This window comes from Physcomitrium patens, chromosome 10, assembly GCF_059467195.1.
Source record: "Physcomitrium patens ecotype Gransden chromosome 10, ASM5946719v1, whole genome shotgun sequence".
In the NCBI taxonomy this organism is placed as follows: Eukaryota; Viridiplantae; Streptophyta; class Bryopsida; order Funariales; family Funariaceae; genus Physcomitrium; species Physcomitrium patens.
The window spans coordinates 2,152,199-2,220,226 of NC_143419.1; the positions used below are offsets into that span (position 1 = coordinate 2,152,199).

Sequence of the window (68,028 nt, forward strand, 5' to 3'; positions counted from 1 at the left end):
ATTGTAGTACCTTATAATATTCAAGTATACAAATTCTAATTCTAAAGAACTATTCTCTAGATTATGACTTCCTTTAGATTACACCTTATAAGTCTAGTTTTTACTAATTAGATTATACCTTATTGGTTATTCTAGATTAATTCATTTAATTTTCTTCTATTTTATTTAAAGGAGAAAGTTCAAAGCACCCTCAATATATTTTATATTACATAGACCTTAAATTGTGGTGGAAAAAAAAATCTCTCTAGTTGCTATATTTTTCAACCTTCATCCAATTCATATTTTTTCCTAATTCGTCTTCTTTGCCTTGTCAAAATTTCTTTTTTAGACTTTATAATAAATATTGATGCTAAAGAAAATAAGTGCACATTCCTTCTCTTTAAAACATGTTATACAAGGTATTAAAATTTAGCCTTGGTACTACAATAATAGTATTATTTTAAATTTTTACTTTTAGATAATAATTGGAATCAATTTGAAATGTTAAGTCAAGGACTTTGTGATGACATTAATAACTCCTTGGAATGTTATTAATATTGTAATTGATTAAAGATACTTCATTGATCTTACTTCTTACTTTATCAAAATCCCACATCTCATGTTTTTTTTATTTTGTCATTCTTTAGAAGTACACTTAAATTTCTATGCCTAGTATAATCATTAAAAGATTGAGCAAAAATACTTCTTACTTTATCAAAACTTTATACCACATGTATCTTTTATTTTTACATTCTTTAGGAAGAACACCAAAGTTCTATTTTGTATTTAAATGTCCCATTAACATTGGATTTTATAATATGAAGGCCATCTCAAGGTACTTTTTAGTACTTCTTTTTAATTCATTGAAATTTCATACCTTATATTGTTGTATTATGTAAAAATTATCTTAAGAATGTATTAGACATTTGATTGTAGAAGGAAATTTAATCTTATCTTAAAATTGGATTTACAATCAAAACAAAAAGAATATAAAAGGTGTTTAGATATACTTTACCAACCTTAAAAAATTTAAACAATATTATCATATTAGATTCAATTTCAAGTAGATCTTTAAAAATTCTTTAAAAAATCCTAAATATACCTTAAAGAAATCATAAAAAATCCTAGAGAAATTATGTATAGTCCAAAAGATTTTTTTTAAAAAAATATTAAATAAATTATATGAAATCTTTAAAATCCTAACCAAACCTTAAGTAGACCTTAAAAAATCCTGGTCAAATCCTACATAAATATCACAATAAGTTTTAAATCTTAAAAAGTATAACATTATCTATTGATCTTAATTCAATTTTTTTTAAAATTTTAGTTATTATTTAGAAATAAGCACACAAAATTTGAAGATGATTTGAATCTATAAATTGAAAGAAAATGTTTTTAATCTACTTGGATGGAGATTGTCTTTCTTCTCCAATTTCAATGTATATCTTCTAGCTTCAATATATCTCTTTAGGACCATTTATTTATTTTAGTTTTTTTCTAATTATGAATAATTTAATTGTTCATAAAACATAAAATAATTTGTACAATCCAACTAACACATTGTAAAAAATTAAAAAAAAATCTTACAAACCTTTAAAATCTGAATTTTGAGATCCTAACTTACTTGAATTTTAATTACTTTTGATTTGATTATTTGATCAAGCTCAAATTCACAACCTATATCCAAAAAACTTATAAAATTCACCAAAATATAAACCATATTTTATTCAATATAAAAAAAAATGTCTTAAAACAACTTTGGCTTTGTAAAGTTCTAACAAAGTTAATATGCACTCAAATCTCTCCAAATTATTTTTCATAGAAACCTTTTGAATTTTTCTCCCATATCTTGCTTTCCAATCAAAAAAAAATCTCATTTATTGTAGATGCATGTATTTTAGTCTCAAGGTTTGGTTTTGGCCATGGTTCATAATAGGATTTTTCAAAGTATCAATCTAAGAAAAGAGTAGCTCTTTTCTTTTATCTAAAAATTCCTATAATATTATTTTTGGTAATATATTTTATTTTGACTTGTTTATAGTCCTATATAGGAAGTAGAAGTCCTTTTTTTTAATTAAAAGATAATATTAGTACTAAAATATTTTACCACCTTCTTAACTTTTATCTAAGTTTCTAAAATAATTTGCTATATAGCACAATTTTGGATATGTATCATTGTTGTAGTTTTTGTAAAGATCGCCACTCAAGTCTTATTTATTCATATTAAAGGGTCAAGATAAAAGATTGGAAGTAAGAATTTGAATATCTGCTAATGATGTATGTCTTGTATTTTTTAAGATTTTTATTTCTTCTTTGGATCATATAATTCTAAGACAAAGATTGCAATCATTTCTAATGTCATATTTTTGCTTCTCAAAGGTTATCTATCTTTCTTATTTTTTAAATAATATACTTATATATATTTTTTTAAAAATCTATTTTTGGATTTTTCTTGAATGAATTTCTCCACTCCAAAAGATTCTACTTCTAAAATCAATTCCATGACCATGGCCTTGTTGCAAAACTACTACAACATTTGATAAATTTATCCACATTCCAATGCCATCATATCTTGCTCCAACTTCCATCTTTCAACTTTGACTTTTGAATTGAGTGGATTCAACTTCCAGAGCTTACTTAGACTAATTTTTTTGCTGCTTTCTTTCCTATCTTTTTCATCTTTATCTATTTAATTAAAAAAAAAACTCCTTTTATATTATTATATTATAATGTGGCTATTAAATGAAAGAAAAAAATGATTATCTTATAGAAGAAATTATTTTAAAATATAGTATCAAATTAGTTTAAAAACATAGCAAAAAAATAGGAAGATAGTAAAACTAATTTAATATTAGTATTTCTATTGATATTTTAAAAATAAAATAATTAAATAAAATAAAAATACAATACTTTACTTTTTAGAGCCATAAACAAGATAAAAAGAAGTATAATAGCAAAAATGGCATTGTACTTATATTTAGGTAGAAGCTTTCTATAAAAACTACTTACAAAATTCTTAGATTGATATCTAAAAAAGATTGGTTATAAAGCAAGGTTGAAACCAAGCCTTCAAGTACAAACCATGCACCAACAACAAAATTGGGATTTTTTTATTTATTGGAAGATAGGATATGAGAGCAAACTTGATAGTATTTCTATAAGCATTAGTTTTGAGGGATTTGAATTTATAATGACTTTGTAAGGACTTTACAAAGTGAAGATTAATTTATCGTGGCTCTATTTTTTGTAAAACAAAAATGAATTTATATTTTGGTGAATTTTGTAAAATTTTTAGTAAATTTAGAAGTGGATTTTTGGATTTTTAACATATTTTTACTAAATGTGTAAAGTAAAATTAAGCTTAATTAGATATAAAAATTAAAAATAATTGAGATTCAAATGAGTTAAGATTTCAAAAATTATATTTTAAAGATTGGTGAGGATTTCTACAATTTTAAGGAATTTGCTATTTGGATTAAAACTATTTTTTGTATGCTAATAGTTAACTTAGTTTCCAATATTTTTATTTTAAAAAAAAGAAAAAAAAACTAAATGGTCCAAATAGAAGCTACTATCATTAAAAGGTTAACATTAAGGTAAAAAATATGAGAAAATTAATAGTTAAGCTGATTTGAAGCATTTTCTCTCAATTGGTAAGTTTGATCATTTTTTAATTTTATGTGCATGTATTCAATTAATTAATTGATATATGTAAAAACTTAAATTAGAAACAATGGTTGAAGTAAAAATTATTGAGATTTGAATTTTTCTATAGAATTTACTTAGATATCGACTAGTTTTTATTAGACTTATTTGAAGATTATTTATGATTCCTTCAAAATTTCATCAAATTTTTTAATGATTTTTAAGGTTTAATTAAATTTTACTATAATTTAATAATATTTTTTTAGGTTCTTTAAAATTGATATTAATTTTTTTAAAAATATTTTGTGCATTTTTTTTTTTGGATTATAAATCAAAATTCAAAGTAAGATCAAATCTTTCTACAACCAAATGCTTAGTAAATTTTCAAGCTGATTTTTACATTACACAACAACATTCTATCAACTATGTTTAAGTCTCTCAAAACTTCTATAATAATTTGTCACTATAAATTATATTATTTAAAGAGGGCTTTTGCTTCTTCTTATCTTTGACTTGGGTAGAGCTTATATGTTGTGCTATCCCATTAAATAATGTTCCTAGTAACAGATCATGTGAGAAGATAAGTAGATATAAATTGTATCTTTATTTTTTTGCCGGCTTATCCATACATATCTTTTCTTTCAAAATAATTGCCTACTTTTTATTTAGATTTAATTCTTTGTCACATTACATAAAGGATTCCAATAAATATAGATTTCCTAAAGATATTGTTTCTTTCAGTCTATACTTTGTTGCTAAACTATTGTAGAACTTGATTCAATAACTTGATATTAGATTGGTTGAAATAGCTTTTTAATTTGAGCCAAATTTTTGTTCTAATGTCTTATGACTCTTATTTTTTTAATAAGATTCTTATGTCTTTTTTTGCCTAATTTCTTTTACATGTCTAATTCTTCTATTGTTTCTTCATTTAATTTCTTTTACTAAATTATCCTATGAAATTATGCTTTATTATTAATTATTTATTCCTAACACAAAAATCATATTCTTATACTTCCACATATAGATGAAAAGTCATTCAATATAATCTCTAAATGCAAGCATACGGGGATTAATCATCAAGTCATCTATAATAAATAAATAAATAGAAGATTTCAGAAAATATAACTCTCTTCTACTAATTTCTACTAGCGGTAGGATTTGAATCCAATACCTCTAGAGTGCCACCTCAACACTTTAGCAACTACTCCATCTTTACAAGCTCTAAGTTGCCACTTAATATCTTGAAGTTATAAACAAAAACTTAGACCAATGTAGTTCAAATCCCTCTAATTTAAAGTTTTTTTGCCGACAAACTATGGACCTCCTTGTTTCTAAAATTCATCCACTTATTTCTTAATTTATTAAAAATATATTAAACTTTTTTATAATTCAATACTTTGATTGTTAGTTATATTTTAAGACATAATTTTTTCTAAATTTACTTAATAATTTAAATAGATATCAAGCAACCACAACATATTATAGTCTTAAGTTAATTTTTATGTATTATATTGATTTATAATCCAATAAGATAAAGTTGCATTGAAGTTCTTCTATGTGATGTACAATAGAATTATTAATATGTTCTTCTTTCTATAGATTGTATTACAACTTCCTTCATTGTGATTAATCAACAATGTTGAACTTGTCCTTAAATATTTTTATCCAATAAATAGTAATCTTTGATACAATCAACTTGGTTCTATTTTCTAAACTTGAAGTATTGATTTTTTTAAAGTGATGAAGGCACCACTTTCTCTACAAATTCTAAGTACAACTTCTATCAATGAACCACCTTATGATAATTAGCGTCATATATCCTTGAAAATAAATGTAAAAATTATAATATAATCTTGGCATAGATGTAATTATAAATATAGCAACTTCACTTTCCATCCACCACAACATTGTTTTGTACTTTTCTAATAAGAAGACTTATTGAAGTCTCTACTTGCAAGAAGCATGCCCTACAACCTCTTCATCTTCTTCCACAGTCAGCTTCTCTTCTTCTTCCATTTCTTCATCTATATTTTTCTTCTATGACTAATCAATCTTATTCTTTTGATTATTAGTATCACAATGATTATAGAAAAATACTACTATGACAAACAATATTGAGAAATAATTTTGCATCCTTGAATTTGGACATATTCCTATGAATTTATACTTAATAGAAAACAATGCAAAGCTTGCAATTAGCCTAAATTTGTGTTCTATGTCTATGCCTCAATTCTTGCTTAAGAAGCACTAACTTAAATTTTGCACCATCTCTTAGGAACCCCCAAGCTCGCATTATTAAAGTCTTTCTTTAAATTTTTGTTATAATACAAGAGAATTGTGATATAAATTATATCTATTAAAAGAAGTCAAATTATTGTCTTGTCAAGTGTCATTCTATGCAATTAAGTGAAGTGCATTGCATACACCACAATAGAAGTTATTGCAAAGATAATTGTCTATCACACATTGCATCTAACTAAGCTTGCTATATATGAATTTGTGTGGACCACATTACTTAAAAATCTACATTAATTACTTTAGTTAGTATACTATTCAATAGTTTTACTTTATATTTTTAAATATATATATATATAATTTTAAATATATATATTCTTATTATTATTTTAAAAATAAATATTTATTTTCTAATATAAAGAAGATAGATTCATTTGTTTTATTTTTTTAATACCATATATTTTCTAAATATTTTTCTTTTGGCCTATTTTTATTTTCATTCTCAACCAATACCAAGATAAAATTCACTCACTCACTTTTGTTGTTGAATCTTTTAAATAAAATATCCTAATCTACCTAATACATAATGAGATATATTTTCAAAAAATCTTGTAACTAAAAATATTCAATCAATCAACCAATAACAAAATAAAAACTTAGTTACAAAATCTTGAAACTAAAATTAAATAACTAGAAATACTCATCTATTTAATAATAAAACAAACACTCAACAACAAATTACTTTGACAAAACATATAATTAGAAATACTCAACTACCTAATGACAAGATACTAAAACTCATAATCAAACTCTTATACCTAAAATCTCCGGTTGGTTTGCTCATCCACCCAACCAAAGATCAAATTAAAAACCTATTCACAAACTTTAGTAACTAAAATACTAGAAATTCTCATATGTACCAAGACTCACTCTTGTAACTAGGAAATGGATCCAAACAAGCGAAACACCCCGTTCGTTCATACAGTAGGAGTGCACAAAAGCATAAATCAATCAATCCACTCCTACACACAAACAAACAAACAAACTGCAACATGTGTGTGCATGTCTTTCACGTAGAGGGTCCACGCTTCATGAGTTTCCTTTGGAAAAACAAGCAGTCAGAATCGAATTACTGCGAAGATTGTGAAGATTGATGACGAAGATGAAGAGGGTGGATCAGGAGGAGTGAGGAGATGGGGAGGCGGAGAAATCCGAGAAGACGAGCCAGAGTGGGTGTTGTGAGACCAGGATGCAGGAATTGCATGATTTTCCACGCCATCGCTGATCCCCATGCACAAATTTCTCAGACAATCGGAGAAAAAATGAGTGAGAAATAACTGCAATTGAATCGCTCGCCACCGGTGCAAGTGAGTGCGAAGGCCCAGAAGTGTATAATCAGAAGCTACGCTGTGGGAATTGCGGTAACATGCTCGGAGAATGGAACCATGGTTGTGAGGAGGAACCATGTTCTAGTGCGGAACAGTCTTCGAGATCCGTGGGATGGGATGATGCAAGGAGATTCAACCCTTTCGACTCCTGACAATACCCTTCACGATCTCCACTTGCTTTTCATTCCATCTTGACCGAGTCACGCATGAGTTTCAGTTTTACTTGTCATTTATTTTTTGTATTGTTCTCGGCAGGTGCAGTGATTGACACGAACAGAACGCTGAGAATGGAGGTTTCCCCAGGATTATGTATCTCATGCATCGAGCATCTTGGTCGCATTCTGCACCGATGAGTCTGAAGTCATGTGTGGCATGGAAAATTCTGCAATGCGAGGAGAGTGAGGCTTGAAGCTGTAACGCAAGGCGCGAGAGAATCCTCCACAGTGTTGGGTTCTGTGGAAAAAGAAGTCAAACTCGGGAACTCAAAATCTCGTGAAAATTACGATCCTCAACACAGACCCCTCCTTCGATGAAGATCCAGCGAGCCGGCCTGCCCCAACGGCAGTCGGCATTGCAGGCGAGATATAGATCTACGCTCGTCTCTATTTCTCCCTTTCACGTTATAACTATAACTGGTGGGACGAAGGTTACAATAACAAACCCTAAAACCACTGCATATCGTCATGGTTACTGCCTTCGGCGAAGCATGCTGGATTCCTAGTGGACGGGAGAATTTCTATCAGATTCGCGGTTTTTTTGTGGTTTTGCGTTTCTACCGTGTTGAAAAATTCTCTGTTAATGGTTGGGTTTTTGTTGACATGAGTGGCATGAATGGCATAGGGCAGGCAACGTATTTTCCTTCATCATGTTCTTCTCGCCATTGTAAGTGTTCACTCTTCGTGAATCTGGCTCCAAATGTTGAAACCTCTTTCTATGATTGTGAGATGACTGCAAGATTTTCGTTTCCTTTCGTGGAATTCTAAAAAGCCGCATTGCATTTGACAAATGATCCGCATGCGGTTTACAACAGACCCACGTTCTGGACCATCATCAAACGGAGAGAAACAGGGCAATTCTCGGTGGTGCCGTATGTCGCCACTTTGCTCAACTGCCTCATGTGGTTGTTCTACGGAACTTCATCTGTGGCTGGGCTCATGTTGGTGTTGACCATCAACGCTGCAGGAGTGGTGATTGAATCCATTTACATCATCATCCACGTTTTATTTGGTGATTTTGAAAGTCGGGTAAAACCATCACATAAAAACTAGCTCATGCCAACTATTATGCATGTATCAATTTTATTGTGTGTATATATATATATATATATTCATGTATGTGTGTGTGTGTACACACACATACCAGTGAAGAACACTTGCTACGTTTTATTTCACATTAAATTTTGAAAGCTGTAAGGATCATGAGTTTTGAAAAATATTGGTTTTTGCTATTTAGGTCTCTCATATCTTTTCATGCTTGCTTGATTTTTTTTTTTTTTTTTTTTTTTTTTTTTGCTTTGTTCAATTTTTCTCAGATGCACAATATTGTTATTATTATCATTGTTATTTTGTCCCTCCTTATTCCTGCTCCTTCTAATTATTTTAGAAAAATGATTAAAATGATTTTATGCACCCAGACCGTAGAATGTCAACCACCTTATACTTTCAGTCTCCAAATTACAGAAAAGAACAGGATGTTACTTTTTGGGAATAATGGTGTTATACACCATTGTCCTTTGTTGTGTGACTCAAGCGGTAGAGGTGAATGACCGGGTTACCGTTGTGGGTGCCATTTGTGTGGTTATTGGGAGTATCATGTACTCTGCTCCCATGACAGTCATTGTAAGCTCATCCACCGAAGTATTGCTAATTGTTTTAAACACATGTTGCTTATTCAATTTTATCCAAGTTTCTTTAAAACAAACCTGTGAGCCTACTTTTCTATATTAGACATCCGAGTTCGTTGTGGGTTGTGAACAATGCTTAGGCCCAAGTGATAAGAGATAAAAACGTGGCAAACATGCCGTTATTTTTGTCTGCTTCATCCTTGATCAACAGCGTTGTGTGGACAACTTATGGCATCCTAGTCGAAGACGTTTTTGTAATTGTAAGCAATGCCTTCAACGTCGACACATTAAATGTATTTTTTTAGTAAAATGATCAACTCCATTCACTTTGTATAACTAAAAACGAAGGTAACTGACTATTAGCTCGGTTTTGGAAAAAGTCAGCTTTAGGATGTATTTTGCAAGTTGCAAATGGACCTATTGGATTTGGTAGTGACACCGCGACCTAGAAGAAATTGCTCAAAGATTGATGAATTGGTGTGATTGTTGTCTGGCCAGATTCCCAACGGAATGGGCGTGTGTGTGTGCGCGATACAATGTCTGGTCTACTTTTACATTTCCTTGGTGGCAGCCAAAAGGGGCGCTTCATCGCCTCCTACAGTTTGAGAGGATCCCTGGCCTCCAGTGTTAATTATCACCGATCCTTCGGCTTTTCTAAATGTAGGTGATGTGAGAACATGCGTGAGCTGCGATTAAATGCTGTATTCCAGCTCGAACTTATCTATACAACTGATTGTTTGGGGAGTGAGAGAACAAGATTGTGATGTATAACACCAATGTGTTCACAGAACTGATAATCCTTTTAAAAGCTCATCTTTCAAGTGCTTCAAGAGGGGCGTAGAATGTTGGGAGTTAATTTGTGGTAGAGGATTTGAGAGCCGCTTAGATAGTCCAGTTGCAGCACAGAGCATGAATGTGAATTTTCGAGTTACTCCGACACAATGGATGAGCCATGACTAATCATAGAAAGGAAAAGGGAGAGAGTTTTTCAATGCATGACAGCGTATAGACAAATATCAAGGGCTTTTCGAGGCATTTAATTGCCTACTCAGTGCACGACATAGGGCTTGGCAAGGCCTGCAAGGTCGCAATTAATCCAAAACTGAGTCACTTCTGAATGCTCCAACAAACAAAAAATAAAAAATAAATCGCTTGAATTATTAAATTCACTTGTATTATATCCGCAGATGATTTTGAGAACACTGGTGTAGTTAGAGAGAGAACATTTATATTAAAATAGCAGTGAGGCAAATGATTTTGAGAATATGTCTTGAAATCATTCTCTACAGCGGCAGCAGCCACTAGGTTTGTTCCTATCTGTAGTAATAAGCCTACTTCAACAATACAAAAGCTTCCACGCGGCCTCACAGCAGCTGGGGCGCAGGCCAAGACAGGTTTTCCTTTCTAGAAATTTGCAGAGTACCCCAACACTCTCTAGAAGGTTTCTCGGCAATTCTTCCGATCACACACAAAAATCTCGTTCTAGCCTTCAAGTGAATATGAACTACCAACGGCGAAAAAGAATGTGTCAGTAGTGTGCTGTTCATTGAGCAACGGTAGAATTGAAAATCATGTTGGCATTGCCAGATCCTAATCATACAAATAAATAAAATAAAATAAACTTGAGGGGAGGAGTGTTTAGGCATTACTCCGATGTACTCCAAGATGCTCCATTCTCTTCCATCTTGCAACTGTGTATGTTGTATCGCAGGGTGCGATAAGTGCTTGGAGATTTTGGAACTCAGAATTGACAATGCACAGCTACATTAACACTACGTACAAATCCCTACACTTCTACTCTTACATCTAACCCACATTTTCATGGGGCTAAAATATCTTAACTGCCAATGTCTTCGAGCAATTATCGCACCTTGTGATACAACACCACGTTTGAATAGCTTTCGCTCCACGACATAACAACTGACATGGATTTTCCTTAAGTATTTGAATTTAAATTTCCTCGTATCACAAGAAAATTACATATGAATGCAATCACAGCTCAGACTGCAACATGTGTTCGGCCCACACAGTGCTAGTAACTAGCGAATGTACCAGCAAAGAATGAAGATGTACTAATTCCTAACTTTGTGCATGTGAAAAGCAATTACAAGCATATGCTTCAGGGAGCAGGAAGAAAACAACATAAAACAAAGAGGTACCTGTGTCCATGCAAAGAGCCATTCTTCTGTAAAAGCGAGCTCCTGCGGATTGTCATACAAAATATGACCTTGCGCGAGATGTCGCCAGCTGCGACAAACTGCACTAATATCTGCACGCTGAGCATGTGGTATTCTATCCAATCAAAGACAAGCAAGCTGATGCGGAAGTGCAGGCGTAAGACACCGGCATGATTCCTCTTTTCCTCTTCTTCTTGAACCAGCTTCACATGTCATTGCCGACTGTGACTGCGCAGTTCCAGACATGACGTTTATTCTTTCCTTTCAACCACACCTCGGCTAATGACAATCTGAGGAAAAGTCTACAACACAAGGCCGCTTAGCAAAAAGAATTGTTGTTAGATTTTACACGCTCTTGGATCTAACCCACTAGAATTACTGTACCCTCCTAGCCAAAGCCTGCTCGAGAATTAAAGCGTATGGTCCAAGATTTCGTGAAAATTCTTAGTCGAAGCCGGGAAATGACGTTCTCACCCTCTGTGATCGAAGAATCAACATTACAGTGATCAATACACTGTTGAGAAAGATTTGACGTGCCCGGTCTGAATAGGAAACAATACTCGTACCTGGGCATCCATCCCCTTCTATCTAGATGATATTCATTTCGTGCAGTGTTCCTTGTGAAATGCCCCATCCAGATGTTTCGCTGAGAACTAACCAACGTCCTCTAGCTTTTGGCGCATGATCTGTTCCGATGGAATCAACAATAGCCTGAACCAAAATACACAATCCATGCGCGTAGAGAATCACTAACAATGAGAGCTGACTACCAGACTATGACAAACATGCAAGATCAGCCTAAAATCCCTATCAGGGAATTCGGTTGATTGTAATGAACTTTAAATTGCTCTCAATTAAGTTCGTTGATCGACCCCACACTGTCCCCGCTGATCCGTGGAAGAATAAAGCACTGACCTATATCAGACGCGTAAGTAGAAACCCTACGCTAGTAACACCGCTCCTTCACTGCACATTCTAAAAGTCACACAGCTGGGTGCGTTCATTAAGAATTATGGAACGTAATTAGAGAGCCCTGTGTCGAATGGCTCCTGTTCGAGCGCAAGTGAAACTGTTGTGTGATATCAAAAGAAGAGGAAGACGATGTGGTGAACATAACTGAGTCCACATAGTGCTACCTCCACTCATTCACACGTTCATTTTCTCCAATATTCTGCGCATTAGTCGGTGGCATCCAGACTTTCCGAACCTCGGCGCTCCTGACTGTCCATATAGTCCACACAGTTGCCACCAACTCAAGAAACATTGAAATGCAATATCCCACAAACAAAGTAAGGAAACCATAGATCTCGTCAATTCCCATGAACTTGACAACAACGACGACTGCACGTTTCATGCGGGAAATAACGTTTCATGTTGGGCACAAAAATCTTCTGGACCGCTCGAAACCCTCCTCTCAATCACAAACCACCTCACCCACAAGGGAATCCAAAACTAACAACTAAAGTAGCGACACCCAATATCCCAGGCACACATCAGCAACACACCACACAAAATCCTTCTTCGTGTGTTCATCTCCGAGCGACGCACGCAATGTAGAGCTGTGAGCATGACTCTCGCTTCACCTCGTGCAATGAAAGCACCCCAAACAAAACACCGCGGCGTCTGGTCTCTTCAACGCCTCAGTCACCCAATTCTCGCTGCAAATTTCGCAACAACTCGGTCAGTGATTGTATCTCGAAAGTCTCCTCCTCCAGGAGAGAATGGAGTAGCGACGAAGGAAGGATTGAGTGAGCTAGCACATGAATTGCGAGCAGCGTCTATTTATGGATGCCTTTGGGGGGGGGTAACCATGCCGCCACGGCCGCCGGTCGGCGACCGCGGGTAAGAGATCGGAGGCCTGCCTTAGGGTGCGGTCAGATTTTATTTTATTTTCCCCTCGCTGACCGAATCCAGAATCTGATGTCGCTTTCGTGGGTGTGATGCACGGTGATAGGCCATGACCGTGATCTTTGTGGGAAAGGCGTAGATATCTTCATAAATGGAAGAATTAGATATGTTCATAAATGAAAGATATAGATGTTTGAGTAGCACTTTTCGAAAGCATACAACATTCATGGTTTAAAAGCCACTCTTTTGAAATGATAAAAATGATAATATTCTTTAGATTCGATAAGATGACGAGGTTTGCATTAATTGTACATAGAACAGAATAAGATTCATATTTATTTTTGACTTTTTGACTTTTTTGACAAGGAGTATTAAATTTGTTTTGGACCAAAAGAAATGCTCCCCCCCCCCCCATTCGCCCCATGTTTAAGAAAGTTAGTCATTGCGTTGATGCCAACCATAATCACATTTCACACATAAACCGCCACATTTTTTTATAAAATAAAATAACAGAAAAGACATGCCTCTACATTCAAATAGAAGTGCCTACACATGTGTGCAGATTAAAGTAAACTAATAAATCACAAACACGCTCAGATTTCAATAAACTCATTCAATATCCGAAGTTACACTTGATTCGTTTCACAAGTTAATTTAAGATCAGAAGGCTAAAGATGCACAAGTTACAACTATGCATGTACAAAAGCTAATACTGAATGCACCATTAAATGTATTAGCATCTTTTGTGTCAACTCCAAGTGGTGCTCACAGAAACTAGAGTGACAGCTATGAAATTGTAAGGACAAGATTAAGTCAAACCCACTTAAAATTTGATGGTATGGGGGGATACATTACTATTTTGGGACGATCACTAAATGGTATTAAAGTGAAGAACCAGAATAAAATAAAATAAAAAGGGAATAATTGTTATTGTTCAAAAGGTGGGTGCCAATGGTGCGAAATCAAAGATATCATGATTAATTTCGAAGATTGACACTCGCAAGGCACCGAGTGTGCTTTTTTCTTATTGGGATAACTATCACCACCCATGGGCTAATAGGCGAAGCAAGCCAAAGGGTTTTGGACCTTGCCAAACCCTTGGATTGGAATGTCCGTTGAATATGAACGTCCATCAACATTATATCCTAGTACCGCACAAACTCACTGTTCCAACCTTACCCACTCACAAATCAACCTGTCCATCAGTGCGAAGTGTAGAATCCTTGTGTCAGTTTAAAGGTCTGCAAAACACTTGTCTCTGCAACCAAACCAAAGCAGAGAGTGATGACTTCACTGCTAAGCGCTTCAGGGTCGGAAAATAACCATGTACAGAGTTGTTGATCTTGCCACGACGAGCAGGGACAAGCTTGAAAAAGATAATGTGGTATAGAGAAAAAAATTGGATGCTAGGTTGAGTTCTATATCTACAACAAAAGCAGGAGGAGTAGTTGGGGATAATCATACCCAGGATCACATTCAAAGATTTTCCACCAAATTGGTTACTTATACCAGATTTTAACACAGCATACCTTGAAAGCGTTGGAGACACTATAGAACAAACGCAGAAAAGAACTACAGAGGCCCCTTCCGACTAATTCCTGAAAGGAAAAGTCACAATATCACAGAAAGTAGTTTCAGCACCTATAAACAAAGGTCTTGTTCCACGCTTCTATTATACAAGGATGTCCTACAGAACCAGATCCAGGGAAAGCGTGATGTTTACCAAAATTACATCAAAAACCAAGTAAACGTCAATCGAGGGAGCCTACAGCAGCTTTTTAGATGAAGTCTTCGTTTCCAGAAGGAAATTGCAATGTTCACTTCAAATATTATTTCACATGTCGACATCACATATGTGCTGTAAAATCAGCACCTGAACAAACTCAATCCCTCAAGGAATACTTTCTGCCAGAGAATGCTTGAAACTTGGACGCTTCAGGCTCTTTCTTTTCTTCCTTGACCTCCTCTTTCTTTGTACTGGGTAACTGGATTCGGTAAAAAAGGAAATAACGAAAATCTTAGTCACACAGTAAACCATAAGATGAAATTCGAAACAAACTGAGGGCCAATTACACTTACTTTACTTTACTTCACTTATCTCAACCGTATCCAGATAAGTGCAAACGTCGCAACAATTATAAGAAAAGGAAATGCCACAATCTCTGTCACACTAGCAACATATGATCATGCGTTCCGAAATTCCGAGTATTATAAATGCACGCTTTACTAAGAGGATCATGCTAAGATAACCGTGTCAATAACAAAGGTATAAACAAACAGTTCCATCATACCTTTGCAGCTGCTGGTGCATTACTGCTGCCGCCACCAAACACAAGCTTTCCAGGTCTTTGTGCTCCTGCAGGTGGAGTTCCAGTGGGCTTCTGTACACTACTGGTGGTGGCAGTTGGCGTTGTTGAGGACGTTGATGGTATGGAACCAGTAGAAAGCTTGCCAGGCTTACCATCTAGCCGCCTCCCAGTACCCGTGAAGGCACTGAATTTTGGCTCCTCAGGTTCAGGAGGTGGTGTGGCATCTATTTAACAAAAAAGGGGGAACAATAGAAAATTACTTCAGGGAGGTATAGAAAGCGCAAGAAGACTTTAGGCACTACGGATTCCAAAAGAAATTCAAGTCGGTAATTCAATTACGTCTTGTACAAATTGTGTACATACCTTGTGATGACTGAGCAGGAACAGAAACAGGGGGAGGAGTAACCCTTTCTGGCTCTTTATAATCAAGTGGAGGAGCGAAGTCAACTTCACAATCTGTTTCAATAATTGAGATGGCATTGGCAGGCTTCGATTCAATGATATCAATGTAGTACTTCTTATTGTTGTAAGCAACCATGATATTGTCACCAATTGTAAGACAAGAAAAGTTCCGCAAAGTAGTTTCTAACCTGCACCCAGTAAGTTCACATTAGATGGCTGAAAAGAACGACTGAAATACACATACCAAAATAAATGCACTTCCACACATTCAAAAAGGTTAGAAAAGTCAAGAAAAAGGCCAGACAGTTGAGCAGCAACAGCAGTTGCAAGTATACTGTGCCACGGCAAAAAGATTACATCACAATCTGATTGGAATAATCATGACCAGAACAGTGACAGGTTTATGCACACCTACACAGCCTTTGGATTTGAGATGTCCAGAAAATCTTTTGTATGGGGCTGAAGTTTCACAAATGTTCCTTTGGGCAGCGTAGCACTCTTCACTCTAACAATGTCACCTTCCTGCAACAGCATATTCTGCATCATCTGCATGTGCCACTCACACACGTCATCTACAGCACCACAAGCTGCTCAGAGCACCTAAAGTCAAAAAAGTTCGAAGTCAATGAGACACATCCTTTTCTCAAATTATTTTTTGCAGTAGTAGAAATAAGCGGTTCAGAACAATAATTGAAGAAGTCCAAGGATGATGAATTTTATACCCAGTACGGCATGTAAATCATGCCTTCCTCTGCCACAAACTCCAGCACGCCACAATGACTTGTCCGCAAGGTTGAAGGGTTGTGGACTTCAAACAACATTGGGTAATCAATGCGCAGAGACGCTGCAAAGAAACACAACATTCGAAATTACTTCTTTTACAGCTAATCAATTACGAATCAGAATATCACACCGTATTCCAATATCAATGCAGCATATCTACTTGCAAACACGTTGCATGGAATGCCCACTGTCAAAGGAAACTGCCCCACCAGAAAATAGGGATAGAGTTGGACCTAATTCCTTCTGCAATATCGAGCTACTCTTTAATTCAGTCTTGCAGAATACCCTTGCGTACTACATAAATACAAGGCAGGTTGAACAATACCTAAGCGATCAAGCGCCGAAGGAGGCATAACCACTAGAATTAAAAAGCACCGGCCACAAAAACGCCTGTGTCAGAACCATAAAAACAATAACAAGAAGTAACTTCCAGACATATGTACTCTTTCAAATCTAATTGTAGGAGCAATGTGAATAGTAGAAGCACGTATCAATAGCATGTTGTATCACAACCTTTCACCCTAAATTTCCTGACAGAAATTCTACTTCTACATAACGAGTTCGAACTATTTAGAATCAATTTCTGGAATACATGATGACAATACCTTTATCTCCATTTTCCAAATGCGGCTGCATCCACAAATCCGGACACATGTACCACAGATGAAAGTCAACAAACTTCGCTAAAGGCACATATCGGTATACTGACCTCTGCATGACCTACTGCGATGCTAAAGTAGTTCACAAGAACCCCACATTTCGAAAGTTTCATTGCGTCTGCTACGAAAGAATCCAGAAAAAAACATTTGCACATAAATGATGAAGGCATCGTAGCAGTTGCCGCGACATCAAAAGGCGACGGTACAAATACAAGGTGAAGATATCGTTATATATCATAATCATAAAACAAATATCACAGCTTCAGCTCCCAACACTGACACTTTTCCGCTCAATTCATGGGCTCCCAATAGCGGATGTCGTTCAACATACAGTGAATTCTTCGGAAAAGCTATGAAATTTCGGCAAGAAAGATCAAGGCCGATATCACATCATCCTCTAAAAACATAAATCTTACAAATCAGGCCTCTATCCTCACAGCAACCAAAAACTAAAATTTGAAAGACCTGACTCGATCACTTCGGAATAACTTCATGGCAACGCAAGGCCCGTCCCTCCACGCTACCAAGCGCTAGACAACCCTCACAAACCCTAAAGACCTCAAGGTGATCAGCCACTGTCCCCAATTAGGGCATGAACATCACCTTATCGATGAAGGAAGCTGAGTAACAGCGATAATTCTGCTCGAACGGGGCCGATGAGTAGGGAATCCCGTAGTTTCCGAAATACTGCACCACGAGTCACTCCATCAAAACACGCTCAACTCGTCAACCTCTCAGAACCAAAGGGTAAAAGAGAAACGAACTTTGAACGGATCTTGCAACCTCTACAGGGCACAAAAAACATCGACACTTCAGACGAAATCCGTGGAAATACTCTGAGAATTGACGTACCATGGTTGCCCGATGCAGATGACGAAGATTGGCGATGCAAATTAGCAGCAATGAACCCCAAACGCAGACAGACGCAATGGAACAAGCAGAGCAATAAAAGCATGAGGGTTTTCGAAGCCCTGGCCTTTTCTTCTAGGTCTTCCCCATTTGCGGATGTAAGAGGATGGATGTCATCTAATTTTTACGTCGAAACGTTCCGTTTCTCGTTCATATGTGGATGATCGTCACTTCATCCATCCTTCCAGTTTATTGTCCTGTGCCTTGTTGTCGTCTACCTTGCAATTTTTGCACATGTTTAGATTAGGAAGTTTACCCATATTTAATATAGTAAATAAGAATGTAAAGTAGTGACCTATCTAACATTTTTTTCCTACTACAAGTGAGGAGTTATTAAACAGTGCAACTAAAAATGAATAAAAATAAATGTTGTTTTTCTTGCAAAAATGTCCTAATTGAAGATACAATTTTAAATTTTATTCATTAAATTTAGAAAAATGCTCATAATTTTTTAATTTATTTAAAATTTGATAAGTAGCACAAAATTAAGGTGTAGTAATGATGTTACATTCAATCAATTGTATGTGCAATTTTTTTACACACATGCTTAGGTATCAAGATTAGGTTTTGGACCATTATTGATTTTTTTTTCTTTTTAAAATGACTATTTAAATTTCAGATTTCTCATTCTATTAATTATTTTTCTTGAGATACTTCTAAATATTTTTTAAAAAATAATTTATCAAATCATATACCTCTAATTAGTCACAAAATGGAAAATCATAACTAATATAATATTACTTATAGAACAATGATTTTAATTGACCAAGAAAGTGACCATCTTAAATAATTTTAATTATTACCTAACCATAAGAATACTAAATATCTAATCATAAAAACTTCAATAATATGCATATTTTTATATAGAATTTATTTTTTGAGGATATAAATATATTATATATTTTGTAGAAATATATTTTATGAAACAAGAGCATAGAATTATAACATGCATTATTTTAATACCAAAAAATAGCAAAACATATGACAAGCACAATAATGCAATTAAGTGCGGTCAAAAAATATTTATTAACTTTTTAAATACTTAATTTAAAATATTTTAATTCTTTTTATATATCTATATATGCTTATCAACATTGGAAATCCTTGCTTTGTTTTGAAAAAAATAAGTTAGGTTTTTAGTATACCTCTTCTTTTATTTTGTATTTATTTTATATTGTATAAATTACCTCTTATATGCAATCTTATATTATTATATACATGTATTTTGTTTACAAATAAGACCTTAAATTATATACATTTTTTGTTTTATAATCTATAATTTTGACTAGTCTCATATTTACAAGAAAATGAAATCCCTCAATTTTCATTTTACAACATCAATTTAAATAAATCATGCTTATACAATGTAAAATAAAACTACACTTATATTATTTCTTTTGTGTAAAACATGTACACAATTACAAGTTGTAATATAACAATAGTTATATAGACCTACATGCTCATTGGGTACAATATGTAATAACTATCTTTACCCAACAATGCATTCTAAGTCATTGATAACTTTGTTTTTTTCTTTTCCTAGTATGGTTTATTGTAGCCTTCTTATGAGACCAAACATAGCTCATTGAGACTAAACTATTCAAAATATTAATTCTTTCTTATGTTATATTTCTTTTACTATAACATATAAGAGAGGGCCAAAATGAGACGGTTGTTACAAAATAGTTTTGAATAGTTACTATCTTTAAACTTTTTTTTTTTTTAATAATCAATGTATGGATGGTTGAGCAGATTTATGCCCCTTTGGTTAAATATACACCAATATGAAGATACTATTATTTTAAAAACATAATACTATTGGGTCCTTACTTTGCATTGGAAATAATATGTTAAAGTATTGGATCCCTACATACTTGTGAAGGATGTAGAAATTAATTTCTAATAGGTTTTATTTTTTTCAATAGTATCACAATATCAAAACAAAGATAAAAGAATGTTATATGTTACTTGTAAAGTAACATTATTTATAAACAAATATTTAATTAAGACAAAACTTATCTATCTTTTGGATGAATTCACAAAGAAATAGATGTACAAAGAAATATAATGCCATTTAAATAAATGTGCACATACAAATATTATTATTATTATTATATATCTATAGTATAATAGATGTGTGCCTACTCCATGAACTTACTATATAATTATGCTAAAATTAATAAAATTTAATGAAAAACTAGAGCCAATTGTAGTTGAATTGTTTCATATATCAAAGAGGTAGTTGTGTTGTTGCATCTTGTCAAAGCTTGTTACTTCCAAAATCCAAAAGCTTGTTTAATTGAGTTAGAGAACAACAAGGTGGATTAGTAAGCTTCTTGCTAATTTTCTAAAGTGTGACTTCTTGTTAATTTTGAGAACTATCTTAATAGAGCTCATTTGGCACTACTCTTCAAAGTACGCTTAAGCTTTAAGGCAACATTCTTTTGTCTTGGTAAAGATAATCATACGGGCTTTATTGCCATTACATCTAATCACATCTTACACAAGCTGAGTCTGCACATTGTAATAGATCATAAGAAATAAATATGTCACATTCTTACTAGCCTTCATATTCTCATCACTAATTAGGTCCTTGTTTTCTACATGAGCCTTCAAAAACTTGCATGTGATTTGAATTATAGAATAAATTTGAAATGGCTCAATACTCAAGACCAAGGTGTTGGAAGGAATCTTTAGTGTTGTAAAGTATTGCAAAATAAAATATAAACCTCATGTATGTATAAGTTTTGGTAGTAGCATAGATTTTGAGTAGAAATAAAGTGTGATTAGTCAACTTTTTAGCATGAATTGAGCTTACATCCAACAGAAGTAACATTCAAGCAACAATAAGTTTTTTCTCTTTGTATAAGAAGTAACAAACAATTCAGAGATTTGTGCTATGCCAACATTTTGATTTATCAAAGATTGTAAACAAATAGATAAACTATTTGGGGCAAATAAAGATGAATTGGAGAAAAAAGAAAAAAGAAAACTCAGTTCTATTCCAGTAATAAATTGTAAAATTTGAATTTCTTTGTTCACAATAATCCATTTTATTATGCTATTCATTAGATTTTAAAAGAAATAAGTTTGTCTTTGGAATGATATTAATGCAAGATTGAATGAATTTATTACAATGACTACAAAACATAATAATACATGTTTAATACTTTTTGATTATGTCTTCTGGGTATAATTTTATAACAAAATTTCATTACAGTAATCTATTGAGTTAGATCTTACAATATTAATATGAAAAAAAATTATGAAATTTTTAAAAATTAGGGATTATAGTTTAATTTCAAAGCTTTTGTATTTTTTGAAAGAAGTAGAACGGTTGAGTTATTGCTCAACAACTTACCATCCTAAGGAAGTTTAAGGTAATTTTAAACAAGTTTTTATTCTAAGATATTAATAATTTTTTATATTTTAACAACTAATTTCTTTACTAAAATAAGTTTTATATTACATCATTTTGTATAGATATTAATTTTTTTTAGTGTTTGAACAATGTTAAATTCCTTAAATCTACTATAACTTCGACTCTCTTTATATAATGTTTTTATTAAAATATTTTATTGCATATGATATTTATTATTAAAAATAAATAAACAAGAATCATTTTAAAATTTAAATGATTATTTATGCAAAAGGATTTTATTTACTTCTATTAAAAGTTTAAAATAGCATGTTTTTACTGTGATTTTTTCCATTCAAAAAAAATACTAACAATGGCCCTAGATATTCTACCAAAACCATGATATTTGTTTGGTCTGCTTCTTTTCTTTCTTGCTTACTTTGTTGAAACAAATAAAATACACAATTGAAGTAATAATTTGTTCAGGAAGCTTAGTTATTATTAAAGAATTATTTTGATATAAGCCATCACGTACATTTTTGGATAATACATTCAAAATTAACCCTCCTTATTGCATAAATAATAGAATTAAGAAAGCAGTAAAATAATATTAAAACTAAAATCAACCAAATTCAAATCTTAAACTTGGTTGTCTTTATATGTACAAACATACCTTCTATATATACGTACATATGTATCAAACGTAATCATTAAGAAAGCTAAATAATCATTGAGTCCTAAATGTTCTTTTATTAGTGCAAAAAATAATTATTATGTTTTGGCTAATATATAATATTACTGAAAAAAATCATATTTTATAAGGGCAACTAAAACATGATAATTTTTCATTCAATATTAATTTTTTTATATTATAATGACATGATATAAATACTCTTTGTTTTACCATAATGACCTTTTTTCGCAGAATAATTAATTTTGCTTAATTTTCATTAACTAAGAGTGTTGGTTTGCAATTCCTGGTAATTTAGAATTTAGAATAGATTGCAAGCAATTGCAAACCTGTAATGCACATTCAAATATAAATTTCAATTTCAAGATTTATTCCTTTCAAGAATTTCAAAAATAAATTTTGTCAAAATCTTTAATTTTCATTGAACATAATATATTTCCTTACTCAAAATTATACCCATTCAACAAACTTCAAGGACAGACTTTTTAGTCAATTGCAAATATCAATAACACACATCAATTTTACCATGTTAATATCAATTTAATTTATGCTGAGTATTTTATTGTCATTGTTACAATAGTTATAATCTCTCTCTCTCTATATATATATATACCAAAAAAAAAAACATTTATAACATAAACATTCTTTGAAACTGTTGATTTTGATTTTTGTTTCAGGAATAAAAATTACAATAAATCTATCACAATTTCAATATCCTTTGTGAAGGGCACAATGGTTAACAATCCTCGAATGTTTACATTGGAATATTGGTGAATATTTGCAGATTTTACAAGTCAATTGTAACACTAGATATCACAATAATATGACTTTTTGAGAATATTCGATGTATATATATAGAGAGAACAAATAAAAATAGTTGTGATAGCAGGAACAAAAATTGAGGTGGGATGTGTTAGAATCTCGTGGCAGTAGCCAAAACTGTAGTGCTGGTAGCAACACCCTATTTATATAATTTTTGATGAAACCCACAAAAACAGTTTAATATAACATTGAGCAGTTGTTCATTAAAAAATAGAAACTCAACTGACAAACTTGGAAATGAAATCCCATTTATTTTAAAAATATTACAGTCAATAGCATATATATATATATATATATATATAGAATGAACTAGTAGAGTGGCTGTACTTACATGACAGTGTTTTGTGTTCTAATTATAGATGGATGGCATCGACAAGGGCGCATGTTCATCTTGCCATCACTGTATCAAGGATGACCATAAAATCGACAAAGAATGTAGTAAAACCATTTTTGGAGGTGAACAGTTGAGGAGTAAAATAGCCTTGTGTGGTAAATAAAAAAAAATAGGTGACATTAAGTAAAGACACAATTTAGACACGAGTAGGATCTTACATCCTACATGAAAGAAGTTGTTTTGACATTTTATAAATTATTATTTTTTGAACATTGGATTTAATTTATTAATCAAGCAAAGAAAAATACAGATGTGAGTAGCGGAATGTGATTTACCTCCAAACTTCAGTCAGATTGTGAATGACCACAAGATTGAAATGGTTCCAGGAATCAAATCATCTTCACAAGTGCCATGTTGATAAAGTAAAATGGATACTGTTGGGCAGATACAAGTTTTAAGATGTCAGAGTGTGCAAAAACCCTGATTCCACCAGTTTGTTGTAAAAATATCATCATATTTGCATTGTGTGAAACAACATCAAAAAATTGCATGATTCATTCAATATGAATTTCACAAGTTTTTAGTGATGACTCTTGAATGATGCAAACCCTTGTTAACAGTAAATAAAATAAAAATAAAAATAAAACACAGCAGCATATCCACATATGTACACAATTTTAAAGATTGGTATACTTCTTATTTGAGAGCAGACCCCCATAGCCCACATCAGTTAAGGTGAGGCAATGTTGACATTGAAGTGGTTGTGTGGACAACAACAACTAAGTGCATTAAAGAGTATAGAATTATCATTGCCAACTTGCATTTGACACCAAAAAGGTGTAGAAAACTCGTGCTATACACAAACCCTAAACCTCTTCAACCCTTACATTCTGAGTATGACCCAAGTCAAGCTTTTGGAATGATAGCCTGGTACCAAAGGCAGGATTACCACCAGCGCAGCCAATCTTGATAAACTCTTGTATACCTTAATTGAACATCCAGTCAAATACTACAAGTGGGTACTGAGCCTGGAAACAAGCACTCCAATCGGAAAACCCTGCTTCGTGAAGTCCCAGCAAGAAGACCACCACCTCATCTGATAAGATTCTGGAAGCTTCCAGAAACTCTTCAGTGTTGGTATTGGCCCCAAGTGAGGCCATGAAAATCAAAAGAACACGAACTAGAAGTGAAGTAAAAGTTCCCCGCACGCAAGATATTTCTCTGCTATAATAAATTGATCCATCCCTTAGTACACGTGGAGGACAAGGTCCTAAGGGGGCAAAGCAAACCCTAATCCCGTGGGATGGCCCCTTGAATTGAACGGCATCCGTGACTCTCACTCTGATACCCACGACCGGCGCCATTCTTGAAATATCGTAGCAAGTACAGCGTACGACGAACGATATTCATTCGAAGCTAGGGTTCGGGGGTCAAGGCGTAGGGCCCTAATCCCACACGTCAGTTGAGCGCATCTGTTTTTTGTAGGAAGGGGGAGGATGGACGACGTTCGTAGAGCTGGACTGAGAGAAGAAGAAGAAGAGGGGAATCCGGCAGATGGTTGTTAATGTGCCCTTCCGGCTGTCTTTCGGGCTGTCTTTCAGGGCTGTGACGTGTAGGTGACCAGCCGTGAAGTCGTGGGAGAGGTCCTCTTGCTCTGCTTGTTATAAGCAGCCATCGCGTGTGACGCATGACTTGTTGTCTTGTCTCTCCATCGGGTAGTGAGTGTGAGAGGTCCGCTGCCAGGAGAGAGCTGGTGTCGTCGTCTCCTGCGGAAGCTCCCCTCGGCACGACGCTCTTGTTCACTGCCTCACCAGCTCTTGCTGCGTTTCGCAATGGCGTTCGCGAAGATCCATGTCGCCAATCCCATCGTGGAGATGGATGGTACGGCGTCTTGTGCTCTCAATGGGATCGGGGTCGTCGAGTGTGTTGCAGTGATTCAGGGTTTATGTGTCGTGTATTGAGAGTCCTGTTGCCAGGGGGCGTATGCTTGGCGTTCTCTGTTGTTGTTTCGAGGCCTTGCTGTGATGGACTTTTGCTCGGGAACTTCGCAATGGAGCTTGCAGTGTAGGTTTCGAGTTTATTCGTATCAGCTTCGCTGCGTTCTGTTTATGACGTTGCACTCATTTTAGGGGAGGTATAGTGCGTCCCTGCACTTTCAACAAGCTGGTGATGACGGCTTTGGGGTCTTTCATCGTTTAAATATTGTATTAGGTGGGGTCGGAGGAAAGAGCACTTTATATCTTCTGACATGAAAATTTTACATGACCCGATTAGCTTGTTGGATCTGGCGCATCTATGTCTGAGATCTTTGCAGTTCGCCAGTTTGTCATCTCTCTCTCTCTCTCTCTCTCTCTCTCTCTCTCTAGGATTGTATGAAGCGCAGTGCTGATGGGGAGGTACAATTGATCACTCCTCTCAGAACTAGAGTTTGAGTTGCCATTATCGATTCATATAGTCTGCGACCTGGTTCTCTGTGATACCTCGTTCTTTTTATTGTAAACGAATCCTTTATTGAAGAATCTAATGTTCACACTGTTATATTGCACTGAGGGAGATAGGCCTTTGAATTTCGGGGAGGAATGTTATGTTTTTCCATTCTGGCGTCTGCGTTGTTTACCCTCGTCAATGTTCGTGCCCGTCGATTTATGTGCTTCTGGAAACTTGACTATTTGAGCTGTTATGCAGGAGATGAAATGACCAGGATCATCTGGAAAATGATCAAGGACAAGGTGCGGTCTCTTACCACTACCGTACAGTTCTGCTCGTAGGCATAGCTAAAAACTGATTTTTTATCCATTCGACTCTACAAATTAAGAAAGAATGATTTGTTGCGCGTGCCTTCATTGATTGAAGGAATATAGTGAAGAAGTCGGTAGAAGTCGGGGTGGTGGCTCTCAGTTGTCGGTGCTTAGTATGCATTTGCAGGCTGTTTCTGGTATATTGCGCTTTCAATGGCTCTTTTAAACTAAGAGCAGTTGCCTACAGTACTTCATGCGATTCAGGGGGAGATCATCATATTATTTTGGTAGCTTGACATCAAATGCCGTGAACTGAAGAGAGCTTTGATACTTCATTTTTCTTTGAATTGTCTGCAATTCCTTATAATTATGTCTACTACAAGTCGCATGCAGAGGAATTGTTTTAAGAAGTATTCTAATTGTGCTACTGTATTTGCAGCTCATATTCCCATTTCTCGACTTGGACCTCAAATACTTTGATCTCGGAATTGAACATCGAGATGCTACTGACGACAGAGTGACCATTGAGAGCGCTGAAGCCACGAAGAAGTAGGTTACGATTTCGTTTCCTATCCTATATTCTATTTGTAGAACGACGGTATCTGCACAGAAGTTTCTTTACTTAATTCAGTGTAAGATGGGTTGGCCGCCTCACAAGAATTGATTTTTCCTTTTAATTCAGGTACAACGTCGCCGTGAAGTGTGCGACTATTACACCCGGTTTGTATTCAATCCTATTATTATTTATGTTTGCGTAGGTTTAATGTGCAATGTGCTTTTATTTTTTTAGACCTTTTCAGCTTAAAATGTCTTGCTTGCACTTGTTTTATTGTATGTAAATATTGTAGTTCAGAAGCTGACGTCTATAACCGTTAGAAAGATATTGTTGTGGGGTTTTATATAAGTAGTTTAATATCTGTTTATTATCGAAGAAGCTGTTCACGTTACTCCTGTCATTTTTTATTGGTGAGCAGATGAGGCTCGTGTGAAGGAATACAACTTAAAGTCCATGTGGAGAAGCCCCAACGGAACCATCAGAAATATCCTCAATGGTAAAGTTCTTTTTGATTTGATACTTTTCCTATTACCTTTTGTTGACACTTCTGAATAAGTCGGTTCATTAATTTGTGCTGCTCGGACTCGATTGATTAACAAATTTTTCTGGTGTTTAGGTACTGTATTCCGGGAGCCCATTCTTTGCAAGAACATTCCCAAACTTGTCCCAGGTATCAACTCTTCTGTCAATCCTGAACTCGGACGGATCTGTCTGACCGTCCATCCTAATCGGCCCTTTTCCAGCCCGGTCGTTTTACGTCGATCTTCACTGTCTCTTGCAATTGGTCTAGCTCTTTGACGATCTACATGTTCACAATGGAAACGATGATTTGGTGTCAGGATGGACGAGTCCCATCTGCATTGGGAGACACGCCTTTGGTGACCAGTACAAGGCTACTGATGCCGTTTTTAAAGGCCCAGGAAAACTGAAGATGGTGTTCGGTAAACTTCTTTCCACTGCCCCCGCTGCCTCTGTCCCAAGCTTCGTATTTAAAATGGATAGCAATGAGGCAAATCCGTTACTCTTAAACATTTGTGTGTCATGAAGATATTATTGAGTCTTTTACTAATTTAGCTCATTTCGAAGTTGCAGTCCCAGAGAATGGGGGAGAGACCCAAGATCTTACAGTTTATGACTTCGAGGGTGCTGGAGGCGTTGCTCTGACGATGTACAACACTGATGAGGTATTTTAAATTCTCTTGGATTGCTGCAAAATTCTCCTTCGCATTTTTTCGCGACAAATGTAATCGAGAGTGCTATGTGGGGCGCAATTGCGAATTGATAAATATCGATCTGTATGCTAGGAAGCTGAAGTCCTCCAAGAGTTCTATCTGGGGATCCGCACAGTTCTGATTGTATCGCAGTTCACACCATGTCGTTCAAGTGTTACCATTCATTCTAGCAGGATGTACCGAATTGACGTGAAACAGTTCTTCAATATCTAAATGGCTATGGTTACGTGTGGGTTTGCAGTCCATTCGATCCTTCGCTGAATCATCTATGGCAATGGCTTATGAAAAGAAGTGGCCGTTGTATTTGAGTACAAAGAACACAATCCTGAAGAAATACGATGGAAGGTATGATTTCAGAACTACAGCGGAATGCGTTGCTCCTGAGAACAGATTTAAGAAACCGCTTAATTAAATGTACTTGGTGAAGAATTGCTCATCCTCTGTGTATTTGTATTGCAGATTCAAAGACATTTTCCAGGAAGTTTATGAGCAGGAAGGGTGGAAGGCTAAGTTTGACGCCGCTGGAATCTGGTAAGTGATTTCTGCCTGCTTGGGATGTGTTTTGGGACTCTTTGCATGTTTAAATTATGGTTTATTCTGGTTATTATCTTGCTTAAACTTTCTAACCGAGCATGTACTCGACAGGTATGAACATCGTTTGATTGATGATATGGTAGCATATGCTTTGAAGAGTGAGGGAGGTTACGTTTGGGCTTGCAAGAACTACGACGGTGATGTCCAGAGTGACATGCTCGCGCAAGGTGTGTGTACATTATGTATAAGTTGGATTGTAATGTACATGCTCATTTTGTGCATCTTTTTGATGCTGTTTGCTGTATTGTTAACTACCTCCATGAAATGTAATATTCTACGACAATCAGCATGAAAATTAGTGAAATGCATTCTACAACCATGTAATGAAAAAAGACCAGTCCGGCATTAATGTTGAAGTTCAGAAACTTGCGATCCGTACTTGTCGATATTTCTTGTATCTTTTTTATGTGGTTTTTGATAAAGTAGGCACTTGGTTTCTATGCAGGTTTTGGGTCCCTTGGGCTGATGACATCAGTACTTGTAAGCTTCATCTTTTGAAACAGCGTCTGTTTACAGAAGTGATTGGAAGTGCTTCATCAAAGGGATGCCTGAAAATAGTTCCACTTCATTCTTAATGGTATCATTGATACTTGCGTGGAAATGTTTCGGCTCTCCTTGTTATACCCGAATACTGTGTTGAATATTTTCTATTTTGGTGCTTCTAGGTTTGCCCCGATGGAAAGACCATTGAAGCTGAAGCGGCTCATGGAACTGTTACTCGTCACTACCGCGTGCACCAGAAGGGTGGAGAAACAAGCACCAATAGTATCGCCTCTATTTTTGCGTGGACCCGAGGTCTCAGTCACAGGTTTGTTATCTTTCTACCGTGTCCTAACTCATCTATATGCGGTGTCTTACTCGTCTTTATTATTGCCACTGGCGCATTATCAATGCTAGCAATATACTCACAAAAGCCGAATAGAAAAGTTCGCCAAATTGGCGAGAATTTGTGTGGAAATGTACATTTGTGTGGAAATTTACTAAATTTACTTTTTGAAACGAAGCTCTTCAGAAATTGGCATGTCTCACTTTAATGTGGTTTGCATGCAGTAGTTTCTAAATATTAATTCTGTTTTTATCTACAGAGGAAAGTTGGACGGTAACGAAAAGTTGGTTGACTTCGCTACGAAGCTCGAACAAGCATGCGTTGGCACTGTCGAAAATGGCAAAATGACCAAGGATCTAGCTCTTTTGATTCACGGATCCAAGTAAGCCTCCTTAATTCATCCTGCAATATATTTTTCTATCAAGGGTACTTTTGTTTGAATTGGGATTTCTATGTCAATTAGATGTTTTCTTTCGTCACTAAGGCATGCTTGCCTCTGCAGGCTCTCAAGAGACACATACTTGAACACAGAAGAGTTCATTGATGCAGTTGCTGAGGAGTTGAAGTCGAAGCTCTGAATATTGAATTTGTAAGTAAGCATATTTTTACTACACAAAAAACACTCCTAAAGACTCCTGCGTTTGGAGAATCCGGAGAAAAACAATCAATCCTCTAAACAATATATTGGTAGCATCGGCATTTTTTTCGGTCTGTTACTGAAAATTCAATGTCGTGAATCGTCATGAAGCTTTACTCCATAGAATATGTGGAATAGGCTTTCTCACACCGGAATCGTAAGGATATCATTACGGCTTTAGCAACTTGTTTAGGGCATGATTATTAAAAATACAATAGCTCTGTGAATTGTGTGTGCAGAGCATCCGACACGCGTTGTGAATGATTTGATAGTAAATACCTTAGAACCCAGTGTAGGGTTACACAAACCCTTTTGTAGGGCTGAGAACGTCATCGTTCTGTTCACCGCTCTGAGTTCTTTGTCGCTGGCAGGAGTAGTTGTATTGCTCCTACTCTGCAGCGGTGCAACTGCTACTTTCTTTCGAGTACATTTGAGTGATCCTTTGATAAACTCGCAATACCGATCATCCCAAGCAAATGTTGGTGAGCTGTGACGATGTCCATTATCTCCTGTTCTTGCAGAGTCGGAGTCACCAGGAATCGACTTCTGGTCATCTTTTCTTTCGTTCACCATAGAACTGGTTTTGAATCCCTCTCCACTGAATCTTCAACACAGTTATGCCAAATACTGAGCGTTCTGACAGTCCTATTTTATAACTGGATTTGTAGAAATGGAACTGAATATAGTTTTCATTTTTGTCATTAATTGACAACCATTTGTCACGTTTGATAAAATTCATCATCACTTTGGGTCAGCTGCTGGATTCTGAACTCTTTCTAATGTACAATTGATTATTTCTAGACTAATGCATACATATGTATGTTTGAGAACATTTCCACATAAATTTCACAACCATTCCCCTGCACTAATAGACTCGTGCAGATTGGCTATTACTGAAAATCATGAAACTTGGTAAAATAAGTCAGAGCCTCGTAAAAGATGAATATAATTACAATGTTGTCGTTACATAATTTCTCGTACGAAGGCTAAAAACATCTATTAGTCAAAGCACAGGACTTAATTCACCAACACGCACCATGTAGATTCCTGTTACTGCAACAACGACAATAACTACCTCACCTCGGTGTCCTCGATGCGCTTGAGCCGTGCGGTGGCGTGCGCTCATCCATTGTGCACCAACTGCACATCTCCAGATGAACGCACTGTTGTACTGACATTTGAACGTTCTAGAAACTCATTTCCATCAATCATTGTGAAGACGTGAGACACCGTCTTTGATCTGTAGCACTGAAACTTCCATCCACTACAACTGACTTGGAAGTGTATCAAATGCTTCTAATCTGTCAAACTGCAACTGATCATGAACGACTTTCTTACTGTGACACACGTATCTGACATCATGAGGAATTTTATCAGTACTAATTCTTATACTCTGACATCATGATGACATTCCTATACTCTGACATCATGATGACATTCCTATACTCTGACATCATGAGGAATTAGTACTGATAAAATTCGACCAGACCAGCTGCAAAACATTGTGAAACATTTCCTGGATTATTCGACACACAGGTTCAATCAACCATATGCGGGGTTACAAACAGAGCGGGTCATAATCTAGAAAAATTGTCTACATTGTACGCCTATGTAAAATATGCCAAATTACACAAGCTGCACTGTCGTAGATGTGTCGATCGATAACTTTTGCACTGTCAGAGCCCCATTAAAAAATCGCACAAGTCAAACAACCAAGAAATTGTGCCCAATTTGGCAACAACGTACATCACGCGTTTGAACAATCGTTTCCTAGTGAAGAAAATAGATTCTCAACTCGAACACTCATGTGATTGATACATATAAAGCTAAGGAGAAGGTCGTTCCAGTTGGTATTTATAACTACAGGACAGAAAAACGTACAGTCGTAATAAGACCTAATTCATCAGGGACCTGCTGAATACACTCTTCTGAAAACAGCTTCACTCATCTCTCAATAAGTAAAGAGAGGCAAGTGAGACCACCATCCACCTTGTGAAACTCAGAGATGTTGACTGGAATAACATGTTTAGCATGTTGCTTGAAATGAGCTTCCAGGTCGGCTGGAAGTCCAAGAGTAGCAGAGCATATTACAGTGTCACCCACCAGCACCGTGTTGGCTGCTCCTGCTCCATCAGTTTTCACTATCTTGAAGTGACCATTGGTCTGCTCTTGGATCTCGTCAAACATAGCTGCTGCAGCAACACTGTCTTCCACGGCTAGGGTTTGTGGTGCAATCTCGCTGATAACTGATACACGTCACCACAAAACAAATGAATGTATATTAACAGTCTTAGTGATCTACCATGGGGAAGAAAGTTTGCATATATCAAACGAAACGTTGGATAACGATTTATACACCAATCACGGAGAATGGTGAAGAGGTTGAAGGGTAGTCGTACCTGACTTCAAGTGTAGACCATCCAGAACTCTGATGATATGCACTTTCACATCTGGAAACGCCTTTTGGAGGAACTCAATTCCTGCTGCATTCGTTCGCCTGTAGAATGCCAAGAAATAAGTGCGTTCGAAGCCGTTTCTTAGATTGATTAATTATGATCAACTACTGGGACCAAAAGGATGACATGAACTTGTAGTAGTGAAAATCTATCCCAAAAACTATGATAGAACAAGAAAACTCTTCACTTGCACATCTAAGTCCCAACTTCCAAGCAAGGAACTGTTGGGCGTCTATGATGCAGTCGCAGTTTATTCCTGAACTGAAAACAGACACATATTAATTGAATGGCGAGTAAGATTCGTCACTACAAGCACTGGGTTAATATCACAAATGTGCAGGGGGAGGTTCGAGGTGAAATCGTACCGGCTCTTGCCTACAAAAAGCATACCGGAAGCATACAATACGTCGCCGCCATCAATTGTGCCAGGGCATTCCACTTCAGAAATGTCCAATCCCAACTGTGTCAAAGCTTCCCGAATAACCACCTCCTCTCCCTGTCGCGAAGTCGCCCCCTGCCACATGGCCAAATGTTTTGTCAATGACCGGGCCCCTAGCATAAAGGCCGTAAACCTCAAAAATGTTCAGATTGCTGTCATCAAAAGGAAGAAAAGTAACGCAGTAGAATCAAGGAAAACTCAACTATTGGACCCAAAAACTAAACGCTATCATGTGAGCTTTTAAGTACACATTCCTCCCAGATGTATCGAGCCGGTTCCAAAAGCGAAATGAGGTTCAACAAAATATGTTCTCAAGCCCAAACCAATTGCAAAACAGGACGAGACCAAGAAATTAGCCAGGATTGCATAATCGGCATTGCATTTCTCCAAACAGGTTTGGATTTCATACGTGTTGCGTCATCAATCCAAGATCTAACTATATACACTGGCATACATCGAAGCATTTACAATGATTCAGAGGAGATTGCGTACAGGATGTGTAATTAGTGCCCTATTGCCAATAACCACTGCCGTGTCTTCAATGAACGGGCAGTCAGGGTACTTGTTATCAGCTGGCAACCGAATTACCTCCTTCACCAATCCTGCCAGAAATTCAACAAGTTTCATTACCATATCCTTTATGAAGAACAATTTTCATTTGTACCTGTTAATTTCTACAAACAAATGTTTCACAGCACAATTCTCTCGTAGAACTGTTTCCTTTTAATTTTATGAAATGCGAATGCTTGTGGGCTGACCTGCAAGAACCTCTACATATGTCTCGTGCTGCAAACGCGCCACTTCAAGATCTACGGGCACCAGTGGGTGAACCATGGACAGAGCATCGCAGAAGGTGTCCGGAACTCCGCGAACGATTGCGATTCGGGAAGCCATGACTCCTCCTTCTGATCAGAACCCACGCAGGAACACAGTCAGCGCATGTAAAGTCCCAACACCATGTCATCCTCGTCGACTCTCTGAAGTGCCCAGTTGGATCGAATCCACCAGGTAAAAACTTCAAATCCAAGTTTCTGAACACAACCATGACCGCCTTGACCTATTCATCCAACAACTCAAAATGCCGGTAGGAAACCCTTCGAATTCGAAACCAAAGTAACAAATATATGAAAGAAAAAAACAGAGAACAACAAAAATTCGAACTATTTCCACAATAATAATGTCGCAAGTCATAAAACGAATCACCCACCTCCAGAACTTAGCCGCTCTCCTCGAACTGGAAAGTTCTCTAGCCCGCTTCTGCAATACACACCGGCATACAAACGAGCAAGATTCCTATCTCCAAGCTACAATTACAGCGGTGGATCAGCGGTTGCTGCAAACAAACACATGTGCGTTGGGATTCCAAAGGACAACAACGATGGATTGGTGGGAAATTCGCTGCTCTAATCAGATTCCAAGTACTCTCGTTCGGAAAGGACGAGCGAAAGCTTTCATCTGTGCAAGAATCATCCTGAGAAAAGGTATAAAAGTATGATCAGTCATAGTCACTGTGCGTAAAACGTGAAGGCAAGTTGCTAGATTGGAGGTTCGTAGACCATTTCGGACTGACACATCTACGAAGACGGAATTATCAAATGTCGATGCTTAAGACCACGCCAACTCGGATCGATAGTCTCATGCTGGAAGGTTGATATACTTTAAGCCATGGCACTCTTCATCGTTCCGTCGACATAAACACCTTGTGATAGAACACATTTCAGTAGTTTTTTCCATCAGAGTTGTTTATCTGTTCGTGCTTCGGTGTACATTGCTGATGCATAACACATACTTGAATCTGCTGATGTCCGGCTTCCTTCAAGCTTTGTCATTGTCATTTAGCCCACGCAAAAGGCTCGGCGTTACATGCTCAATAGCAGCCTTGACTACTGTCGTGGTGCATCAAGTGGGTTTTGCAAAAAACGATTGAGTGCCGAACCCTAAATTAAGTGCATATCTTGAGTCTGCAGATCGCATATCACATACCCTGTCCGGCAACCTCATTCATGTAGTCAATCGCCGAATACCCAAGTCAGTCCTGTCCTCGAACAGAGCAGAGTGACGGCTGTAATGCCCAAATCATACTGCGACATCTAAAGGGCCTGTTACCCTTCCGGCGAAAGATGAAGCTGGCCAAAGTTGTAAAACGCGAGGCTTAAGCCCTAATCCTAACTTCTGCGCTAAATGATCTCGGAATAACCCTTGGAGAGAGCTCAATAGGTGTGCCTTGGTCAAAATATTGACAACACAGCTCGCATTGTGCTCCGGCAGTCGTAGAGGCAAATCGGCTGGCGAGGCAAATCGGCTGGCGAGGCAAATCGGCTGGCGATTTACATCGTCCCAGTTACCATCCATACAACATAGAAGTGCGATATTTCAATACCAGCAATAAAATCCTGTCGGAACCATCCCTTTTCTGGCAGCGACGTGCGACCTTCCCCGTAATCCATTTCTCGCTGTCACGAAAAAACTATAACAACATCTGCTCCGAGATAATTGTCATCGCTAGAAGGAGGGGTCGAACCTCCGACCTTGTGGTTAACAGCCACACGCTCTAACCAACTGAGCTATTCCAGCACATGCCAGATTTCATTTCAACTAAATATTCATAACTATTTCTTCTCATACTTTGTTACATTAAAGGGTGAAAACTGTTGCCATTGCTTCCAGACAGTCTGGAAGTGTAGGAACAAGTGGCGTATTAAATGAGGTGTTCTGACTGAGAACCTTGTAATCAATTTAGCAATGGAGTCGCAGCTTTTGGCTCAAAGAGAGGAGGGGACTATCTTGTATCTGAGAAACTGAGTGGAGCCGAGGACGTTTCACGGGGAAGCGGGGATCGGCAGGCGAAGGCATGCAGCGTAAAGAACGACCTGCACTATTCAGAACAATCTACCATAGTCGGGAGAAGTATGTGGAGAGGGTCTGGTCTTCGTGAGGAGCAAATGCCTGTGATTCTGCGAATGAGTCAGAACCACGGCATCAGAGACAAAAGATAATAGTTAGGACAAGAGTTGGAATTTACCGTGATGGAACGCGGCGACGAGAATCTGCGCATGGTACTGACGGGTCAAAAAGCGAATGAAAAACTCAATAACTAACTGTACTTCTAAGAGGTCGCTTCAATAACTGGACATCGTAATCGTAACCATCCACAAATACGGAGCAACTCGCAAACACAAGACACCAAATGTCAAAGCCGCCTTCCCAGGATGCTAAACCTGCAGACGTACATGCGTCAAACCCGAAGAATAATTCTAATCATATCGTACTTTTCAGAGAATGAAACAAACCTTATCTGTAACTCTTGAAAATGAAGTCTTCGTCTTCACGGGAAGACCTCCTCCATCGTTTCGCTACAGACTCGCTTCACTTTCTGCATCCGTACTGATAAGAACAAACAACACCCCCAACAATCGCAACAAGTTTCAGAAGTCTCCACAGAAATGCCGAACCCCGTCGACTTGCACTAAATCAAACAACCCGATAGCTTTTCAAACATGCTTCCTAACAGCTACACCACAGCTCTTCGACTGCAACTTGTTTACGAATCCCTGCCAATTTCAAGGTCACCACACCAAATCTCTATTCTAGAATAACCCTCGCCGACACATCCGGCGCAGTGGACAACACTCAAACCCTAAACAGTTCGATTGGAAGTAAAAACGCGTTCCTTAACTCCCACCCTTCTTCCCTTGCTTGCCACGGATATAGGGTCCTTCGTTGCTAATACTTCGTTGGTCTTAACTTTTCCTTTGATGACAGCTTTTTTGGAGTTTTTGATAGAACTTGATTAATTATCATTTTTCTTTTTTTACAGATACACAATTAAATAATCCATGTGTTTCAATCCAAGCGTTAATTTATTTTTCCTTGTGATAATTGCTCTTCAACGAGACTCAGATATATTTAAACATATAGGAGTTGCTAAAACCACACACCAATGTTGTTAAAGCAATGTTGCAAAAATCAACGTTAGCTAGTGGTTCATTTTGCAAGTAACAAAGCCCAGTAGGTACGTCGGCGCTGTACACCGCATGAACTCATTAGGAAAAAAATAATAAAAATATAGAAAAAACAAAAAATCAACAACAGAACAACTATGAGAGCTTGGGCAGTTTTACGCCCCCCTCCAAAAACTATTGAAATCAGCTTCGTTCACTGCCGTCTTTGTTTTTCGAGACGATCAGTGGACAAAGGGGCCAACAAAAATACACGAAGCTTTGACCCTCGTTTACTTTCAGCTTAGTTGAATATCAGTTAAGTGGACACTAAGTACTCAGACCTAAACCAAATACCAAAGGCACACAGAAGCAAAATATATATATATTAAAATTAAAACTAAATTTAAAGAAGAGTCGCAGTCCAACAGTCCGACGTGGAACCCGAACCTCGCCCGCGGCAGGCTCCACCTCAGCACTGACCGACAATTACCACACCTGCCATTTGGGTGGAATATGCCACGTAGGATTGAATCTCGTTCCAGCGAATGAGAGCCGAGGGGTAAGCATCACACACGTGGAATCACCTGGTAACAAGCCGAGAAGGAAGGTGCCAGGAGCAAGGGGGGGCTTCAAACTTCTGGGTCCTTCCGGGCTTCGGGGGGGGGGGGGGGGGTCGAAGGCTCGAGAGGAGGAGGAGGAAAGAGGGAGGAGCGGTGCCGACGCAAGCGGCATCGAGTTAAAACGAGTGGCCAGGGATTTGAGTGGGGCACCATCCTATGGAGTTCGGAGGAGCCCATTTGACGAGGGAGGCTTTTCCTGGTGTAGTAGATTGGGGTTTGGACACACCCTTCCTTCCACGTCGGGTGGTGGCAACGAACGCCATAACTCTCATTGTCACCACTTCGACGACGCCTGTGTTTTTTGTGCCGGAGCGTGACACCGTGGTGGTGCGGAATCAGGGCCATAGAGAGAGATTTTTCAAATTCTCGTAACCTCGTCGTCAGGTTGAACCTCCTTCTTTCCAGCGGAGTTTGCGTCACCGTAGTTTTTAATTTTGTCTCAGGTCGGCATCGCTCACGCTCATTTTCCTCTGGCGCATGTTCTTTGGAGGTTTAGCTTCGAGGTAGTCTTAGTAGGATTGGCTTGATTGTTTGTTGTATGGTGATACGGGCATTGCGTTTTGGTGAGTGATGCTGTGGATTAGGGTTGTTGCCTGTAACCTTCTCGACCTTCTGAGATGCTCCGCGATGTGGATTCCTTCTCTCTCTCTCTCTCTCTCTCTCTCTCTCTCTCTCTCTCTCTCTCTCTCTCTCTTTATTTATTTATTTATTTATTTTTTTCTCCCTCGCTTTTGAGTCTCATACAAATTCTTGAGAGATTGAATCAAATGGCATATGAACTTACGCCGGCAGTAGCGTGCAGAAGTTTAGATTAGTGGTTTCAAGGTGGTCGATCCAGCCATAACTTTTGATTGAATCTGTCAAGTATCGGTGATTGGAACTAGATCGCAGGTGATCCACGACTGAGAGTTATCAGTGTTTCTGTCAACTCTGTTCTGTTGCTGTTGAGGGCATGTTGTCTCTTGATTCAATTCTCTGTGGGATTACGAATAAGAGGCTGTAAGCAGTACGCTAGTGTGTAGTGAAAATAGGCGTCGATGATCATGATGTTTCACTTAGGGCTATGTATTCTTTGAAAAAAAAAAGAAGGTGTAATTTCGTCTTCCACGGTCTTTTAAACGACGCAAATTTCATGGCCGTGCCTGTGAACTGCTGGCTTTGCACCGATGGGAATAGGCCATTTAGTTGTTTCGCATCCGGGGATCTTTCTCTACGGACGAGTTTTTCGTTTTTTCGTTTTTTTTCTGCGCCCGTTTGCATAGCTGCTGTTGTTGTGTTCACTCAGCCAACAATCCAGAAGCTTTCCATGAAAGCTAGCTGGCAAGTTCAGATTCACATTAAGGTTATTTTAAAATAGTCGTGCTATCTAGAATCTTCCGTGAGTTTTAGTTATATACTAAAGGGCATGTTGAGTTGTCCCAGTCTTCCTTTAGTGCTGTATGGGCTGCAGGTTTTCGCAGTCAATGACAGGGTTTACTGCTTGACTTTCTCGTTAGAGGTTTTAGATGATTAATTGCCAAACGAGGTTAGCAAGAACTGGAGGAATTCTACTCTGTTTATTCTAGATTTTTTGCTAAATTCCCTGCTCTGACACACCGAAGGGGTACTCTTCTCATCTATATTTCCAAGCATTCCGCATTTTTATACTGAAAAAGTTTAGATGCTCAATGAGCGCTTACTTGTTCTCCAAGTATATGAACATGTATACTTGAATAAAACTATATGCATTTGTGAATGCTACTGGTTGATTTTTTTTCCCTCGCATCATAATTACTACTTGTACTAATTTTTTTGTTCTTTTCTTGTGTGTTTTCCTTTGTTTTGTGCAGTGACGACGGAGATGGATATTTGCATCTTTTTAGTCAGAGAAATTCCACGCATCAAGTAGTTCCTCTCAAACTAGTAGTTGTTATTGTTTGGATTTGAATATTTGTCTTTGCAGCGCAAGGCAGCAGAGATTTGATTCTTTGAGAAATAGGGAAACGGGAAGACATTTAAGTGGAAGCTTATAAAATCCTTGACCTTCATCAATCAACCTGTGGCTTGCCGCTTTGTGTCGGTTATTGTTCTGGATTATAATTTAATCAGAAAAATTTCAAATCCAACTTAGGAATTTCGCCGAAACAATCAATTTCGAATAAGCGATTTCGGCATTTAGCGCTGCTGATTCTACATTTGCTGCCGGCATCCCCATTCAGTGTCAAGAAACTTTACTCTAATCCAAAGTGATGGCGAGAGAGATTGGAAGTCCAGAGAATCAGGCAGAATTTCTAAAAGATCAAGGGAATCAGTATTTCAAGAAGGAAAAGCTTGGGGCTGCAATCGAGGCCTATACTCAGGTCCGTTCAGTTGCCATCTTTTTAATTTTGAATTCTTGGTCATTCTACTTCGTGACTCTTTTTTGAAACGTCTTTCGGTTCTTTCTTCCTGGATTTTTCATTAATCTGAGCTTCGCAAGGTTTACTGCTTTTATCAGAGTGAGGGCCAAAACCGATCTTGGATTCTTTGTGCTTCCAGATTAGTCTTCTTGTATGCTGCAGAGAGTCGTTTGAGGTTCCGTTTGATTCATACACATCAATGAGGACTCTTGATTAACCTCAGACGATGCCATGAAATATGCTAACATTTTTCTTGTGGGTAAATGGATTTTCTTCGTTCATAACAGGCAATAGATTTATGCCCAAAGGTTCCCGCATTTTGGACGAATCGAGCTCTATGTTACAAGAAACGGAAGTAAGTTTTGTTTTCTAAATTTTCTACGTATTTGAACAAATGTTATACAGTAATTCTTGAACCTCTTGGTATCTTCTGTGTCTGAACATCGGATCCGTTGTTTGCAGCAGCAGGTGTTCTGTGAAAGCAGCTGTCTTTGAGATATAGCTTATGGATATTTTCATTTGTCTCATCTATCTAGTTTTAAGATCCATCTGTTTTTTTGCAGTGAATGGGGCAAAGTTGAAAGAGATTGTCTAAAGGCATTAGAGCTCGACAATAGCTTAACCAAGGTGTGTGCGAGCAGCATATTCAAAACCCGAGAATTAATTTCTGTAGTACAGTGCATGTGTTGTGATGTTTTCAAGAAATCTCTGTAATGGTGTGTTCTGGTTGCGAGAGTTTATTAGCATCTTGTTTTTCTTTAGGTGTACGACTTAAATATCTTATATGATGGAGAGAGGAGCATTTTTTTTAATTGGAATTTGTGGATGTGATGTTGCAAGAGTTTTTGATCGCTAGATTGCTTTTTTGACTTTGTAAGTAAGGCTAGGGATGAAGCCCTGCATTAACTCGCAGGAATCATTTTTTGATATCATTGATTAAATGAGCTCCTGATCAAATCTGCGTTTGTTCACCTTACAGGCACACTACATGTTGGGTTTGGCCTTATTCGAGCGAGAACAATATCATGATGCTACGAAGCATCTTGAAAAGGTATAATTATTTCGTCTTATGCCAATTGCTATGCACGTGTAATAGATATCTAACTTGTTATTAGTATCTCAAGAAGATCACTGCTGAAGTAAGGTGGTGGGTTATTTTTAAAAACTTCGTGATATATTGTTGTTGAACGACAGGCCTTGGAATTGGGAAGGGGAGCCAGCGCGGGTAGCTACATGGTTGAAGAAATTTGGCAGGAACTCGCAAAAGCTCGATACATAGAGTGGCAGGCTGAAGCCAAAATCAGGCAGCGTCAACAACGTGACTTGAAGTAAGTAACGTTCCTTGGAGTTGACTAATTGTATTTCACTTGATGAGGAACTGAAATATTGAGAGTCTTGTTCTTGAGAACTGCTTATTAAGTCAGCCAGAGACAGAATCTCTAATCCATGGCATGCTTGCTTGAAAACGAAGCACCTCCACTTCCCAGCTGTCAAAGTGGAATAATTAAGAGTCATGTTAATATCTAAGATGATCGCAAAATGACATCATCATGCCAGGGATTTGGACGGATTGAGTTTCTGCTTACGTTTATGATGTCGATTTGGAAAGTTTTATGATGCATAATAGTTTTGATGTTTTTTGGGATGTGTAGGGATCATTTGTATACTCTTCTCAAGCAAGATTATGAAAACAAGCTAAAGAGTTTAAAATTAGGAGCATCAACCGAGCAGGCTCAGTTTGGCTACAGAAAAGATCCGAGTGGAGTTATTCACTTGACTGATGAAGAGTTCACCGATTTCGAAAGTGCCTACTATCCAGTCGAGAATTCGCAGACCGGTTCTGAGGAGCGCCGTAAGGCAGAAATTTCCCAACTCAATGAAGATTTTCAGAAGCGTCTTCGAACGATGGAGGAAGTCTTCGATAAAGCTGGTGTTCCGGACAGGCCTGGTGAGGTGGGTATTTTCAACTTCTTCCGAATTGTCATGAACCGTCTTTGGACAAACACAATTTTTTCTCGAGATACTAAGTCAACACCAGAAGCTAACAGGACATGTTGTGTACTTGTTCCGATGGTTGGTGTTCATAACTAGTGTGTTGCTGGTTTTGCAGATACCTGATTACCTGTGCTGTCAAATTAGTATGGATATTTTCAGAGATCCTGTTATCACACCAAGTGGTGTGACATACGAGAAAGCTGTTCTTATGGAACATCTTCGAAAGGTTAGTGCTACTCTTTCTACATTGTGCACATAGCGACTTTATTTAATGATACCCAGTTTATTGAGCGCGATTTAGCTTCATTCTTTCCCTCTAAATGCGGACAACTTCATAAATGATATCTCTCGTGCTTTGGTGTTGAGGAGGATGAGTTCTGTTAATTCTTGTTTTTAATGCTCTACTTTGTTTCACATTTGTCGACTTTGATGCAGGTTGGCAAGTTCGACCCACTTACAAGAGCACCGTTGTATCCAGATCAAGTAGCTCCAAATCTAGCTATCAAAGAAGCTGTTCAAACTTTCCTCTCCCAGAATGGGTGGGCGTATAAAACATAAGATCTACAAGCCATCACTTTATTTTGAAGGAGGCATGACATAGCTAGAGTTGCGTCGCGTGTGAGGTGAACATGATTGCGAAGCTTCATGCTTAATTATTCCAAACAGGACCTTCGAAGCGGAGGCTGAGGTTGCATTGTTTCCTGATATATGTACATAATTTACTGTGTAGGTTGTAGTGAAATGAAGGTAGTCTAGTGTCTCAGATATAGTAAGGTTAATGTAGGAGGTGGGATTTGTCCAAGGTGTAGTTTGAGAATGTTGCTGTTTGCTCCTCTGAATTGGGGCTACTTGAAACCAATTTTGACCAGTGGTAGCCAGCACAAATGATTTGGTCATCCAAGAAGTGAACATTTGTAAATGCCATTAGTGAAGGTCAGCACGATCGTTGACAATCTCATTTAATCCTCACCATGGTGTCCCTTCCAAGTGTCCCTCCCTGCATTTCTGACAAGCCTTCATGTTGGCTGATGTTCCTTACCCAATATCTGCTTTGACCTGGGTTCATTTGTTCTCATCAACTACTGCTTATACTTTTCAGATGTTTCTGACGATACCCATTATCTTTCTATTTTCTCTTGTGTAGCTGCTACGAACATGGAAATGCAGCTGAAGTTCAAGTGCTGCCCCTGGACACATCAGGAAAGAGAGAACTTTTTCACCCCTTGTGCTGTTACCCATGCATCTATGATTAGAAACCGTGCTTAAAATTAGCAACCATCAGACACTTAACTCCCACGCGGATTGTACAGTTGCTGAGAAGGAAGTTCACCAATTTCCGTCGGTTTCCGCTCCAATTCATACCCTTCGAAGTGACATCGAACTTGTTGCACCTGTAGCGCCGAACCTAACTTTCACTCTTACTCCCACTCTCCATCCAGCGTGCCAGTAGGTAATTTCAGTTCTATATTTACACAGATAGGTGACTGACAATTCCCAATCCCACGACAGCTTTCATTGAATGTGGTGCTCCGAAGCCAGGGTGGCGATGAAGACGAAGGCGAGTTTGAAATCCAGCCAATTGAAGGCTCCGAGTGGGACCCGCCTTTAATGACGCACTTCCAAGAAGTAGAGGCGGAAGCTGCCATGACACGTTGGCATGTGCCGAGCAACATCGCCCGCCTTGGATGCAGGACACCCAGGCTCAGTCAATTCATAACCTCACACGGTGTCCCTCTCACTTCCAGACTGCATCGCAATTTTCAAGGCCGCTTCATGTAGAGGCCCTTGGCCCCCCCCTCCTCGTTCTTCTCCTCCTACTTGAGGCTTCTGCCCTCGAGACGCCAGTGGCTGGCCCTCTTGGGTGTCTCAGAGACCGCGGTCTCCCTACTGGTGTTGGGTTTTTGGTAGTGGGTAGTGCAGTGAGTCTGGAGCTTCAGTCGTTACGGAGATGGCGGGTTCGGATCCGACGTATAGCAGAATACCAGCCAGCGATGGCGAAGTGGGGAACTTGAGGGATGTGGGTGAGGGTGCAGGACCTGCGGTGCGAATTCGCGTCAGGCAACGGTTGCCGGATTTTCTGCAGTCTGTGAATCTGAAGTATGTGAAGCTGGGCTATCACTATGTCGTGACGCATGCGTTGTTCTTGCTTGTGCTTCCGCTCTTGCTGGCTGTAGCTGTAGAGTTTGGCCGGCTGGGGCGGGATGACATTTTGCAACTGTGGGACCATCTCCAGTATAACCTTGTGAGTGTCTTGGCCTGTTCCGGGGCGTTGGTGTTTGTGGCCACCTTGTATTTTATGTCGAGGCCCCGCCCGGTGTATCTTGTAGACTTTTCGTGTTACAAGCCCGAGGATGAGAGGAAGGTGACCATGCAGACTTTTATCCAGCGATCTATCGAAGCTGGGAAGTTCGATGAGAAAAGCTTGGAGTTTCAGAAGAAGATTATCGAGAGGTCGGGGTTGGGTCAGGAGACCTACCTTCCGCGCGCTGTGGTCAGTGCGCCTCCCAATCCTTGCATGAAGGAGGCGCGTCTGGAGGCAGAGCAAGTGATGTTTGGCGCTCTTGACGAGCTTTTCGAGAAGACAGGCGTGAAGCCGAAGGACATTGGAGTGTTGGTCGTCAACTGCAGTTTGTTCAACCCCACTCCTTCTCTTTCTGCCATGATTGTCAACCACTACAAGATGCGTGGTAATATCCAGAGTTTGAATCTTGGAGGTATGGGGTGCTCTGCTGGTGTCATCGCCATCGATCTGGCGAAAGACTTGCTCCAAGTGCACGGAGGATCCTACGCCATCGTTGTCTCTATGGAGAACATTACCTTGAACTGGTACTTTGGCAATGACAGATCGAAGCTCGTGTCCAACTGCATCTTTAGAATGGGAGGAGCTGCAATCATGCTTTCTAACAAGCGGTCGGAAAGGAGGAGGGCGAAGTACGAGCTCGTACACACTGTCAGAACCCACAAGGGCGCGGATGAGAAATGCTTCCGATGTGTATTTCAAGAAGAGGATTCAGAAGGCACAATGGGCGTGTCGCTCTCCCGGGAGCTCATGGGAGTAGCCGGAGATGCCTTGAAAGCCAATATTACCACGCTGGGTCCCCTTGTCCTCCCGCTCTCTGAGCAGCTTCTGTTCTTTGCTACCTTGGTTGCCAGGAAGTTCTTGAACATGAAGGTCAAGCCTTACATTCCTGACTTCAAGCTGGCTTTCGATCACTTCTGTATTCACGCGGGAGGGAGAGCCGTTCTCGACGAGATTGAGAAAAACTTGAGCCTCTCCCAGTGGCACATGGAGCCCTCTCGGATGACTCTCTACAGGTTTGGTAACACCTCTAGCAGCTCGCCTTGGTATGAACTTGCGTACACGGAAGCAAAAGGCAGGGTGCGTCGCGGTGACAAGGTATGGCAAATTGCGTTTGGTTCTGGATTCAAGTGCAACAGTGCTGTGTGGAGAGCACTCCGGACTGTTAAGCCCTCACAGTACAGTCCCTGGAGGGATTGCATAGACAAATTGCCTGTTGAAGTTCCTACTTACGCGAATATCTCGTAGGTCGTACTTTACCGGAGAAGTCTGTTTTGGAAGCTTACTATGCTTTATCTGCTTATCACAAGAGCAGAGACTGTTGCGTCTCTTTGCTTCAGTCCTGCCGTGCAGCAAAGTGTCGGAATGGTTTGTAGAGGAGATTGGTGATAATTGACTCAAAGTCTAAAAATTTACAGGCAGTTGATTCTCATTTTTAGATTTTTGGATTGGGAACATGGCGACTTTGCAAATCGCCTGGTTCAAGCAATACTCAGGCACCCATTGTACCTGGTAACAGTCCCTGTTGGATTTTGTAATTGTACATCGGTACATCAAAGACATTCAGATGGGCCAGCCTTTTTTTCTTTTAGTGAAAAACTGCAAGACCCTTACAAACTTGCTATTATGACATTTGATCAATGACAATAAAGTAGAAGGTCACGTGTCCATACTGTTTCTTGCATTCGATTCCGACTTGTATGCTACATGCTGTACATCTGTCCGTATATGGGGGACTACGCTTGTGATTGTCTGTGTACGGTGCTCTGGCTAGTGGTGGAGTGTTATATGAAGGTCCCTTATTAACGGCTGGACATGTCTTCAATATCTTTGTTACGTATTAACTGTTTTAACCGTCGTTGTCGTCGTCTTCCAACAGTTGTCTGCGTGAGGAAGCGATATCGTTTTCACTGGCAGCCTGGCTGTGTGCTAGACACCATCCTAGCTGGTAATCTGGGTTTCTATAGTCGAATTTCCGACTCAAGGTCTAGTGCAAGTGCCGCTGCTTTAATGTCCCAACCACCGCCAAGTTCCTTCATGTCTGTAAGCACTTATGTTTACTTACGACAGACTCGATTGCAGTTGCAGCTTGAGCTAAGCCATGTGGCAGAGAGAACCTGAAAACGCGGATTCTGACAAGACGCTTCATCAAGAGCATGATAATTTCCAGCGACTCCAGATCCTGAAATCTATCGCACTCAATTGTACCTCACAACCGCCTTGAACATGGAAATGTCACCTGTGAGCTGCATGCAACCTTACGGAATGCTTCGTAAGCCATATGTTTTTATTGAGGCGTACGACAATCTGGCTGGTGCCAGACTCGTTGCTGCGATAGCCGACAAACGACACGGATGAGCGAAATGAAGGGGCTAAGACCAAGCATTATGACAATCGTTCCTTCGCAGCTTTACCGACCATATTGTGTATTAAACAAGATAACACCTGGTTGATTATACGCCCGGGCACCACCGCAGTCACATTCTCCATACCTGGGTTTCCTGCTCAGTTCTGTGTTCTTGCTGCTGCGCCACTGCCCCGTCGTCGTGTATTGTCGTCATTGCTGACAGGGTTCATCAATACACACACTATATACAGCTAACACACGCTTGCTGCTAGCAACTCACAATTCATCCACCGCAGAATATTTGGTGGGATTTGTGTCAGCATAATTCAGGGGACTAGCACGTTGTCCACACTTGATTCAAGAGACCAATCTGGCAAGTAAGACAGTTTCGTTAGGTATTGCAGGTTTTCAGCACAGGGGCATGGAGGAGAGATCTGTCTTGCCTTACGGGGGAACTGGGATGAATCGACGAGCCATACTCGAGATGGAATGTGCATAGAGATGTATTCAGAATGGCGCGTTACCGATCTAGCAAGACATGTCGAGACGCGAGTGCCACCTCAGAATCTCAGTCTGGCGACCTGCAAAGTGCGAGTTTTGCGAATCTGATCGTTTCTAAATCGTTGTGTGTTGTTTGTGCAGGTCGGTGCAAATACCGTTTCTTCCATCCGAGGTTTGTGTGAGGCGATCTAACCCAGTTGTTGGATGTCCTCGCAATCCGAGCCAGTTCCATGATAGAGCACACACCGAATTCAACACATGACGCGGCGGGGGAGGTCACCGCCGTGTATTGCCGACTGTGAAAAAACACAAAGGTCGGTGAAGTGTCCGCAACAAGGAGCAACCGCCAAAGTGATCTGCCCCGATGCCCAAAGGTTAGTTTTCACAAAATCATGAGAATTCAATGCCACGATTATTGTGTCTGGGTTTTTTGCTAGTTACATTTCCAAAATGTTTGCAATTGGTATTTGACACTAATTTTATACATGCCTTTCCAAAATTCATTCAACCAATCGTTATTTGATTGTTTACATTCCACATGTTTTAAATCATTTATTAACTGATAAAGAAACTACAAAGTACTTTTTTCTTCCACTTTTGTTGCTTGTGTAATAGTAATGTTTCGTAATGAATATGTAGATTTTTTTGATATTATTAAAGCTTTATTATATATTACAAACAAAAAAAAATCTAAACTTTTATTTAGCATTTCATTGATACTTTCAATGTAACAAAGTTGTTTAATTGAATAAGGTCCAAGCATGTATTGGAATTGTTTCATTTAGTGTTGTATTTTTAAGTGCCAATTGATATAAAATAGCCAATCTTAAGTTGTTTCTTTGAAAGTTTTGTTCTCTTTAAGCCATTGCCTATGTAGATTTAAAATTTTAAATCTAGAGTTCACTTGGATCTACGTTTGATAAACTATTATTTACTTAGAATCATCCCTCTTGGACTACTTGCATTAAAGTGCTTAATAGAAAATTTCTCATTTTTCTTTTATAAAATTGTTTCCACAAAGACAACAATAGAATATGAAAAACTTAGAATAAATTGAAGTGATAATAAAGAAGTATATACAAGCCAAACCAAGGTTGAACAGTAAAAGAAAAATAGGAGTGATAAATAATCAATCATAGCCTTAGTTTAGTTTGGTTTTAAATTAGATGCATTCATAAGAATTTATTTTTAATTCAACAAAACACTAGCAATAGTAATAAACATCCATTAGCTTCTTAGAAGTCCCACACCAACCACACAATATTATTATATTTTACTTTTTAGCTAGCAAAGATGAAAAAACAATTCTGGTTTAAATTAGAAAAGATGGAGAAAATTTTGTAATTGATGTCTAATTTTTTATCATTTTTATTTTTATTTTTATATATAAAATCTCAAAAAATTTAAGAAGTAAGTTTTTGTGTTCTTAAATTTGAATATGCAACACTTGATAATTTGTTCTTTTCAAAACATGTATACTACTTTTATAATTTTGAGTGTTGATTTATAATTCTTCTTAGAATTGTCATGCGTATTTTTATTTTTATTTTTTTAAGCAAAGTTGAAGGCATTGTTTTTTAAAATTATTTTATAATAGAATATTAATATTTATGAAGAAAATATTGGAATTTATTTTTAAATTTATATACATATTTTTATTTATAGCATATTGTATACTAAAGATTATAATATTCTGAATTGTTCAATCCAGTATCGATAAATACCAGATATTTTAACAAATAACTAATAACTATCTAAGTTTTGGATCAACTTAGAACAAAAAAATATTACATCAAAAAATATTAATATCATGTATAAAATTGGCATCAATTTTTTAAATATATATATGAATTTTAAAACAATAATATGATACTAATTTTAAATAATTATTATCTACATATATACATACATACATCAAGTACCTTTCATAATTTATTATATTTGATAATCTACATATTTCAATGAATAACTTATAAAATAAATTGATTATTATAGTATATATATATATATATATATATATATATATAAACTACTTGTTTTTTTGTGAGAAAGTTATTTGAAGTAAAAATATATTAGTTGTCATATTATTTTATAGTTTATATTGTTGTTCATTATATGTATATAGAGAATCAAATCTAATTTAAAATTATTAAAAAAATTGCAAAGTAATTGTCAAATTATCTAAGGATAGAAGATAAATTTAAGAATAATACTTACATTAGTTATACAAAGAATAAATAGTAATATAAAAAACTCAACATTAAAAATCTTACTAAATTTATTTATTCAAAAATGATTTCTATATGTAAGTTGGATCATCTAAGCAAAGTTTATTCAATAGAAGAGAAATATTTTATAAAGTTTTGTATTTCAAAAAAAAAAAAAAATTATGTCTTATAAAGTAAAAATATTATTATATTTTATTGTATAATGTTTTCTTGAGTTTATTTTGTTGAATAATATATCATACTATATCATATTGATTTTTTTATTAACTATTTGTATATAGGATAATACATTTAATAATAAAATATTTTACAATTTGCATATTAACAAATAGTAAAATTCTTTCATTTACATTTGTATGCGTAAAATTTACATTTGTATTGTATTTAAATATAATCCATGCTATCATGTCATGAAATTTTTTTGACATTTGAAATTTAAAATTAACATATCTTATATATATATTGTAAAATTGTAACTTTTGGGAACTTTTGGGTTTTGGATTGTATTTGTTTATTTCATAGTGATATGATAACACAACAATAATTTCAATTTATAATTCTATAATAATTATATCTTTTTTTATATTATGGATAGTTTATTGAATGTTCATTATATTGAAGTATTTTTTTAAAAAAATACTGAAAATTCTATATTTGAAATACATGTTTTTGGTTTTTCTTTTCCAACCCTCATCTCGATTGCCACGAGTTAAAAAAAGATGGCCCCACAAGCACGTGTCCAAGCATGGTCATGCCAGCTGTAGTAGGGGATCTACCCATCATGTATAAGTTTGAGTATAATTTTCATTGTACGAAAAAAAGTAAAAATGTGTTCATTGTGTGTGTATGATGTGATTCAAGTACACATTATTGTTTCCTTTCAATTGTACGTATGTCGTTGAGCAAAAAAATTCTGCATGAAGGAAACTAGAATCCAAGCAATCAGATGATTCCTGCTTTCTTGCTTGCAATCTTTTTGCATTTTTTAATTTCTTCTTTTATGCTTCTATCAAACAAACAATCCAGCAACAAAAATCGGTAAGCAATCTTTTCGACTGAATCGTGAACTAAATTGAAACCGCAACAGTCAGCACAGATTTCATTGCTGAAGAGTTATTCAAGAAAATCAAAATCAAAAACTTCTGTGATAAAATCATGTTTGATTTTGTTTCTTAAGAAGTTACTAATCTCGTGTTGGTGTCAAGTAGAAATTGAAATGAAAGTAAGTCACTGACGTTTGCAACCCGAAAAGATGCCAATGTGAGGCGTTTCATTCATTCGGGAAGCACATCACATCGATATGCTAGCGAGACTGAATGTCTGCATAGTCTAGTAAGAAAATTAAATCAAACTAATTGTGCATGGAAAACCAAAGACTGGTAGGGGCAACCTGGCAAAGAACATCAGAGATGCCACCCACAAAGAATGGTTTCTCTCCCAACCACAATTGCTAGAAGAGGCAGAGTGAGAAACTTCCTGCTATGAAAATGAAGGAATTCACAACCAAAATACTGGTGGATTCTTTCATCAGTCTCAAGTCTGGACACTAAATCTCTACATTTCATTAAAATGGCTACCTGCATAAGTTGAGATAGGTAGATTTTAAGGACTGCTCCAATAAACTGGCCACATGTATATGTACATAACCAGCTACCAAGGCCACCTAAAACATAACTTGAATCACTTCCATAGCTTCTTAAGGGACATGTTCTTATCAGTATCCTTCTTCATCACCTTCGCCACAGACATTTCAAAATCCTCTTGTGTTACATGTACACGCCGTTCACGTAGAGCAAACATGCCTGCTTCTGTGCACACAGCCTGAATGACAGCACAAAGATTATTAAACATTAAGAGAAAAACAAACAAATAGAAAAGAAAAGAAAAAGCACAAAAAACTGTGTCTAATTGCAGAAATGTGACAAAACAACGACTCTTTAGTAGGAACAGGGCCAGTAATTGCCTTAAGCTCAGCTCCAGATGCGCCTCCCATCTTTTCAGCAATCTTCTTCAAATCAATACCTCGCATTAAGTTCATCTTCCTTGAATGAATTTTAAGGATGTCCAATCGAGACTGCGTAACAAGGCAATCATATAGATTAGCTCACACAAGACAAGGGGCGAAGAAAAATAAGAAAGGAGCGAGAGAGCAAGGTGGGAGAGAGGAAATGGCAAATTATAAATCACGCCTTTGTATACCTCTTCAGTTGGATTGGGGAACTCGATCTTCCGGTCAATTCGTCCAGGACGCAAAAGGGCTTGATCCAAGATATCAATTCGATTGGTTGCCATCAAAACCTACAATGTTACAACAATGTGAGTTAACGAACAATTCGAGCTAAGCTGGCAAATAGCAAGATTGATGAGACCCTTTTTCAAGTATGAAGGATCATAGAATTACCACAAACAACTCAAACAAATAAGTAAATGACCTCAATTGTGTCAGTTGTGAAGAGCAAACCTTAATCTTGTTCGACGCTTCAAACCCATCAAGCTGATTCAACAACTCCAACATTGTCCGCTGAACTTCACTATCTCCATTGCCATTCCCAGACTCCACACGAGCTGATCCAATACTATCAATTTCATCCATGAAGATGATTGATGGTGCATGTTCCCTAACCATACAAAAATAACTTGTTAACATCTTATACGTTCTTGACATGAAGTTTCCAGGTAGAGACAAGTTCCGTTGATGGCAATCAAAAACACATCTTATGTGAAGACAAAATAAGCTTCTGTACCATATCACATCACTCCAATGTAGAAAAATACAAACTTCAACTTAGAAACTGAGCCTATGACGACATTAAAAAATGCGCTCCAACAAAACTAGAAGCTTTCTAAAAGGTTGAACTTGCAAATGAATGCGAATCCTTATTGAAAAGCATTGTCATAACAGCACCTCTGTAGAGTGATCAGCGAAAAGACTGATTGAAGGATTTTGTGAAAGAACGCTCACCTAGCCATTACAAACAGCTCCCGTACCATACGTGAACCTTCACCAATGTACTTCTGCACAAGCTCAGATCCTGAAACTCGGATGAACGTACAGTCTGTGTGATGAGCTACAGCCCGGGCAAGAAGCGTCTTTCCAGTTCCAGGAGGGCCGTACAACAAAACCCCCTGCAGACAAAGTTTTGTGGCAGATCATTTTAAAATTTATCCAATCAATTCTGTTGTTGACATGGAATCCGATGACTACAAAATCGACGAAACAACTCATGAAACATTCGCAAATAAGAGAAATTATAGGTTTTTTTTTCTTTTTTTTCTTTTTTTTCCCGAAATGACCCTAAATCGACGTCAGAAAATGTAAACAGCAAAATACATAATTTGATAATTAACATTGTACCTTTGGTTGAGCAATGCCCAGACTCTCGAAAAGCTCTGGGTGTTTGATGGGAAGCTCTATGACCTGCCCAAAAACCCAACGCGGCAGAGAAGAGTTTTATGGCAAGGCCATACATCAGAATAATTGATCAAAAGGAATAAACACACAGAACAGGTCTGACAACAGGAAGGAGAGAGATTTAAGTAACGAAAAATAAATAAACAAAATAAAATAAAATAAAATAAATCCTAAGTCCACACCTCTTTGATCTCCTTAATTTGCTGATCAAGGCCTCCAATCATATCGTACGTGGAGTCAGGAACCTTTTCAACTTTCATAAGATTCACCAACGGATCCACCTTGCTAGGAAGAATTAAATGTAAAACATAACTGTCATTCCGAAGAGCGACTCTAGTGGTAGGAGTAATTTTATTGATATCGATGCTCTTGTCAAGATCTACCACGTACTTGCCCTCTGGATGCACCTGCACCCACCATGACACACATGCATGCAGGATTCAATGGCTACGCCCAATCCTACTATCCTGAAGTGGCAACAACAAACATGACGCACCGCCTTCAACTCTCTCCAACTCCAATACAGAGTTCAGATGATCAATTTAGAGCCATTCTTCCCACAGCTAATTTCTCCCAATGGTCAAGCATATTGAATCCAATATTACAAGATCAGAAACTCCTCAAAGATCACATTCAGGGCAGGTGATCCAAGCAACAAATAGAGAGCCAAAGCCATGGTTTTCAACGAATACGAAAGCTACCTTCACGAGAACTTTGGTTTTTCCCATAACCTTGACAACCTCTCCAACATACGACCCGGGCTCTTGCAACAGTTGCAGCTCTTCCCTCAACATCCGCACTGAAACACAACGCGGACACCCAACATATGTCGCAACTCATTGCACATCAAAATGATAAACTAACACACCATAGCCGAAACGAAAATCCCCAACACTGAGAGCCGCAAACTACCACCATATTCCCGGATCAACTTTTCGATCTCCCTGCACAACACACTAACCAATACCAATCCACACAACCAAAACTCCATTAAATTGGAGGAGGCCAGCACCTTTAGAATTGAGATCGTTGCGTTGAGCCTCAAGTCGGTGCAGATTGTGCGTCTTCACTCGCAATTGAAGGAGCAGGTCGTGTATGTGCGAGAGATAGTAATGTCGCAACCCCTCTCCCGACCTGGCCGACTTGTTAGGTACCTCTTCGGCCCGCCCCATGGTTCGGATTGAAAATTCACGAAAACCCCAGCAGTAGAAACGTAGAGGGCAGGCAGGATAACCAGTCTTGAGAAGGGGTTGATCGATCACTGCGAAACAGTGCTGGGTTGAGACGAAACAATCTCGAAACGGAGATTCTAGGGTTCCGAGCATTCGCGGGGGAGCCAGGGCGAGAGGTGTTCGCCTTCACTAGAGAGTCCCAGGCGTGGTCTTCGATCCCCGCGTGAGCTTCCATGAAGTTTGAATCCGGTCACATGGTATCACCGCGTGAGCCCATTTCCGTTGGTCAAAGTCATATGTGTTAGAATTCGGCTTCTCTTGAGAGCAATTTATAATCCTTTCTAATTTGATTTTTTAAAAGCATAATTTTCTCAAGATTTTTAAATATACTTGGATGTATCAAAAAATTTAAATGCTAATTTTTTTTAATTAATTGATTATATATATATATATATATAGATATATATATTATTTACTACTATCTATATTACTAGCTGCCATTTTTATTTTACATGTAGAATTTTATTTGATTGTCATGTGTGTATGATTGTGTCTGTCTATAGAAATAGAAAATGAGTATTGTGTTAGAAAAAACCACATTGCAATGGATGCATGAATTATTCAAGCACATATTATGCATGTAGAGCATGTATAAAAAAAATTATATTAAATTTTATACATTATAACAATGTTAATTTTTTATGACTGATTGTTATTAATTAAGCACTTGTAACATATAATTGGATTGCATCTTGTGAAACCTAATTTGGTACTTTTTATTTTATTTCTAACCAAATCTATTTAAATAAAAACATGTCAACATGTGATCTAAATGATTTACATTAAAAATATGACTACAGAATATTTCTTTTGAAAAAAATAAAATAGATTAGTCATATATTTTTGAGTATTATGTTGTGTCAATATGTTAAGAAGAATATTAAATTAATCCATCTAAATCTTAAATTAACTCATCATTAATAAGTATAAATCTTTTTTAATCATTTTTATTATTTGGTAGTCTCAAAAGGTTTTCCTCTTGACATACCTTTTGTGCTAATCTTCTTCACATTTTACCTTTGACATCCCTCCAACTTCTCTCTAATATTAAATACTCTTCTTGATATATGTTTCTACCTTTGTTGTTAATTTCTCACATTCAAAATCTTTACTCTTTCATTGAGTTGCTCCATCACAACCCTTCCCAATAGTTCTTTTATTTATCCCTTTCACCCCTTCATAGAATCATCACATCACCAAGTGCAAAGTCCTAGACAATGTAAGAGTAGAATAGAGATAAGAAGGCAATTTAAGTTTTAAATGGATTGATTTGATATTCTCATATTTTTATTAGCAATAAAAAATAATATATATATAATAAAGAAAAAAGTGATATGAAATATATTTTAAAATATAACTTTGAAATTTTTTCTAGTAATTCAAGTTTATGTAGTATAATTTATTTAATAAAATAAAATTATAGAATTATAAATTAAAATATAACTAATATATTTTTAATCTTTAATTTAGTGTTTTTTATATAAAAAAATAATATTTATATCACATGTATATGTTATTCCATATGAATATTGATTGACTAAATATTATGAAACATTTATTAAAAACACCATATTTATTTGTGAATAAGAATACATAGATATAGATATATCTAAGTATATATATATATATATATATATATATATGCACTAATTCATATCATACAAATTTTACAAATTCTACTTATATAAAAATATCTTCAATTTTATTTCTTAAAGTATTTTTTTGGTAATTTCTTTAAAATAAATTTAATTCTTGAAAGTCATGCTCTTCCAACATAGAAAATTTTACTTAATATAGGATATTATTCTTCAAATAATAAAAAATACTAATCCTTGCACAAAATGTATTTGGTGGTTGTACAAGTATTCATTGAATTTTGTTTTGCTATTGAACAAGAATTGTAATAAATAGGTCCTAAGCATGTCTCATCTATTGAAAATTTATATTTAGAGGTGTTTGGTCTTCAAGTCACTTTTTAAAATGAGATCATTTTAATTATAGAATCATTCATTATTTGTTTTTGCAAATCATTTGATGAAAAAAGTGAAGAAAATGATGATGGAGGATAGGTGTGAAAACAAAAGAAAACAACCAATTCTCGACACTAGTAAAATTATTTTGTCCAAACGACATTTTGAAGTCCATAATAGAACATGAGCTTGTGAAATTCCAAGAGTACAATGATGCTTAAGAATAAAAAAAGAAAAGAATATTCTAATGCTTTCTTAACATTCTTCTCATACAATGTAATGGATGCTTATTTTGAACAATAGTGTGTTGTTTAAGGTTAGAAAGCATTGTGTAATAAATTTGAAATCAATGGTTGAAGTAATTATTCAAGACATGTTATTTAGTGAGAAAGAAGTAAAAGGCTAAAATCCCCTAATTTCTTACAACGTCCGTGGATGAATGTTAATCCCAATTCTTGCTTGGATGAACCCCTAATAGTAAATATCATCCTCCGTCGGTCCTCCATGTTGCATTACACGGTTTTCGCGCTGCACGTTTTTTTGCTTCGTTCGTCGCCATAGCCATGCTTGTAAACCAGGTCTCGCTCTCACCGAAGCCCCGCCCCGCCCCGGCGTCCCTGGTCGATGCCGCTGCTTGGATTGAAGCAGCGTCCTTCCTTAATTCGGGCCAAGCTTGTGTGAGGATCGACTCAAGCAAAGCTCAGTTCAGATCGGTTTCCTAATCCGGGGACAATGTACATGGAGGCTAAGGACGGACGGGTGCTTCGGGTAGTCAGCACTCCCTCGCAGGATTTGGCGCTCACCAATTGCTCCTTCTGCTCGCGGGCACAGTTCGAGGATTTCCAACTGCCCCGCGCGGACTATGGCATGGTCTCCGTTAACGGCCAGCTTGTGTACAAGATTTTATATCCTTTCGCCGTTCACTTTATGGTTGTTTCGGATGTACAGCGATCTGGTGTTGGTGTTGGCGTGTTAAGGTTCTGTTCTTTTCTTTTCCGAGTTTAACCGCGTTTCTGTCTTGGCTCGGGCTGTTAGCTGCGTTGACGGATGTGTACCGGAATTTCTTTTCTGATTGTACTGCATTTGTATCGTTTTGCGACATGTCATTACTGTTTGGATATGCACTGGTGTTATTTGTTTATTTATTTTCCCTTGGTTTTCCCTCGCATTTATTTAGGGATAATTGGAGTTCTTGTTGTCAGCTCAAAAGTTGTTGAAGAACCGAAAAGATCTCCAGAAACGCTGTACTGTTAGTTAGACCACCGACTACATGCAGCATCTGCGTCAAGTTGATGCGCTGAATGCATTGTAAGGTGAAATTAAAATAGCATTGTTTTTACCTATCAGCATTCATACCTCCAACTTGTCGACGGACTTGCTGGTGGTTCATTGGGATTTGGGAGGTTTATGAATGAACGATCCGTAAGGCCAGCAGAATGCATTGTCTTGTGGCTTTAACTTTGTAGGCAGCTTGAGACCCTACTGTTCAATTTTTGAATGTATGACAATAATGTGCACATGGTACTCTTGAGCCTTGACCGAAGATTACACCGCATGATGCAGTCGAAAAAGGTTGTCTGGCTCTTAATGCTATTCAGCGGCGATGTTTAAAGGTTTCAAACAATGATGCCGTGGCTGTTGAAAGGTAGTCGTGCATCCTTCATCTCCATTTTTTGCTACGTAGTTTCTTCCTGTGGGTTTCCATCGGAATAAAATCCTTAACTTATCACTTCTGCAAGTGATAATCATGTGTTACGGTGCGCTTCTGGATACTTTCATTGTAGCGCTTGAGTGTTATGATTCTAGATTTCAGTCTTGGCATATTCAGAGTAGTGCCTTTTCAGGTGCGATATTGAGATACAGTTAAGATTCGACTTGAATGTTGGGTTTTGATAGTAAGATGATCCAAATTACCGCCTGTTACATGTGATTCCTAGATGTGTATGCTGGTCGGGACGTCCATCAACAAAATAAGTAGTTGGGAACGTTTCCTGCTCGGACTACGTAAGGGGTTGAACTCGTTGTCTTGTTTCTCCATTTTATTTTGCATGTGCTCTTTAGTTGGAAATTTATATGCTGATCTTTACATGCGCAGATACGCGCTCCCAGCATCTGGGTTTAATTTGGTGATGATTCATGTTGAGCTAGATTTCATCTCGAAGGGAAAAAAACAGGAGACGGTGTGTTGGAATCTCACTGTCAGCAAGCTTTATTGCTGTCTTTCTCCTTAATTTTCTATATGTGTCTAGCTCAAAACGCGGAGGAACTGTTGCCTTTCAAGAAACAGGTGGATGCAATTTATTTGTTAGTCGTGGCTATTAATTCTTTTGTAGGGCGTGCAGATTGATGCAGCAATCATTTCCAAAGAGCTTACAAAGCGATTCTCAGGCCAGGTATCTTCATGTTGCATCCTTGTGATTTTGAGCACAAGGTCAGAGATGTTCGGAGCATTATGGAAATGAAGACTATCTATAACCACTATCACTGTTTTCGAACAGTGCGTTAACCTTAACTTTCAGATTTGCTAATGATTACACGTATGCCCTTGATGTGCGAAGGTTTCATTATGTCCAGACGATTTGACCCTGGCTGAAATAGCATGCCTCTTTTCTATGCTTGTCACCTTCACAACCAAGTTGTGCAGAATGTGACAATGAAATGAAATCGAAATTCACTAATTTTTTGGTAATTATGATAGGTCTTGACAACCGACCAAAAGGTTTCATTTGAATACGTGGGCACCAACTTCCTCTTTACCGTAGGAACGGTGCTAGTGGATGGTCAGCTAGAAGGGGAAGGAAGCCTAGGTCTTTTGATTGATGATACCGTCTGGCAATTTGAAACTCCTGCGAATTCTGGCATCAAGGTGCATAGTTGTTATCACTTTCATTTCCTTTACAAGCTTTGCTTTGTTAATGTTCTAGTAGATTTGTTGGAATGAAGCACTTTTTCACCTTCAAAGACCTCAATTGTTGATTGAATCGCATGAGGACTCATAGTTCCATGAACCTATTGGATGCATTTGGTGAACTTTGAAATACCAACATATTTTCTTGGAGACCATTGACAGACCAGAGTAATTTCATTGAAGATTACTTGAAGAATTGACGTGAACTAAATTGCTAGAATCATTCTACACAAGTGGTGCAGACTGAAGCATCTTGTGAGGATCTGGATATAGTGGGAATCTGGGTTCTATTTTGTGATCACTTCTTATTCAGTAGACACTCTGCTGCTCGTGGCTAATTGTCACGTCTGTACTCACGAAGCTGTACTTTTAGCCCTTTTCGACTCACTTCAGTTCTGTGTATTTTATGCAGATAGTGAATCAGAAGGGGGGCCAATCAACTAATTTGTTCAAGACCAAAGAGTTCAATTTCCAAAAACTGGGTATTGGTGGGTTGGATGCTGAGTTTGGCGACATTTTCCGGCGAGCGTTTGCATCGAGAGTTTTCCCCCCTCACGTGATTTCTAAGTGAGGATATGGCATTATTTGTGGCTATTGTCTTTGAAACATAGTCTCCCTATTTGTTACTCTGCTCTTTTAATAATTTTTTAGTGCAAAAGAACGGGGTGACTTGATTTTCATTTCTAAATCGTAACCCACCTTACTAATATTTCAGGCTAGGAATACCACACGTCAAAGGTATTTTGCTTTTCGGCCCACCTGGTACAGGAAAGACTCTAATTGCGCGGCAGATTGGGAAGTTGCTGAATGGGCGTGAACCTAAGGTTCAATGCCCTTCTCCAATACCTCCCTCCATCATATATATATATATTTCGCTTTTATTTCCTTTTTTCTTTCGCTTTTCATTTAATTAAATTAAATTAAATTAAATTAATTAATTAAGTTTTGTATTGTTTATTGAATCTTTTATTTATTTATGGTTCTTCAATGTTATTCCTCAAAGATTTTTTGACAACTATTTCGCTCAGCTTTTAAGTCGTTTCAGTTGATTTTATGCAGTATCTATCTTTTTGTTCTCATTTTTTCTTACGTGTTAGGACGGGGACGGGAGCGCAGCAATGCTTATCATGTCTAATTTCATAACATTTTTTTTATCTGCACAGGTTGTCAATGGTCCAGAGGTCCTCAGTAAGTTTGTTGGAGAAACAGAGAAGAATGTACGCGACCTGTTTGCGGATGCCGAAGCTGAGCAAAAATCACGAGGTAATTCTCTTGACGTCCGTTACCTCGTGATACTACTGTGCACTAGAGGAGATTCAGTTTACAGTTTTAAGCTTTTTAAGTAGGTTCAGTTTGCCTGATTACTACTTACCAATGATTCTTCTTATGGTTTGTTTCAGGCGATGAAAGTGATCTACATATTATTATCTTTGATGAACTTGATGCCATATGCAAGGTATGAAGATTCTGTATGAACTACCATTCTTGTTATAAATTTAATGGACGAGTAAATTGAATGTCTGCAGTTAGCTGAACTCCTTAAGGTAATCGTCGAGTACATTTGTAAAATTAGCAATCAACCACCTTTTCTTTGTGAGTCTTCAAATTATTCACTGCATACGTGGCATTCAAACTACGGAATCACTAATTGATAATGCTTTTCTACTTCACTAGCATGTAAATCCAATAGTGTTATTAGAAACAGTGTTGGTATATATTTGTCAGGCAAGGGATTGAGGTTGATTTGGGGGGAAAATCTCAATGACGATTAATCTCCCCCTAATTTATTTTCTCATGCGCTTTTTAGGCTCGAGGTTCCACCCGAGATGGAACGGGTGTGCATGACAGTATTGTTAACCAGCTGCTCACAAAGGTATGCTTTGTCACGAATGTCTAATGTTGTGTTATACCGCTGCCAACCAAAAAGCTCCAATTACAGGATACAGTTACGAGTTTTTTATGTCTGAAGTACATAATGCTCATACCAAGCTAAATTGAAGTGCTCTTTTTTACCGAATAATCTTGGAATTGAATGGAGCGTCCATACACTAGTGAAGAAAATATAATTTTATGTCTTGTCATATGGACAGATTGATGGTGTTGAGAGCCTCAACAATATATTGCTAATTGGTATGACGAATAGAAAGGATCTTCTTGATGAAGCTTTGCTACGGTAAAGCATTCTTTTATCACTTTACAGTTTTCTTGATTTCATTGTGAATGTATATTATGTTTTCGTAACTTGTTTTAATTTCCCATAGATGTCATGCACTGTATCCACAATTGGGTGATGACCAGGGATGCACTGCTTGCAATCGTCCAGATAAGTAGTCTGATCTCTGCAGGCCAGGACGTATGGAGGTCCAAATCGAAATCGGATTGCCAGACGAGAACGGCCGTATTCAGATTTTGGGCATTCACTCGAACAAGATGAAGGAGAACTCTTTTTTGAGTGCTGACGTAGATTTGGAAGCACTTGGTATGCCTCTTCTTTCCTCACATAGGCGGCACAAATATTTGACTTGCGAATCCTACGAGCTTGCTGTGTGAGATCATCTAACCGTGTTTCTTTTCGCAGCGGCTAAAACCCAGAATTTCAGCGGAGCAGAACTAGAGGGTCTGGTGAAGAGTGCAACCTCTTTTGCTTTGAACAGGCAAGAATGACAAAGCCAGTTATTTTATCAAGTTCTTTTTCTGTTTTGCTGGTCTGACTTATTCAGTACGCCTTCCAGATGGTTTAATAATATTTTGAGGCTTTTAGTCCCAGTATCATTAAGTGATGGCATTGATGATTCTATTAATGTAAAATACATTTTACAGTAAAGTATCATCGTCCCTTTGTTTTGGACTTACAGTTTCTTCGCTTCTTGTTAAATCATCAGGCAAGTGAATTTTGCCGATCTTTACAAACAACTTGACGAGGACAATATCAAAGTGACGATGGATGATTTCTTAAAGGCTCTTGATGAAGTGAAGCCTGCATTTGGTGCAGCCATCAATACTCTAGAGTTGTGCAGGTACTAGCACATACAGTTTATGAGTGGAAGTCACTTATTTTAGTTGAACCTGTCAAAAACTTGGGTCTTTAACCGTCTTACTTTATGCTTCCCTGACTTTCATCAACTGATTGATGATTTGGCAGACCGGGGGGCATGCTACCCTGTGGGGAAGCCTTTGATAAGAACTTAAAAACAGCAAAAACGCTTGTGGAGCAAGTTAAAAAGAGCGATCGTACACCTCTTATGACATGTCTTTTTGAAGGCCCTTCTAGCACGTATTTGATCATTAAACCTTCAGATTTCGATGATGATATGCTCCGGAAGTCATGAGAAAGTTTGTTGTCTATTTGTTGGACATACAACACATTTTCAGGTTGAAAATAGGAGGGGTTAAAGTATGACCTATGATTTTACAATGATTCGATTATGTTGTGTTGTACATGGTATATGAGTATTTTTTCAGTACTTTATACCACTTTCTCTGCAAAAATATTATCCGATTGTGTGCAGCGGGAAAACAGCGCTTGCGGCATCCATCGCTATCGAAAGTGGGTTTCCTTTCATAAAAATTGTAAGCTTCATGCCTTGATGATATTTACAATCATCGGTTTCGCGTTTTGAAGTACTGCAAGTAGCTCCTTCCCTTTGAATAAGTTGCCAATGTTGTGGTGAAAAAATATGTTAAAGATTTCACTTCTTTACACAAGTGCTGGCTGCGAATTTTCTCTAGCTGACAACAGACACTTGTTCCAGGTATCCGCAGAGAACCTGATTGGCTTGCAAGAGCCCACTAAAGTTTCTATGATTGCCAAGGTACGTAGCTTGTTATTCTTGGTAGTCCAAGACTGTAGTGTTTGGAGCAGCTACAAGGGTTTAGAGCTTCGCAAGTAACTTCATGAATTTAGGGATGAATTTCTGCTAATATTCCCGCTGATAACGGAAGTTTTTTGTTGTCTGTTGCTGAATCTGCATTACCCTTTGCATACACGTAATTGAGAATGATTGAAATGGCATTGCAGGTTTTTGAGGATGCCTATAAGTCTCCCTTGAGTATCATTATTCTAGATGACATTGAAAGGTAAGAGCATTGGATTGATGACGTAGAAGACATTCGTTCCGATGAATGGTGGATCTTGTTATTGTTGTTCTATAAATACTGCAAGTTTAAAGGAGTGGCATATTTCTGATCATCTCTTCAACAGAGGAAGGAATTCGTGCATTAGTACGTACAACGCTCCGGAAATCAATCTGTATAACGAATGGTATCTTACTCCTCTGCAGGTTAATAGAGTATGTCAGAATCGGGCCCCGCTTCTCTAACCTCATTCTGCAGACGCTTCTCGTTCTTGTGAAGAAGAACCCTCCTAAAGTAAGTGTCTAACACAGTGGGCGTCAAGTTTAGTGATAAACGATTAAGCTGGCAACTGAATGTTGTGCAGACGTTGTCTTCATGCACGATTGACTTGAGGATGCTTAAGCAATTAAATGTTAACTATTGATACTAACATGTCGGCTGCAGAGGACATCCTCTGCTTTTCATCCACCTTTATGAGCTCTTAGTCGATGTCAATCTCCATTTCTTATGGCACGTAATGTTAAATATCTATCTTGTGGAGAACATGGTGAAAACCGCTCTCTAATCAAGCCACGGTTTTGTTTCGCAGGGCAAAAAGCTTCTAGTGATTGGCACAACCAGTGAGAAGGATATTCTTGAATCAATGCGCTTGGTGGAATCTTTCAACATACATATGGAGGTCCCTTCGTTGAAACCAAGCGGCATGAAGGAGGTAAACTAGGGCCTTTTTTAAATGAACCACTGTGTTTATAGATATTCCTTCTGATAGTTTCAATCAGATAAACCGGGTGTCTGCTGTATTAAACGTGGGTTCTGCACGAGCAACGTATTCAACTTGTTTGCTCCTATTTTGCAGGTTTTGTTAGCTCTAAATTTCTTTGCTCCCACTGACATTGACGCTGCTTTGTCAGCTCTTGGTCAAGAGGTTTGTACTCCCTAATTCAGCTCCATGCTTTTCTTGTTAAAAGGTTATTGTGTAATTCAACGTGATAGTACCAGCATTTCAGGCCTTCTTGGAACTGTTTTGCAATGCTATGTAAGTTTTTGAGCTAGTTTGTTGTGTCTTCGTTCTAACCAAAGTTTTATCGTTTTTTGACGTTGTTGTGATGGTTCCCAGATGCCCATCAAGAGATTGTTGATGTTGATTGAAATGGCGGCACAAGGCAAGGAGGGTGAGGATGCAATCGCTATACTCAAGGGACATAAAAAAATTGACATCCACTACTTTTACGACTGCCTGAATGATATCGAATCTTCTAAAAGTTTCTAGAAGACCTGTAACGAGAAATTGACTCTTCCTGACCTTTTTTTGGCGGGAGAAATGTTAATGTTTTATTGAACACAGCAAATAGATTTTTTTTCTCTCTTTTTTTTTTTTTTTTTTTTTTTTTTTTGTTGTTTACTCATGCCCTTCTCAATTTCTGTGTCTTTCGCTGTGATACATTAGGAAACACATTGCTGCTACTTACAGGCTCTCTTATTATTTATTGCTAAGAAGGTGCAATTAGTGAAGATGACATTTTGGTGATTCGTTTTTAATCTTGCAAATATTGGTGTGGACATTGGTGAGGATTGTGTGATGAAACTAATCCACGTTCAGAGCCACGGAGAAAAAACACGGTAGCAGCTCAACGATGAAGGAGAATCGCCAGTTTGGGCAGCAAAGGAAGACCCCTCACATAGTTCAATTGATTGTACCCGTTTCTCTCGAGAGCCCTAAGAACTCATCTGGATAATTTATGCGCAGTGAGAAAAGTAGATTTTAAGCGAGGGTCGAATTTCTGCTAACCGAGATGATTAGATATTTATTCACACATAAGCTAGGTTTTTTAATTATCCTTGAAATTTATCCTTGGCATAATTTATTGATTAAACTCTAAATAATACTAACTTGGAGCTCTTTGGCCATCAATAAAAACAATATTAAGAAACCCAATTAGGTAGGTTATATGATGGTTTTAATTATTAATAAATGCTAAGTTTCTAAAAGAAAATTCTACATCTTTTAAAAAAAAAAAACTCTATGTGGTACAAAGATTCAACTCACCAATGCATATATTAGCATGAGATAAAATATCACGATTCTTGATGTATTGTTGATTTGTTTGCATTGTAAATAATATTTTTATAGATCTTTTTAATCAATGAGCATACCAAGCTATGCATAGAAACTCCATAAAAGAAAACAAATTGTATTTTTGATTTTTTCAATTTGGATGGATTCTCTTCTTTTACCCTTATAAAGTAGATATTGTACAAAGTCTTTGTGTTTATCTATTTCTATATCCTAAACTTAGAATGTTCTTATGCTGATTATAAAGTGCATTTAATTTAATAATAGACCATAAGTAAGAGAGCTTTAAGCTCACAATGATGGTTTAAGCTTTTATTTAATGATGATTGATAATATTTGATGGCAATTCTTGACTAATACAAAAATTTGTCTATTAAATTCTTATTAATATTGGTAATATTGTGTGGCAAATTGTCCATAGCCTTAAAAGTTGCCTTATCATTTATTAATGCTCTATTTTAATTTAAGTAATCTTTTAAATATAGATTCTTTTGTAAAGCACTAATTTTTTGTATTATTAGAATAAAAGTAAAAACTGAAAAGTAAAAAAAATTATTTTCATATTTGAAAGTAGTGAAGTTACAATCCTAAAAAAACAAACATTATAGAAATTTGAGTCTTTTTTCTAAAAAAATACTAAGAAAAGTATATAGAGGAATAATTTTATATAAATTTAGGTTTATCATATATATATATATATATATATATATATATATATATATTGTAATATATTTTAGCAATAATAGTTGTATTTTATTCTTTGTATATTTTTATTGATTAAATAAATGATATAAAAAATTATCTATATTTTTATAAGATTATAAGAAATATGATTTATAAATATATATTTTTTTATAAATATAAATAATTAGAAAATATGTCATTTAAGCAAAGTAGATTTAAAAAATATTTTAGATTTATTTTTCATTGTATTAAAAGTATATTTGAATATCTAATAATACTTTAGAAATCACAAATTAATGTTTAAATGCAACGATACATCTTTATAAGCATCATTGACAAACTAAGTCTTTCCTCATAAAAAACACCTTTGTTTATAATATAAAATAGTATAAGTAAAGTCAACTAGTATTATTTTTGTTAGATTAATTCACTTTATTTTATATTTTCTTTGGTCATAACAAAATATATGGTCATAGAAAATTGCATTGTTTTTGCTTTTTATTTTATTGTACAAGAAGTAACAATTACATGCACCAGTACTACCAAGATGCCATGAGTAAAATTCAAGTATATAACATGCTAAATTATTTTAATACCAGTACATAAGATATTGTATAGTTAACATATATATATTTAAAACTTTTCTTGTTAATTTCTACATGTTTATATTAATAATATAAGAATAAAGCATACAATCCATGATAAATAAATAGTGAAGTTAAAATAAAATAAAATAGAATTTAATACAGAATTTTATTTTTATTCTTCTTAAATTTTTAAAATTGCAAGTAATGATTAGTACTTTTTCAAAAGGAAGTAAGCAAGTTTTATAATTTAGAGCATATTTTAATTTTAATCAATAAATTAAATTAAATAACATTATCAAAAATTAAAATATGGATTTTATGCCATAACTTAAACTAAATATGTTAATTTTTTTTAAAAATATATTTATCACCATTATTAAAATAATACAAAAAATAAATTATAAGATTTATTTATAATTTTAAATAAAAATCTTATAATCCATAAAATAAAAAAAATTAAATTTGTTGTGAATAAATAAAATATAAATCTAGTATAAAAATTTAATTATAAAAATTAATATAGATCAATTTTCATACTTAAATAGTATGCATGATCAAATTATTAGAAGAGAGAATACTTGATTAGTTGTTAAAAATATATATAGTATAAAGAGATATTTTAGAATTAAGTATATTTAATAAAATAATATATTAATAAAATATTAATATATATATATAATATATATATATATATATATATAGAGAGAGAGAGAGAGAGAGAGAGAGAGAGAGATTTTATTCTTTCTTTAAATATCAAAGACAATAATTCTCAAAGAACTAAAATATCAATACTCTCTTGTGTCACTCGAAAAGATTATAAAAACACTCAAAAATAATATAGTATTAAACTAGAATAGCTATTGCCAAAGACAAAAAGATTAGAAAGTCTTAAAACAAGACTAGGGACTAGAAAGACGATAAAAGTGAAAAATGCTTAAGTCTTACCTCCACATATAGCAACTATGTGGCAATGTACTATAATACCTCCAAAACATATTAACTTTGCAAGACATGTATCTCAACTTGCAAGGTAAGTTTTTTAAATGTATGCTACATAATTAACTTATTCTACAAGCTATCAATATGTAATTAACTTGTTGACCAAGTTTCTAACCTACCAATCAACTACAAACTCATATAAAAGTCAAAGCAGTGTCTATAAAGCTTTCACGAAGCATTTCTAGACAATATAATTAAATAAATTTACTTCTACCTACTTCTACTTAATCATATAGGTAAATATTAGAGTAAATATTGTCACGGACATACCCATGTAAGCTAGTAATTACATTTATAAATAGGTAGAAGTAAGTAAAAGTAAGTAAAAGTAAGTTAATTCTATAGTATTTAATATGGAAGCTTCATAGAAGCTTTATAGATACTGCTTTGAGTTCATAGGTGTCTTTAATTGACTTTTTGGATTAGAAACGTGGTCAACAAGTTGGCCATGTGCCACACATGTGATTAGCTTGAAAATCAAGCTAACTATGTGGCCCACACATAGAAAAACTTGCCTTGTAAGTCAAAGCATGTGTCCTACAAAGTCAACACATATTGGAGGTCCTATAGAACGTCGCCACATAGCTCCTAGTTAGATAGTATATATAGAAACAAGAGTGAAGCCTTCTTCATTCTTGTCAACTCCTTTCTTGCTTCTAGACTAGTTTCAAGAGTCTCTAATTTTCTTGTCTTTTGGCAATAGCCATTTTAGTTTCTCTTTCAATATACATACTTATTTATTTATATTTTGTTACCTTTCTTTGAGTGAAGGCTCACTTATCTGGATTGTTTTTTCATCGAGTTCTTGTCCTTGACAGATTGATAAGAGTACACCTACAATATCAGAGCTTTGTTTAATCTTGATTAAGAGTGGATTACCTCTTTTTCTTGATAAGATATAAGCATATTAGAAGTT

At 36.7% G+C, this 68,028-nt stretch overlaps 8 protein-coding genes, 2 long non-coding RNA genes and 1 other non-coding gene across 48 annotated transcripts; 5 read left to right on the forward strand and 6 right to left on the reverse strand.

Moving 5' to 3' along the window:
- The first annotated feature begins 6,775 nt into the window (after positions 1-6,775).
- Positions 6,776-10,258, forward strand: LOC112287798 (putative bidirectional sugar transporter SWEET7d). 2 transcript variants are annotated; one of them, XM_090253392.1, is made up of 7 exons: positions 6,776-7,372; positions 7,506-7,827; positions 8,096-8,132; positions 8,281-8,494; positions 8,930-9,088; positions 9,234-9,353; positions 9,592-10,258. In XM_090253392.1, the coding sequence occupies exons 3-7, from the start codon at positions 8,116-8,118 to the stop codon at positions 9,697-9,699; spliced, it is 618 nt and encodes a 205-aa protein (XP_090109518.1). In that variant the 5' UTR covers positions 6,776-7,372; positions 7,506-7,827; positions 8,096-8,115; the 3' UTR covers positions 9,700-10,258. The 2 variants fall into 2 exon arrangements, with proteins under 2 accessions (XP_090109518.1, XP_024386982.3); XM_024531214.3 differs by having other exon boundaries at positions 6,776-7,827.
- Positions 10,259-10,301: 43 nt separating this feature from the next.
- On the reverse strand, positions 10,302-13,025 carry LOC149988191 (uncharacterized). Of its 22 annotated transcripts, XR_016504938.1 has the most exons (6): positions 12,776-13,025; positions 12,186-12,491; positions 11,837-11,981; positions 11,253-11,498; positions 10,743-11,013; positions 10,302-10,597 (listed from the first exon to the last, which is right to left on the reverse strand). It is a non-coding gene; the product is annotated as an uncharacterized LOC149988191 (long non-coding RNA). The 22 variants fall into 22 exon arrangements; XR_016504940.1 differs by having other exon boundaries at positions 10,302-11,013; positions 12,854-13,025; XR_016504936.1 differs by having other exon boundaries at positions 10,302-11,013.
- Positions 13,026-14,588: 1,563 nt separating this feature from the next.
- On the reverse strand, positions 14,589-18,211 carry LOC112288012 (ubiquitin fusion degradation protein 1 C). The gene is made up of 9 exons (XM_024531756.3): positions 18,124-18,211; positions 17,875-17,958; positions 17,218-17,242; positions 16,938-16,970; positions 16,552-16,673; positions 16,245-16,375; positions 15,791-16,017; positions 15,410-15,651; positions 14,589-15,103 (listed from the first exon to the last, which is right to left on the reverse strand). Exons 1-9 carry the CDS (start codon positions 18,124-18,126, stop codon positions 15,002-15,004), a joined length of 969 nt encoding a protein of 322 aa, XP_024387524.1. The 5' UTR covers positions 18,127-18,211; the 3' UTR covers positions 14,589-15,001.
- Positions 18,212-22,870: 4,659 nt separating this feature from the next.
- LOC141045871 (uncharacterized) lies at positions 22,871-24,750 on the reverse strand. 3 transcript variants are annotated; one of them, XR_012218401.2, is made up of 3 exons: positions 24,273-24,750; positions 23,721-23,819; positions 22,871-23,451 (listed from the first exon to the last, which is right to left on the reverse strand). It is a non-coding gene; the product is annotated as an uncharacterized LOC141045871 (long non-coding RNA). The 3 variants fall into 3 exon arrangements; XR_012218402.2 differs by having other exon boundaries at positions 24,371-24,748; XR_012218400.2 differs by having other exon boundaries at positions 24,320-24,744.
- Positions 24,751-25,090: 340 nt separating this feature from the next.
- LOC112287777 (isocitrate dehydrogenase [NADP], chloroplastic) lies at positions 25,091-30,722 on the forward strand. 4 transcript variants are annotated; one of them, XM_024531163.2, is made up of 16 exons: positions 25,091-25,266; positions 26,071-26,114; positions 26,563-26,672; positions 26,806-26,843; positions 27,098-27,175; positions 27,296-27,349; positions 27,519-27,620; positions 27,772-27,863; positions 28,153-28,256; positions 28,371-28,442; positions 28,557-28,672; positions 28,951-28,985; positions 29,171-29,313; positions 29,591-29,713; positions 29,834-29,920; positions 30,187-30,722. In XM_024531163.2, exons 1-15 carry the CDS (start codon positions 25,218-25,220, stop codon positions 29,907-29,909), a joined length of 1,236 nt encoding a protein of 411 aa, XP_024386931.1. In that variant the 5' UTR covers positions 25,091-25,217; the 3' UTR covers positions 29,910-29,920; positions 30,187-30,722. The 4 variants fall into 4 exon arrangements, with proteins under 4 accessions (XP_024386931.1, XP_024386930.1, XP_024386933.1 ...); XM_024531162.2 differs by having other exon boundaries at positions 30,208-30,722; XM_024531165.2 differs by having other exon boundaries at positions 30,490-30,722.
- Positions 30,723-31,655: 933 nt separating this feature from the next.
- Positions 31,656-36,509, reverse strand: LOC112287779 (uncharacterized). 2 transcript variants are annotated; one of them, XM_024531172.3, is made up of 7 exons: positions 36,154-36,509; positions 34,071-35,817; positions 33,622-33,765; positions 33,356-33,465; positions 32,790-32,938; positions 32,368-32,465; positions 31,656-32,214 (listed from the first exon to the last, which is right to left on the reverse strand). In XM_024531172.3, the coding sequence occupies exons 3-7, from the start codon at positions 33,755-33,757 to the stop codon at positions 31,913-31,915; spliced, it is 795 nt and encodes a 264-aa protein (XP_024386940.1). In that variant the 5' UTR covers positions 33,758-33,765; positions 34,071-35,817; positions 36,154-36,509; the 3' UTR covers positions 31,656-31,912. The 2 variants fall into 2 exon arrangements, with proteins under 2 accessions (XP_024386940.1, XP_024386939.1); XM_024531171.3 differs by having other exon boundaries at positions 33,622-33,768; positions 36,154-36,508.
- TRNAN-GUU (transfer RNA asparagine (anticodon GUU)) lies at positions 35,364-35,437 on the reverse strand. The gene has a single exon. It is a non-coding gene; the product is annotated as a tRNA-Asn (tRNA).
- Positions 36,510-37,512: 1,003 nt separating the features above from the next.
- LOC112287778 (E3 ubiquitin-protein ligase CHIP) lies at positions 37,513-42,766 on the forward strand. Of its 5 annotated transcripts, none has more exons than XM_090253402.1 (10): positions 37,513-37,927; positions 39,254-39,308; positions 39,535-39,763; positions 40,090-40,157; positions 40,366-40,429; positions 40,782-40,853; positions 40,997-41,130; positions 41,455-41,755; positions 41,913-42,023; positions 42,233-42,766. In XM_090253402.1, exons 3-10 carry the CDS (start codon positions 39,653-39,655, stop codon positions 42,353-42,355), a joined length of 984 nt encoding a protein of 327 aa, XP_090109528.1. In that variant the 5' UTR covers positions 37,513-37,927; positions 39,254-39,308; positions 39,535-39,652; the 3' UTR covers positions 42,356-42,766. The 5 variants fall into 5 exon arrangements, with proteins under 5 accessions (XP_090109528.1, XP_090109525.1, XP_090109526.1 ...); XM_090253399.1 differs by having other exon boundaries at positions 37,513-37,867; XM_090253400.1 differs by having other exon boundaries at positions 37,513-37,808.
- Positions 42,767-43,514: 748 nt separating this feature from the next.
- Positions 43,515-45,766, forward strand: LOC112287776 (3-ketoacyl-CoA synthase 11). Its single transcript, XM_024531161.3, has one exon. The coding sequence runs from the start codon at positions 43,746-43,748 to the stop codon at positions 45,342-45,344; it is 1,599 nt and encodes a 532-aa protein (XP_024386929.1). The 5' UTR covers positions 43,515-43,745; the 3' UTR covers positions 45,345-45,766.
- Positions 45,767-50,408: 4,642 nt separating this feature from the next.
- Positions 50,409-53,902, reverse strand: LOC112287772 (26S proteasome regulatory subunit 8 homolog A). The gene is made up of 9 exons (XM_024531152.3): positions 53,597-53,902; positions 53,286-53,383; positions 52,767-52,991; positions 52,528-52,590; positions 52,135-52,298; positions 51,634-51,790; positions 51,372-51,470; positions 51,136-51,246; positions 50,409-50,993 (listed from the first exon to the last, which is right to left on the reverse strand). Exons 1-9 carry the CDS (start codon positions 53,754-53,756, stop codon positions 50,853-50,855), a joined length of 1,218 nt encoding a protein of 405 aa, XP_024386920.2. The 5' UTR covers positions 53,757-53,902; the 3' UTR covers positions 50,409-50,852.
- Positions 53,903-56,384: 2,482 nt separating this feature from the next.
- On the forward strand, positions 56,385-64,137 carry LOC112287771 (vesicle-fusing ATPase). 6 transcript variants are annotated; one of them, XM_090253403.1, is made up of 23 exons: positions 56,623-56,763; positions 56,964-57,094; positions 57,350-57,431; positions 57,882-57,966; positions 58,129-58,179; positions 58,485-58,652; positions 59,107-59,261; positions 59,410-59,518; positions 59,858-59,957; positions 60,095-60,150; positions 60,502-60,567; positions 60,785-60,867; positions 61,040-61,173; positions 61,273-61,348; positions 61,577-61,711; positions 61,837-61,968; positions 62,204-62,264; positions 62,447-62,506; positions 62,713-62,771; positions 62,975-63,062; positions 63,358-63,480; positions 63,625-63,693; positions 63,886-64,137. In XM_090253403.1, exons 2-23 carry the CDS (start codon positions 57,088-57,090, stop codon positions 64,036-64,038), a joined length of 2,052 nt encoding a protein of 683 aa, XP_090109529.1. In that variant the 5' UTR covers positions 56,623-56,763; positions 56,964-57,087; the 3' UTR covers positions 64,039-64,137. The 6 variants fall into 6 exon arrangements, with proteins under 6 accessions (XP_024386919.1, XP_090109529.1, XP_024386918.1 ...); XM_024531150.2 differs by having other exon boundaries at positions 56,989-57,099; XM_090253404.1 differs by having other exon boundaries at positions 56,989-57,094.
- Positions 64,138-68,028: the final 3,891 nt, after the last annotated feature.

Excerpts from the sequence above, each read along its gene's own strand:
- LOC112287777 (XM_024531163.2), top strand. The coding sequence starts at position 25,218 with ATGGCGTTCGCGAAGATCCATGTCGCCAATCCCATCGTGGAGATGGAT. Across the intron at positions 26,115-26,562 it reads GGAAAATGATCAAGGACAAG|CTCATATTCCCATTTCTCGA; the intron begins GTGCGGTCTCTT and ends CTGTATTTGCAG. Across the intron at positions 27,864-28,152 it reads CGATGTACAACACTGATGAG|TCCATTCGATCCTTCGCTGA; the intron begins GTATTTTAAATT and ends GTGGGTTTGCAG.
- LOC112287771 (XM_090253403.1), top strand. Across the intron at positions 61,712-61,836 it reads AATACTCTAGAGTTGTGCAG|ACCGGGGGGCATGCTACCCT; the intron begins GTACTAGCACAT and ends ATGATTTGGCAG. Across the intron at positions 61,969-62,203 it reads TTTGAAGGCCCTTCTAGCAC|CGGGAAAACAGCGCTTGCGG; the intron begins GTATTTGATCAT and ends GATTGTGTGCAG.
- LOC112287772 (XM_024531152.3), bottom strand. The coding sequence starts at position 53,756 with ATGGGGCGGGCCGAAGAGGTACCTAACAAGTCGGCCAGGTCGGGAGAG. Across the intron at positions 52,299-52,527 it reads TGGGCATTGCTCAACCAAAG|GGGGTTTTGTTGTACGGCCC; the intron begins GTACAATGTTAA and ends CTTTGTCTGCAG. Across the intron at positions 51,247-51,371 it reads TCCCCAATCCAACTGAAGAG|TCTCGATTGGACATCCTTAA; the intron begins GTATACAAAGGC and ends CTTGTTACGCAG.
- LOC112287776 (XM_024531161.3), top strand. The coding sequence starts at position 43,746 with ATGGCGGGTTCGGATCCGACGTATAGCAGAATACCAGCCAGCGATGGC.
- LOC112287779 (XM_024531172.3), bottom strand. The coding sequence starts at position 33,757 with ATGGCTTCCCGAATCGCAATCGTTCGCGGAGTTCCGGACACCTTCTGC. Across the intron at positions 32,939-33,355 it reads GGGCACTAATTACACATCCT|GGGGCGACTTCGCGACAGGG; the intron begins GTACGCAATCTC and ends GCCATGTGGCAG. Across the intron at positions 32,215-32,367 it reads TGGTCTACACTTGAAGTCAG|TTATCAGCGAGATTGCACCA; the intron begins GTACGACTACCC and ends GACGTGTATCAG.
- LOC112287798 (XM_024531214.3), top strand. Across the intron at positions 8,495-8,929 it reads TTGGTGATTTTGAAAGTCGG|AAAAGAACAGGATGTTACTT; the intron begins GTAAAACCATCA and ends TCCAAATTACAG. Across the intron at positions 9,354-9,591 it reads TCGAAGACGTTTTTGTAATT|ATTCCCAACGGAATGGGCGT; the intron begins GTAAGCAATGCC and ends TTGTCTGGCCAG.
- LOC112287778 (XM_090253402.1), top strand. The coding sequence starts at position 39,653 with ATGGCGAGAGAGATTGGAAGTCCAGAGAATCAGGCAGAATTTCTAAAA. Across the intron at positions 40,430-40,781 it reads TCGACAATAGCTTAACCAAG|GCACACTACATGTTGGGTTT; the intron begins GTGTGTGCGAGC and ends TTCACCTTACAG. Across the intron at positions 41,756-41,912 it reads TTCCGGACAGGCCTGGTGAG|ATACCTGATTACCTGTGCTG; the intron begins GTGGGTATTTTC and ends CTGGTTTTGCAG.
- LOC112288012 (XM_024531756.3), bottom strand. Across the intron at positions 16,018-16,244 it reads ATCTCAAATCCAAAGGCTGT|GTTAGAAACTACTTTGCGGA; the intron begins GTAGGTGTGCAT and ends TACTGGGTGCAG. Across the intron at positions 15,652-15,790 it reads TCCTGCTCAGTCATCACAAG|ATGCCACACCACCTCCTGAA; the intron begins GTATGTACACAA and ends TTTGTTAAATAG.